The 71,494-nt window shown below is 33.5% G+C and overlaps 2 protein-coding genes across 2 annotated transcripts in view; one reads left to right on the plus strand and one right to left on the minus strand.

Annotated features, from left to right (window-relative positions):
- Positions 1-29,853, plus strand: part of LOC145307420 (uncharacterized) — a 178,204-nt gene extending 148,351 nt beyond the window's left edge. Inside the window, exons 16-37 of the mRNA XM_080149854.1 lie at positions 2,996-3,094; positions 3,256-3,354; positions 3,530-3,628; positions 3,832-3,930; positions 4,090-4,188; positions 4,350-4,448; positions 5,140-5,238; positions 14,619-14,678; positions 15,785-15,880; positions 18,927-19,043; positions 20,277-20,375; positions 21,607-21,705; positions 21,869-21,967; positions 22,252-22,350; positions 22,523-22,621; positions 22,903-23,001; positions 23,233-23,331; positions 23,488-23,586; positions 23,738-23,836; positions 27,320-27,427; positions 28,791-28,845; positions 29,713-29,853. Of these exons, the coding sequence (XP_080005980.1) occupies positions 2,996-3,094; positions 3,256-3,354; positions 3,530-3,628; positions 3,832-3,930; positions 4,090-4,188; positions 4,350-4,448; positions 5,140-5,238; positions 14,619-14,678; positions 15,785-15,880; positions 18,927-19,043; positions 20,277-20,375; positions 21,607-21,705; positions 21,869-21,967; positions 22,252-22,350; positions 22,523-22,621; positions 22,903-23,001; positions 23,233-23,331; positions 23,488-23,586; positions 23,738-23,836; positions 27,320-27,427; positions 28,791-28,819 (1,994 nt within the window). The 3' untranslated portion in view covers positions 28,820-28,845; positions 29,713-29,853. The remainder of the gene's footprint in view (positions 1-2,995; positions 3,095-3,255; positions 3,355-3,529; positions 3,629-3,831; positions 3,931-4,089; positions 4,189-4,349; positions 4,449-5,139; positions 5,239-14,618; positions 14,679-15,784; positions 15,881-18,926; positions 19,044-20,276; positions 20,376-21,606; positions 21,706-21,868; positions 21,968-22,251; positions 22,351-22,522; positions 22,622-22,902; positions 23,002-23,232; positions 23,332-23,487; positions 23,587-23,737; positions 23,837-27,319; positions 27,428-28,790; positions 28,846-29,712) is intronic.
- A 24,484-nt stretch (positions 29,854-54,337) lies between these two features.
- On the minus strand, positions 54,338-60,207 carry LOC145306972 (uncharacterized). The gene is made up of 10 exons (XM_080149313.1): positions 59,673-60,207; positions 58,454-59,391; positions 57,931-58,016; positions 57,646-57,719; positions 57,372-57,460; positions 56,923-56,988; positions 56,577-56,639; positions 56,197-56,268; positions 55,825-55,887; positions 54,338-54,364 (listed from the first exon to the last, which is right to left on the minus strand). Exons 1-10 carry the CDS (start codon positions 60,088-60,090, stop codon positions 54,338-54,340), a joined length of 1,896 nt encoding a protein of 631 aa, XP_080005439.1. The 5' UTR covers positions 60,091-60,207.
- Positions 60,208-71,494: the final 11,287 nt, after the last annotated feature.

The following is a 71,494-nucleotide window of genomic DNA, read 5'->3' on the forward strand; positions in this document are numbered from 1 at the left end:
GACAATGGCCAATAAGTTGATGTACATCCCCAATGATGATACATAAAATAATCCCTTATGTAGATTACAATGAGTGTATTAAACTAAATCAACCAACTAATCAAAATTCAATAAAAGTCCTTAAAGTTGTTGAGCCTATGAATAAGAAAACGTTATTGTAAAACTTTGGGGACTAGTATAATAAACAGTTCAAAGTCCCCTCCATCCCTGGGAAAAATACTTAATTATCAAGGTCGACAAGATTCTACACACACACACATGCACACACACACAAACATACACACACACATACATACACACACACGCACATACAGATACACACACACAGACACACACACACAGAACACACTACACACATACACACACACACACACATACAGATGCACACACACAGACACACACACAAAATGAACCAAGTGCTTTAGTTACTTATAGACTTTTGATAAGTTAACATGAATAAACTAAGCTTAGTGAGTTAACAAAATTTAGTAGCAAAACTGCTCTGTAACACAGTGTGTGTCTGTATGTCTAATCAGAGAGAGAGGGGACAATGTGCTGTTAATTACACTAGTCCACAAAAGTTTTACAATAACATTTTCTTATTTATTGGCTTAACAATTTTGGGAACTTTTGTAGATTTTGATTGATTAGTCCATTAAGTTGAGTGTCAACACGTTTCAACCATTGTAAATCTACAGACGGAATCGGCCATTGTCTTATCCCTTGCAATCCCTGGTGTGTTTGTTTGTCTAATAAATTTTTAAACTTTCCTAATTGCACTGTTACAGGAATCATCATCCAAAGTTTGAAAATTTATAGGACATTCTAACATGCATAAATTAACTAAAAGTTAACCATGAAGTGACATACAAATTGACAGATGCACAGACCATAATTTGAGAAAAGCTATGTGTTATAAAGATTACCAACTTTTTTATTTATTTTTCAACTAGATGCTACGCCCTTAGAGGCCTCTAGTGTCGCTTGATGAAGGGTGGGAGGGGTAGATTTTGACAATCGTTGAAACTTTAGATTTTGTTCTAAAAATATAAAAAATAAATTTTTTCTTGGGAGGATTTTGTGATTCATCATTGGGGATGTACATTAATTTATTTACCCTTGTATGATGTTGGTAATATATTTTTAGGTTTGTTTTATGTTGTATGTGGGTTGCAGCTTTTCAAGACCATTTTCTAACCTAGGTAAGTTTTCAAACCGATTAATATCTGGTGGATTAGAACCGGTTCTCAGCCTTACTATCCGCAGAAAGCTGTCTATAATATGATGCGATAAATGACTTTTACAGTATTGCTTCAAAACCAATTAATATCCAGTGGATTAATAACCGGTTCTCAGCCATACTGAAAAATTATGTATAGCATCGTATTATAACCAGTTTTCTACTAATATACAATTTACAATTTTTGTATAATTAAGGCAGTCCGGTCAGATAACAGTAAGCTTTTTTCTTTAATTTAGTCAGATTTGAATTGTCCTATCAATTTCAAACTTGGCATAGTGATTCCTGTATTAGTTAGGTACGATTTGGAAAGAGTAGCAACTTTAAAATCGTTAACAGAATGTACTTATGTTCATTTAAAACATGTCGATTTTTAATTATATTTGACACTAAATTTTCATATCTTATGAATATCTGATTTTTGGAATACTGATTCCTATTACAACAAGGCACAATTTTATAAGCAAAGCATCTCTATAGTGTCTTAAGCAGTATACTGTAATCAAGTAGTTTTGCAACAAATTTACTAACAATTTTGTTTAGACTTATGCATCTATATTCTGCTTATTCAGTTTTGACACTATTCAGTGTTAATGTTGGTTTGTCCTACCTTTACAGAGCTTTGCTTTTATTGATGTTGTCATCCTTGTGTATTTCTTTAAATTACAAATCATTTTATGTGATTAAATTTTTATGTGATATAGTTATTCTATTTATTTGATTTTTGGGAAACTGATTCCCATTACAACAAGGTATAAAGTCAATTAAAAATCATTTTGTTCAGATTTAAAGAGAAGCAATAAATTTTTAAGTGATATAAATATGCTTTTCATTTGGTTTTTAGAAAACTCATTCTTATTACAAAAAGGTACAATGTTATAATCTAGCATCTTTATAATGTCTTAAACAGTGTACTGTAATCAAACAGTTTTGCAACAAATTTACTTATAATTTTGTTTTGACTTATGCATCTATATTCTGCTTATTCAGATTTGTCACTTTTAAGTGATATAATTATCCTATTTATCTGATTTTGGAAAACTGATTCCTATTACCACAAGGTAAATGTCAATTGACAAATATTTCTTTTTAGATTTATTAGAAGCAGTAGAAACAGGATCTACTGGTGAAGTTATCAAGTTATTGGATGCTGGAGCTGATATTGAAGAGAAAAATTATTATGGTAGGCTTTAATCACTGCACACTGGTCTGAAATTGCTTTTTTTTATCAACATTTTGTTTTCAGCCGTTGTTGGTAAGCTTTAATCATTGGATTCATCTAAAGGGATAAGACAATGACCGATAAATTGATGTACAACCCATATAATGAAATACAATTATCACTTTAGTAGATTAAAATTAACGTTTGAAACGTTTGTACACTCAACTTAATGATCCAACCAATCAAACTTTAATAAATTAAAAGAGGATAAATTTGCATATCTATTACTGTATATCTATAATTCTACTCTGAGCTAATATAACTATTATATATATATATAGGTGAGTCAATTCTTATTCATGCAGTAAGGAGTGGAAACTTAGAAACAGTCAGACTACTTCTAAAATATGAAGCTGATGTCAACCATATAGATAATAAAGGTTAGTTGCATAATATTATTATACGATTATACCATTTATATATTGTATATTTAGTATATTCTATCTATCTATCTCTTTACACCTCTCTCTGTATATCTATAACTGTACTCTGAACTAAAGAATATATAATGTAACTAATATGTTTATATCTAGGTGAAACAAGTCTTATGGCTGCAGCACGGTATGGAAAAACAGAAGTAGTCAGAATACTTCTAGAACATGGAGCTGAAGTCAACCATGAAAATAATTATGGTTAGTTACATAATATTATTATACTATAATTATATAATGTATCTTTAGTATATTCTATCTATCTATCTATAGTCTATTTCTATCTATATATGTCTTTACACTGCTCTCTGTATATCTATAACTGTACTCTGAGCTAAAGAATATATAATATTTATATCTAGGTTACACAAGTCTTATGTATGCAGCAGGGTATGGAAACACAGAAACAGTCAGACTTCTTCTAGAATATAAAGCTGATGTACACAATAAAGACAACAGAGGTTAGTTACATAATATTATTATACTATATAGTGTATCTTTAGTATATTCTATCCATCTATATACATATTATATTCATTTAACTCTATATCTATCTATCTCTCCACATATATCTTTCTGTATATCTAGAACTCTGAACAACATAATATATAATGTAACTAATATGTTTATATCTAGGAATGACAAGTCTTATGCATGCAGCAACGAATGGATACACAGAAGTAATCAGAATACTTTTAGAACATGGAGCCAATGTGAACCATAAAGATAAATATGGTTAGTTACATAATAGCATTTTATTCTATATATAGTATCTTTAGTATATATTGTCCATGTATTCATTTATTTATCTATCTCTGCAACAAATAATGTATCTTTAGTATATTCTTTCTATCTATCTCTTTACACCTCTCTCTGTATATCTATAACTGTACTCTGAACTAAAGAATATATAAAGTATCTAATATATTTATATCTAGGAGCTACCAGTCTTATGGTTGCAGCACAGTATGGAAAAACAGAAACAGTCATACTACTTCTACAATATGGAGCTGATGTCAACTATAAAGCTAATGATGGTTAGTTACATAATATTATTATACTATATAGTGTATATTTAGTATATTCTATCTATCTATCTATAGTCTAAATATTTATCTCTGTATACCTCTCTCTGTATATTTTAACTATACTCTGAACTAAAGAATATATAATGTAACTAATATATTTATTTCTAGGATGGACCTGTCTTATAGTTGCAGCACGGTATGGATACACAGATATAATCAGACTACTTCTAAATCATGGAGCTGATGTGAACCATAAAGATATATATGGTTAGTTACTTAATATTATTAAACTATATAGTATATCTTTAGTTTATTCTATCTATCTATCTATATATATATTTATCTATCTCTTTACACTGCTCTCTGTATATCTATAACTATACTCTGAACTAAAGAATATATAATGTAACTAACATATTTATGTCTAGGTCAGACAAGTCTTATGCATGCAGCAGAGAATGGAATCACAGAAGTAATCAGAATACTTCTAGAACATGGAGCTCATGTGAACCATAAAGATAATGATGGTTAGTTACATAATATTATTATATTTTATTTGTATATCTTTAGTTACAGTATGTTCTTTCTATCTATATACATCTATCTATCTATATATCTTTTTATCTATCTATCTATCTATCTATCTATCTATCTATCTATATATCTATCTATCTATCTATCTATCTATCTATCTATCTATCTATCTATCTATCTATCTATCTATCTATCTATCTATCTATCTATCTATCTATCTATCTATCTTTCTATCTATCTATCTATCTATCTATCTATCTATCTATCTATCTATCTATCTATCTATCTATCTATCTATATATCTATCTACATATCTATCTATCTATCTATATATCTATCTATATATCTATCTATCTATCTATCTATAAATATATCTATCTATCTATCTACCTATCTATCTATCTATCTATTTTCTTTTTAACTCTCCATCTCTCACTCTCTCTTTTAAACTACGATATAATATTTTTACCCTCTCAAATCTGGAAACATTTTGATTCTAAATGTCTAATTCAAATATAGTTTATGCCAACTTTATAAACTAATAAAAAGTCATATTGCTGACATATTAACAATATTAATAATATTGTAATCATATTATGACTACTTGACTATTATCATTTAACATGAACAAATTTTGACATGGTTAATATTTGTATATTATCAAATAATCAATAAATATCATAGGGAACACAGCTCTGGATTGGGCTCTTAGAGAATATCCTTTGAACAATGATGAAGAAAGGCTAGAAAAGAAAGAAGTACAAGAAATACTTAGAGAACATGGTAAGCTTGGTTAAGTATGTTCATCCTTTCATTTGGTTTTTAATGTATTTTTTCTATATGTCAGATAAATAACTAAGTATATATAACTTTAAAAATTAAGATCCCTTTCCCCACTGATCAACCTGAGTTACAAAATTAGGAAAACTTAAAATTTTTTTGATTCTTGGATTGTTTCAGGCTATTTCTAGTCACCTTCCATCAAAAAACAAATCCCTTTTATGTGTAAAGCTGGCAATTCAATAAAAAATCTAAATGGTTATAAATTAATTTTTTTCAGGAGGAAAGTGTAACCGTTGGTGTTAGTCTTATACATATCAAGGTAAAACAATTAAATAAACCATTATGATAATAAGGTTGATAAACAATATCAGCGCTTTCCCTCAAAGTGCAGATCTCTCCTCTCCTTATTTATGAAATAAAGGGGAAGGTAGGTTGTGCAAAAATTCCGTAAGGGGGTGAGTTTTAAGGCTTATAAACAGTAGTAGAACGATAATATTCACTAAACATGTGTATATTCCTTATTGAATAGAACCATAGACCAAAAAATTATTTATTTATATTTAGTGAATATTATCGTTCTATTACTGTTTTAAAGCTTTAAACTCACACATTTACGGAATTTTGGCACAACCTAACCCCCCCCCCCCCCTTAAAAAAACTATGTATTTATTTACTTAACTGTAGATATATCTAGTAATTAATACTTGAATACTTATTATTATTTATAGTCTGGGAACTATTTCAAGAATATATCTCTATTATAATCCTTAATTATAAATCTATAACTATTTAAATGTTTAAGGCAGAAGATATTTATCTTTCTATCTACATATATAATTTTATAAATCTAAACATATCTTTCTATGTATATTTGCTGATCTGTCTATCTCAAAATAACTAATCTAAAACTCACAATAAACAGACAAAAAAAGGACTTTTGTGCTAATCTTTAATTTCTCTATATCTATCTTTGAATTTTACCAGTCTATCTGTTTATATCATATATCTGTATAATTTTGATTAATTAATATTTCAGAATAGAACTGCTTTGGGTGAACAGAATGATTACCTACAATGCTTTATAGTCATCATTTTAAAATATTGTGCCTTTTTTATATAAAACTTGATTATTGTATGATTCATGATTTTCAAAATAAGAATATTTAGATTTTAAAGTTTTTTTACTTATAATTTTAATTTTGTTTACTAGCTTAGCTACTTTTAATTTTCTTTGTCTGTCAGTTACAAGTCTGAAAGAGTTATTTTAACTTAAATATTGAGTCTTAAAAAGATGCTTTATATTTTCTAAAAGGTTTTATGGATATTTTCAATCATTGACTCTTAATATGTTTTGTTAGATGTTGGTTATTTTATTTAGTGTTGCTACTCTAATGATCAATTGTCATTTCTATCCTAGGATGACTTTAACTAGGATGACACTATCCATAAAAGCAAAGCTCTAAAGATTGAGGATATTTCATATGGACATAAACTTTTCTAGAAGGTCAGAACTTAATAAGCAGAACATTATCTTTTATGCCTAAAAAATTGTATTAAATGAGATGAAAGATATTAAATAAGGATACTGTTTAATGACTCTAAATATTATACCTTGTTTTTCTATAAATCAATATTCTAAAATTCAGATGAATGAATTGGTAAAAGGTCATAAAATCTGCATGTATTAAATGGACATTCTTGATGATTATAATTTTTTTTATACATGGCACCTAACTGTAACAGGATCAAAGTGCTTACCTAATCTTCTGTCTTGTTTGTTCCTTCATTGTGGTAGGACATCCCTCCTGGCGTTGAATTATCCACTAAGGCTCATGGTGGCTTGGCTTGATCCAGGTTACCTATATAACAAAGCATTATTAACACAAAGAAAAGCATCTAGATATTAAGGATCATTACACTTTGAGTTCTATTTGCTTTATTTGACAACTATTTATCATCTGTGCTTACCTTTCCATTCTTCTTCCATTGTGGTAGGAGATCCCTCCTGACAATGAATTATCCGCCAGGGCTCTTGGTGGCTTGGCTTCATTCAGGTTACCTATATAACAATGCATTACTAAACCAAATAAAAGCATTATTACACTTTAAGTTCTATTTGTTGTATTTGCAATATTTATCATCTGTGTTTTAAGTCTCTTAATTAAAGCTTTGTAATATTAAAAGTTATATAATTTGTTGCTCTATAACTTGCTTTGTCACTCAGTCTGATCATACTACAATATATTATTTTAAAAGATATGAAAATTATAAAAATACTCAATCAATGTAATCCTAATATGTAAAGAAGTAAGCGTTTTTTGTCTGTCCCAAAGGATCTAGCTTACCACTGAACCGATATTGTTCTCCTTTACAGGGAAGCTTTTAATAGGTCCTGGGAAGGTTTTAAACTATTTTTGGGGAGGGTGTCTTCACCACCCTCTCCCCCAAAAAATATTTTTTTACTCTTTTGAAACTCAAATTTAAATGGGATGAGGTAGACTTTTTTTCTCCTGACTTAAGTGCGTATAGAGGCTTCTAGGGGGAGTAGCCGCTAGTTAGTAATAAAGCAAAACTATGATGTTTAGCTGTGTAGCAGCAGATGGCTGACTTTTGATTATTAATACCAGATTGGTATCTATACATGCTGAATGTTACAGGTAAAAATGCTACTGTCAGAAACTATGGCAAGTAGTAATCAAGGTTCCTAATAAATGTTTAAACATAATAAGCAGAACATTAATTTATAAGTTTAAAAGAAATTGTTTATAAATTTGTTGCAAAACTGAGTAAATACAGAATAAACAATAAAAAAGACATAATTTTAGCATTTAGCATGATCTTAAGTTATACACACAGACAAACATATATGTAGGTAAATAGAATATTCAGTAAGAAGACATAATTTTAGTATTTAGCATGATCTTAAGTTATACACACAAACAAACATATATGTAAATAGAATATTCAGTAAGAAGACATAATTTTAGTATTTAGCATGATCTAAAGTTATACACACAGACAAACATATAGGTAAATAGAATATACAGTAAGAAGACATAATTTTAGTATTTAGAATGATCTTAAGTTATACACACAGACAAACATATAGGTAAATAGAATGTTTAATAACACAAAATTATCTTGTAAAGATTAAGTAATCGGTAGAAAAGTTTAGACACTGTTGATTGCTGGGGAGGGAGAGGACACTGGGATGTTTATCATAATAGTCCCCAAAGCTTTACATAACACTTTCTTATTCGTTGGTTTAACAACTTTGGGGACTTTTATTATATTTTGATTGGTTTGTTCATAAAGTTGAGTAACCAAACGTTTTAACTACAAATTGTAATCTAAAGAAGGAGTAATTTTGTAGATAATCATTGGGGTTGTACATTAATTTATCGGCCATTGTCTTTCCCTTTACATCCCCGTTCGGTTGGTTTAAATTGTAGGCGCTGTCCATTTGGATCTGATAAGAAAATTGGCGATAAAATAATATTAATATGATGGTGAATTAACAAAATTATCAATTCTGTGGGTTTAAATGAATGGTTGAAAAGTTTATACAATGCTAGTTTGTACATACAAATCAAATCCCAAAAGTTGTTTAATCCAAAAAAAAGTGTTAAAATTATTTGGGACCAGTATGATTTACCGTCAAATGTCCCCTCCCTCCCTGGCTGTCAATCTACATTGCTTGAGTTCGTTTGCTTGTAAATTTGTTGAGATTTGCTTTAATGGATGTTGTCATCCTTGTTTATACAATATTTTACCTTAGTTGATGTTTAATACATTTTCATTTTTCAGATGCCAATAAAAACTAAAATTTTATTTTTAAAATTCACGGATTTTTCACTTTTCATTTGATGGATTTTTTTTTCATTTTTATTACTTGAAATATCTTCATCAAATTTAATGTTTAGGTAAAAAACAAGGATGACAACATCCATAAAAGCTAAGCTCTGAAATGGTAGAACAAATGAACATTAACACTTTTAGAGTGTCAGAACTGAATAATCAGAATATTAGAATTGTAATTGATTTTAAACTTTGCATGGTGATTTATGTAGTAGTTAGTACGATTCAGAAAGAGTAGCAACTCTATGTCCGTATGTCCATTTTAAACATTTTGATTTTTAACTTTTTTATCTACAAATTTTAATGTGATATAATTATCCGATTGATCTGATTTTTGGAATACTGATTCCTAGACAACGAAATACAATGTGATTAGCAAAGGCTCTATATAATCAAGTCCTAAAATTGTAAGTATGTCTTTTAATATTATCCTGTATTTATACAGTTTTTCAACAAATGTACTTGAAATTTTGTTTCGACTTTTATGCATTTATATTCTGATTATCTAGTTATTTAGTTAATGTTTGTTTGTCCAATCGTTTATGGATGTTGCCATCCTTGTTTGTTTTAAAACTATGGTTTGAACTGTTATTCAAGTAGGTGCATGTGTGTGTTTGTGTGTGTGTGTGTGTGTATGTGTGTGTGTGTTTGTGTGTGTATGTGTGTGTGGGGCCATTGGGCTGTTTATTATTATTTTCATTTGTTGGCTTAACAATCTTGAGGACTTTTAATGAATTTTAATACGTTTGTTCATTCAGTTAAGTGTCAAAACGTTTTAACCACTAATTGTAATCTACATCAATTTATCGGACATTGTCTTATACCTTTAGATCCTTAAAGGAAGCCTGCAAGAAATAACACGCTTTAACTGCTGAAAGACTGCCACAAGAAGACCCAATACCCCAAATTTAAAACCTTAAGCTTCAATAACAAAAAAGTTCTAGGCATTTCAAAATAGCATTTTATGTACAATGGAATTTTTGAAAGATTTTCAATGCTCATAAAAGAAAAAACAATTTTAAATTACGTCGCCTAGACACAAAATTATAACCTTATCTTTGTCAGAAACTTAGATTGCCTGTAACCAATTACATTTTTACAATAAAAACACAACATTTCATAGTCAAAATCTATGAAAAAAATTCGATTTAAATTGCATTTTAAACAAAAATCATAGTGGAAACAAAGGGGTAAACTAATACAAGCTTAGCTGTGATTGGTTGTTAAGCGGATTCAGCCTTCTGATTGGCTACAGTACATTCGGTACAACGAAAGTGAAACTTAATTTTTTTTAATGATTTTGACTATAAAAATGGGTATTTTTATTGTAAAAATATAATTAGTTACTGGAAACCTAAATTTATGACAAAAATAAGCTTATAATTTTGTTTCTAGGCCAGGTAGTTTAATTTCAAAGTTTTCAACATGAGCATTGCAATTCTTTCAAAATTTTCATTGTACATAAAATGTCATTTTAAAATGCCTAGAACTTTTTTGTTATAGAAGCTGAAGGCTTCAAATTTGGGGTATTTGCTCTACTTGTGGCAGTCTTTCAGCAGTTAAAGCGTGGTATTTCTTGCAGGCTTCCTTTAACAGAACCACTCTCCTCTTATTTTGAAAATAAATTGAAAATAAGGGGAGGGGTGATTATTTCTATGTTCTAATAGTAAATCTGATAAATAATTTTCAAGTTTAGCCACGCTGCTGCTGCCACCGCTGGTGGCCAGATTAGGGTTCAGCCACGAACTGTTGGACTGTCGGATGCGTCAGAAATAATAAGAATGATGGTAGCAGCAAGGGAAGGGGGGAGGGCGGTACAATGGAACAGGAATCTAAAGGGATAAGACAATGCACGATAAATCTATATACATTCCCAATGATGATGCACAAAAGCACCCCTTCTTTAGTTTACAATTAGTGATTGAAACGTTTGGACATTGAACTTAATGAAACAACCAATCAAAATTCAATAAAAGTCCCCAAAGTTGTAAAGCTAATGAATGATAAGAGTTTAATATAAAACTTTGGGGACTAGTACTAGACACCCCAACTAATAAAGCTAAATAAATCTAAATTAATATTTGGGAGTGGGTGGGGGGGGGGGGGGGGGCAGAACTAAAAGAAATCATTACTACTAAGCTTTGATAAAAATAATGTAAAGGTTTCGTGATTTTTATCCTAATAGATATATTCTAGATACATAATAACTAAATATCAGCCAATAGAAAAACAGTGGAGGAACTTGGAAGGAAGGGGACAATTGGATGTTTATTACAATAGTCCACAAAGTTTTCAATAACATTTCTTACAAGTTTGCTTAACAACTTTTGGGACTTTTATTGAATTTTGGTTGGTTTATTCATTTAAATGAGTGTCAAAACGTTTTAATCAATAATTTTAATCTACAGTAAAGGAAATATTTGTATCATCATTGAGGATGTACACCCTGCCATTTATATCCGAACAATATCCGAATTTATAGGAACAATCCGTTAAACTTTTTGGTCAGAATTTAGATTTTTGGGCCAGTCTAACCGTCAACTAAAAACCTAGTCATAGGTTTATAAAACTACTCATTGTATTTAGTGCTTTTAACATAACTAGCGGCTCACCCCTATAGGCCTCTAGTGGCACTTTAAATGTTTTTTTGACGTTTATACGTTGAACTCTCTTTCTAAAATCGAGAACGTAAAAAAAATTTCGATTTTTTGTGATTTTTCTTCGGAGGGTGGTGGTACCCTCTCCCAAAATAGTTAAAAACCTTCCCTGGATATATGAGAATCTACCCTGTTAAGGAGAACCCGATCGGTTCAGTGGTTAGCAAGATCCTTCGGTACAGACACACAGACAAACAAACATCCTGTTGCTTTAGTATAAGGATTTCTTTGTCTTTGTGGTAGTCCTAACTGTGCATAGTAATGCGTTGCGTCTATTTTTGGCCAAGGCATTCCCTCTACTTTTACAAAGTCTTTATGTCACGTATCTGACATAGCGGAAAATGCAAGTTTTCAAACACTTGAGAGGGGGGAGAATCAAATGTAATTTTTTTAATTAGGATGAAAATTTTTTTAAGTTTTGGGGTATAAACACCCTTCCCCCCCCCCCCCCCATCCTCTTATTTGAGCCTATAGATGTAACATTAACCCTTACAGATCGGAGGGGGGGGGGGGTCAATGACCCCCCCTCTAGTTTTTTCAATGTCATTTTTGATCTATTAAGGTGGGAATTGGGGCCCGAGTTGTAAGGGTTAATCTAGTTTTCATGAAAATAAGTTTTTGAGCCATCAAATAAGATAATGTAGTTAAAAAAACTTTGGGTATGCATGGGTTTCATTTATAATCCAATGTCCCCTTCCCTACTGGATAAGTATTTACACAGAGAGAGAGAAAATGGGCTATTCATTACACTAGTCCCTAAAGTTTTATAATAATGTGCTACTTTTCGTTGGCTTAACATTAAGTTAACTAACTGTTAGGAAAGGACAATGTTGATAAACAAAATTACCCCACCTAGTTTAAAAGATTTAAACACTCAACCTAATGGACCAACCAAAAACCAATCAAAATTAATTAAAAGTCTCCAAACTTGTTAAGCTAGATAATAAGAAAATGCTATAATAAACCATTGTCCCCTCTCTCTTTGTGTGTGGGGATGTTTTGGTTCTGGTGTTTGTGTGTGTTGGTATGTGCAGGAAGGGAGGGGACAGTACACTGTAATAATCTTTTCTTATTCGTTGGCTTAATAACTTTGGGGACTTTAGAAAATTTTGATTAGTTGATTCATTATGTTGAGTGTCCAAACATTTCCACCACTAATTTAAATCTACAGAAAAGGTTATCTTGTATATCATCATTGGGGATGTACATCAATTTATCGGCCATTGTTTTATCCCTTTAGATCACTACACACACACATACACTGAAAAGTTGACTTGTGAATTACAATTTAAAAAGAAAACTTGTTGGCCCTGAAAAAAGAGAAATCTGAAGGTGACTAGCAGCACCACCACCACTAGTAGTTCAGTTCTTTCTCATACGTGATCATGATAACATTTAGTTTTGTGAGTACATATTATACATATATATATCTATCTATCTATCTATCTATCTATCTATCTATCTATCTATCTATCTATCTATCTATCTTTCTATCTATCTATCTATCTATCTACCTATCTATCTTTCTATCTATCTATCTATCTATCTATCTATCTATCTATCTATCTATCTATCTATCTATCTATCTATCTATCTATCTATCTATCTATCTATCTATCTATCTATCTATCTATCTATCTATCTATCTATCTATCTATCTATCTATCTATCTATCTATCTATCTATCTATCTATCTATCTATCTAATTTTCTTATCTGTTCCCCCCAATTCATTAATTACGGACAGACTGACAGATGGACGGACATTGTGAACTATTGAGTAGCTTCGCTACTAAAAAAGTATATAATAGTTATTTCTTGCATCATATTAATTATAAACAGCTTTCCGCGCATATAAAATGTACAATTATAAGATTAAAACCAGTTTTTATATTTGTAGAAAACTGGATATAATATGATGATAGACATAGTTTATTCGTATTGATGAGAACCAGTTCTAATCCACTGGATATTAATCCGTTTCGAATGAATACGATAAAATTAAAAAGAAAATATTTAAGGTTTGTTTGCTGCTAAATGTTGGAGGATGCTTATCCAAAGCTATAGGTGAGATTTTATTGTCAGGGGGGGGGGGGGGAATTGCGCTGTTTATTATACTAGTCCCCAAAGTCTTATAACAACATTTTCTTATTTGTTGACTTAACAACCTTTGGGACTTTTATTGAAATTTGAGTTTTGGTTTATTTAGTTGAGTGTCCAAACGAAACTACTAATTGTAATCAACAGACGGGTATAACTTTGTGTATAATCATTGGAGATGTACATCAATTTATCTGCCATTGTCTTACCCCTTTAGATCCTTGTTTTATTGTGCTTTCTCTCAAATTATTCTTACCCCAACCCCTATTTATAAAATGAATTGGTTTCTTTTTTGCCTAACCCATGAGGATGGCATTAACCCTGCAAGTCTCAAATCTAAAAACTAACCCTCCAGGGCTGCCCTGCCTCTAATAAAACCTTACCAAAAAACAAAACACCCCATTTAGATAAGCCCAAAATGTAATCTGTATAAAAAAGTAACATGATCTGTACTAAAGAATCTCACAAGCTGCTGAACCAACATGGTTCACCTATATAATGTAGCTTTGATTAGGTCCTGGAAAGGTTCATAACTATTTTAGGTGAGGGTTCCTTCACCCTCCCAAGATAAATTGTTCCTAGAAAAAAAATTGTATAAAATATTCTAAAGTGCCACTAGTTTTGCTGAAAACCGGTTCTAATTCAGCGAATATTAATCATTTAGAAGGCATTCTGGAAATATTTTTTTGGGTCTAAGGTGAACAGAAAATTACCTAAATAAAAAAATCTTAAAATAATGATAAACTTTTGTTACATCTTTGTTTAGACATTAAAGAAGATGACAAAGGATTAGAAAATGATAACAGATATACTGATGTGGATCCGGGTAAGCAATTTTCTCGTATTCATTTGACACTGGTGGATTAGAACCGGTTCTGATTTTTGGAATACTGATTCCTATAGGAGTAACTCTAGAATCAAGTCCTAAAAATGTAAGTATGTACTTAACAATTAGCCTGTATGTAAGCATTTTTCAACAAATTTACTTCAAATTTTGTTAACATTTATATATGATTGTTAAGTTCTGTCCCCCTACAAGTGTTAAAGTTTGTTTGTCCTACGGTTTCAAAGCTTCGCTTCTATGGATGTTGTCATCCTTGTTTGTTGAGCATCCAGTGAATATAATTTTATCTAGTTTTCTCACTCTTTTCCACTACTACACACGTGGCTAGCATTTTTTTTAAGCGAAGTTTTTTATAATTAGTGTAGGTCCGTCTGTATGTAACTTTTCCCTTTTTTTTGTTAAAAGTAAAACTTATAATAGAAAAAACCGGATGGGGGGGCGTTCAACGCCTCCCCCCCCCAACCGTTAAGGGTTAATTTAGATATGTTAAGGTCTTAGCAATCTACATGTCATTTTAATCTAAAAATTTGTTTGAGATAGAAGGTGGTCAAGAAGTAAATAATGAGCATAAATTCAAAACAAACAAAGATAATTTTTATGGTAAAAATATTTTTTTTCCTAATTTGAATAATATTTACTTATAATGTCACGTTTTTTTTTCAATCATAAGATTAACACAGAAATAAGGTAGAACCAACGAGCGAGTTAAATCTAGATAATATTTGGGGGGCAGATGGAGATGTCGTCAATTTTACATGTTGTTGTTCTATAGGTTTCGTGATTTTTTTTCAAATTAATTTTTTTTCTGTATGAGCTGAGATTAAACTATGTCTAGGTTGAAACCAATTGTATAGTGTATATTTACATACACAAATACACTCTTAAAAAAGTTTCTTCTAATTAATTACCGACTTAATAAACCGACTTAATAAACAATGAAAACAATATGTTATTTCAGCTGTCATTGGGGGGCAACGCATCACAAAATTGATGACCTCTCCATTTGCCCCAGAAATATTGTTTCAGATTTATTTTGCTTGTCGGTTATACCTTATACCTAATTAATTACATATTTCTAAATTGTTTAGAAATAAGAAAAGCTGTATGCAATGGAAATGTTTCTACTGAACTTGTTAACAAGTTTCTGGAGCCTGGAGCAAAAATTCAAGAGAACAGTTTGTCTGGTAAATTCATTCATTATTTTCTCAACTTTTAAAAGTGAAGCTTTTCTATAATTAGGCTCTGTCCTTACGTCCGGGATTGATAGCTTTTATTCGTTAATTTAGGCTTGTTAGAATTGTCCTATCAATTTCAAACTTTGCATGATGATTCTTGTAGTAGTTAGGTACGATCTAGATAGCGTAGCAACTTTATAATTATTACAATAATGTCCGTACATACATTTTAAACATGCTGATTTTTCTACTTTTTTAACAACAAATTTTTATGTGATCTAATTATCCGTTTGATCTGATCTTTGGTATATTGATTCATGGGACAACAAAGAACAATATTATAAGCAGAGCAACTCTATGATCAAGTCCTAAATATGTAAGTATGTCCAAAAACATTATCCTGTATCAAGCAATTTTTCAACAAATTTACTTACAATTTTGCTTTGACTCTTATTCTTTTATATTCTGTTATTCAGTTCAGACACTATACAACTATTCAGAGCTTCGCTTTGCTTTGTCATCCTTGTTTAAAGAAAAACTTGATGATTAACACTTAACAATCAGGGGAGGGGGGGGGGGGAGTTCTGGATAGAGGCTGGACCATCAAGAGGTGGGCAATTAAAGTGTTTCAATAATCAAATCAAGCCTGAATCATATATTCATTTTTAGTAGCAAAGCTGATCTATAATTCACTTTGTCCGTCAGTTAGTCCGTTAGTCTGTCCGTCAGTCTGTAATGCTATGGGGGAAATGGGATTTACTCAGCTCCTATAAAAAATTGAATGCTTAAATTTTTAGACAACATTCCCATAATTAAGAAGCACAATTATTTATATAACAAAGATGGAGGTAGGACCGCTTTCTAGCAGGTTTTAGGCTATTTTTTTTTCTCCATATCTTCAGTATTTATGGTCCGATTTTCAAATTTTTTCAGTTATAGATATCAAAATTAAATTTCCTGTCCTTTAAAGAAAACAACTATGACGGTCAGACTGCGTTTCAGCAGGTTTTAGGCTTATTTGTATTTTTCACATTTTTCTTCATATCTTTGGTGTTTTTGGTCCAATTTCCAAAATTTTTTCAGTTATATATATCAAAATTAAATTTCCTGTTGTTGAAAAAACAACCATAGTGGTTAGACTGCTTTTAGCAGGTTTTTGGCTTTTTAAAATTTTTTCCCTTATTTTTCCATATCTCTGATGTATATAGTCCGATTTTCTAAATTTTTAAAGGATTTAAAAATTTAATTTCCTGTCGTTTGAAGAAAACAACCATGGTGGTCAGACTGCCTTTTAGCAGGTTTTTGGCTATTTTTATGTATTTTACATATTTCCCCATATCTTTGTTTTTTTTTGTATAATTTCAAAACGTTTTTTGGGATATCAGTATCAAAATAATTTTTTCCATTGTTATGAGCATCTTTTATGTAATTTTCTTTGACCATCATCATTATACAAAATAAAACAAGGTTTTGTGTTTAATTTCTCCAATAAATCTATTCTTGATATTAATGCACTTTAAATCTATTTACGTATTCCCATCCATCATTTTTTGTGCTTCGCTACTTATGGATGTTGTCATCCTTGTTTCTACTGTTTGTCAAGGTCATATTTTGCTTTATCGCCCTTTATTGCTTAAAAGAATTTAAAAAGCTATTATTCTATTAACTTTGAAGAAAAATATTTTCAGAGAATGTATATTTTATGTAAATTTTGTATCAACATGTAAAATTAGGGGTCGGGCAATTCTTTGGATTTGATTCCTTCACCCATTTATTTAACCCTTAATGGTCGGGTTTTTCTATCTCATTTTCTATGTGTGAAAGATAAAGAGCCCAAACTGCGTGACTTATTAAGAATGGGTATGACACATAACTGAGAGTTGGAATTTTTTTTAATATCTCCATCCTGGCGGGCACAGGATGCCAGCAAACCTGGCAGGGGTTTCCAGGTAAAGAGCAAAATTTTTTTTGACTTAAACAAAGCACTTTATCTTACCAAAATACTAAAATATCCTCTAGTAGTACATCCTCATATTAAATACAGATGTTCAAGTCAATTTCATGTTCCAGGAATGATCCTGCAGATCCTGATCCTCCAGGTCTCCAGAAATCTTTAAAAGGCTACTGTGGCCGCAATTTTTTACTTAGATACTTCAAATTTTAAACTAAAGGTTTTGTTACATGTCCACATAATGTATTAAAATTTCATAAAGATTTGTCGCTGTTTTCCTGCCGACCGCCGACTTTGGCGGCTGGCAGCTGCCAAGTACAGCTGTGGCCGCTGAAATTTATATTTTGATATTTCAAATATAAAATTTACATAAAGATAAACATTTTCTGCAAAAAGAAATTTTCTTCTAGCTTCAAAAATAAGAAAATTACAGCCGTTTGAAATTTTCAAGTAAAAAAGGACCTGAAAACAAAGGTTGTTAAATAAAAGGGTGGAGGAAGCGAAAATTGAATTTGACTTACTTAAGGTCGGAAATTCATTATCAAACAGGGGACTTGCACAAAAAATTTTAGCCATCTAGCTCTAATAGGAACTGAGATAATAGGGGGGGGGGGTGACTGATTAAGGTTCGGCAAATGGCCTGGCTGTTAAGGGTTAACAACAATAGTCTATAGGTTTTTTATTGCAAAAAGTTAATTTTGTGATAATATAAGATATTTTAGTATTATGGTCTAATAATAATTTTTATACCTGGATGAACCTGCTAGGTTTGCTGGCATCCTGTGCCTGTCAGGAGAAAGATATATAAAAAACTCAATGTTATGTTATAATCACCAATTTGAAAAAGTCTATCTTTTATGCACAACAAAATCTTTGAGGCTCATCCAATATGAGTTAGCTAAATATAAAACATAATATAAAAAAGCCATAATCAATTACTATATTCACTTTCTTTTGTTTTGTTTTAAATCATCAGGTAGAGTACCTCTCAAAAGCAATTGTGAAATACAAAGAAACGCCCCTTAAGAGGCATTGTCACAAAAGGGACAATACCCAAATCATCTACTGCAATTTTCATTTTCAATAATTTTTGTTCTTTTTTAGTTTTTGAAGATTTGAACCTGACAAGTATAATTTGTGAAATTGAAGTAAATAATACAAATGAATTAATCAAGCTCTTTTTACAGTATGGAGTAGATGTTAATGCTACAGATCCCGAAGGTTTAACATACTTTCTTATTTAAAGTAACAGGATATATGTCTGTCTGTATGTCTATGTGTTATACCAGAGTATCTTGCTAACTAATGACTAATATGGTTCTCCTCTACAGTTAAATTTTGCACAGGTCCAGGAAGGTTTATAATTATTTTTTTGGTTTTAGGCTAATTTTTTATCAAATTAAATTGTGATGTTTTTTCTCTAAACCTTTGAATGTAGTCACTTAAATGTTAGGGGTGCAACCTCTATTATTTAATACAGGAATGCTAGAAAATTAATTGTTACAATCCTCTGTTCTTATTGTCTTCTTTGTGTGCACTAAGATCTGGTGAATGGCTGGAACCTATTGTCTTATCATTCAATGGGAAGATTGTGAAATCATATAAAAATATGGGAAAGTTCCTTTAAAGTGCGATTCGTTGTATTTTTGAAATGGCTTTTTATATTTTATTTTAGGTTAGGTTATATTGGGTTAGGTGATTGCCCCACATGGTTAGGTAATTAGCCCCACAGGGTTAGAGCCCTAGAAATAGGAGAAAAGCAACTGTGAAAAGTACGAAGAATCGCACCTTAAGGCGCGTTGCCACAAAAGGGACTATAACCAAAAAAAGAGATCTGCCATATTTCTCACTTGGCCCAATATAAAGAATAGTTTTTCTTCAAAAAAGAATGTTTGATAGCAATCTTAAAAGTGAAACTTATAATATATATTTTTATCAATAATATAATAGTTATTCATTGCATCCTGTTATAGACAGCTTTCCGCAAATATAAAATGAAAGACTGGGCTAACAAAAATGATATTAAGTTTATGATTTTTTATAATCATGGAAAATTGTCTGTAATAGGATGCTACACATAATCTTTCAATATGGATAAGAACTGATTCTAATCCAGCAAATATCAACCACTTTCAAAGTCGTACCATAAATATATTTTGAATTCTTAAATGTTATAGAATAGTTTTCTTGCATCAGTATTTAAACAGCTTTCCGTGGATATAAAATGTACAATTATAAGATTAAAACCCATTTTTTAGCCCAAAGACACCACAGACACAGGGTACAAAAAACTGCTTTCAATCTTATGATTGTAAATTTTAAATTGATAGAAAACTGGATATAATACAATGCTAGACATAGTTTTTTTGCATGGATGAGAACCAGTTCTAATCTACCGGATACCAATCGGTTTGAGTGAATATGCAAAATCATGTTACATATTCAAATATTTAGGAAAAACAAGTCTCCACTGGGCAAGTCAGAATGGTCATACTTCTGTAGTACAGCTTCTTCTGGATAGAGGATCTCTTATTGATAAGAAAGATATTATTGGTATGTTTATTTTATCTATCTATCCTTTATTTAACTGTCCATACATACCTATTAATTTTATCAATTTCTATAGTTTCTTCCTATTCTTTAATCTATTTATCTATCCAACTAGTTTAAATTTACAAGTGTTGTGCCAGATACTTTTTTGGCCAGATACCAGATATCTGGCTGATTTCTAATGCCAGATATTGGCTACACCGGCTACCCGGCATTGCAAATCAGCCACATAGCCATCAAACAGATAAATAGATAGATAGAATAATTTTTGTATTATGTACCAGGATCTATTCCAAATATTTGTGACACCTTGATCAGCACCATGACCACTGTTGTTGGAATTTTTTCTCCTGTTCAAAAATTGTCTAACTTAAAAAGTTTGGGGGTCTGTATTTTTAAGGTTAAGAAAATTAAGTGATATACCTTATTGGGATGGGATTCTCATTCAATTTCTTGTGATCATCTATTGAAGCCATATTATCATCCTCTTCTAATAATATACGATGCTCATACAATGCGCATAGAGATATTTTGTTAAGCAACATTTAAACAGATAACCAACCCATTGATTGCACAACCCATTTCTGGAGTTCTTTAGAATGAGCTTTATTTATTACACCTTTTTCTATATTGTCATTAATGGCATGTCTTTAAACAAAATAAATATCCACATAAAACTATGACATATTTGTGACATAAATTATTATTTAACTATCTTTAATAAAGTTGCTGCAATATAATTCCAAGGAATAAAAATTATTGACTGCACCTATTGTCCAATAGTTTTAGGCACCTTAACTGTCCAATTTGGTCAATTTAAAGCAATATTAGAAAGATTTTTAAGAAGATACTTGTAATTTTCTCTAAAATATTTAATTTTATGTTTCACCTTTTTGACCTCTTTAGAAAGCTCCAACATCTGTTAATTCAACTTTAATGTGAACGAATTTGCATAATGAATATAAAAGACAAAATAAGACAATAAAGGAGGTTAGGTAAAGGTACTCTATCAATAAAAGTAAAATTTGACTACAAAAAGTAATTTTAAAATTTTCTACTATGGGAAGGTGCTAATTCAATTTAGGGAAAGCATGTTCTGAACTCACCATAAGGTCCCAGTACATCCTGTGTAAACCCTTTCCACGGGTTGTTTTTACTAACCTAACAAGCCTTCTGGTGGGGTGTGCATACTCTGAACTAAAAAATATAATGTATCTAAAATATTTATATCTAGGAAGGACAAGCCTTATGTGGGCAGCAGGGGATGGAAACACAGAAGTAGTCAGAATACTTCTAGGTCATGGAGCTCATGTCAACCATAAAGATAATTTTGGTTAGTTACATAATATTATTTTACTATATAGTGTATCTTTAGTATATTCTATCTATCTATATATCTTTATTCTAAATATCTACCTCTGTACACCTCTCTCTGTATATCTAAGGAATAACTCTACTCTGAACTAATAAAATGTAACTAATATATTTATATCTAGGATGGACAAGTCTTATTAGGGCAGCACTGTATGGAAAGACAGAAACAGCCAGCCTACTTCTACAAAATGGAGCCAATGTGAATCATAAAGCTAATGATGGTTAGTTACATAATATAATTTTACTACATAGTGTATCTTAGTATATTTTATCTATCTATCTTTAGTCTAGATATCTACCTCTGTTTCTACCTAGATCATGGAGCTCATGTGAACCATAGAAATACTATCGGTTAGTTACATAATATTATTATACTACATTCGTATATTGTATCTGTAGTATATTCTATCTATATCAATTTATCTATCTATCTGTACACCTATCTCTGTATATCTATAACTCTGAACTGAAGAATATATAATGTATCTAATATATTTATATCTAGGATGGACAAGTTTTATGCTTGCAGCACTGTATGGAAACACAGAAGTAGTCAGAATACTTCTAGAGCATGGAGCCGATGTCAACTATAAAGATAATGATGGTTAGTTACATAATATGATTAAACTATATTTATATTTTGTATATTTAGTATATTCTATCTAACTATCTATAGTCTATTTCTATCAATATATCTCTTTACATGGCTCTCTGTATATCTATAACTGTACTATGAACTAAAGAATATATGATATATCTAATATATTTATATCTAGGTCATACAAGTCTTCATCTTGCAGCAAGGAATGGAAAGACAGAAACAGCCAGTCTACTTCTAGATCAAGGAGCTGATGTCAACCATAACGATAATAGTGGTTAGTTATATAATATTATTATACTATACTTGTATATTCTATCTATCTATCTATAGTCTAAATATGGATCTCTGTATACCTCTTTCTGTACATCTATAACTATACTCTGAACTAAAGAATATATAATATACATAATATTATTAAACTATATTTATATATTGTATATTTAGTATATTCTATCTATCTATCTATAGATTTATTTATTTCTGTACACCTCTCTCTGTACATCTTTATATCAGTGTACTATAAAATAGTGATATATCTAATATATTTATATATAGGTAAGACAAGTCTTATGGCTGCAGCAGGGAGAGGAAAGACAGAAACAGTCAGACTACTTCTAGAATATGGAGCTGATGTCAACCATAAAGCCGATGATGGTTAGTTACTTAATATTATTACAGTCAGACTACTTCTAGAACATGGAGCTGATGTCAACCATAAAGATAATGATGGTTAGTTACATAATATTATTATACTATATATTGTATATTTAGTATGTTCTATCTATCTATCTATATATTTATCTATCTCTGCAACATCTCTCTGTATATCTATAACTGTATTCTGAACTAAAGAATATATAAGGGAACAAATATATTTATATCTAGGTAAGACAAGCCTTATATGGGCAGCAGAGGATGGATATACTGAAACAGTCATACTACTTCTACAATATGGAGCCAATGTGAATCCTAAAGATAAAAATGGTTAGTTACATAATATTATTTTACTATATAGTGTATATTTAGTATATTCTATCTATCTTTAGTCTGAATATTGATCTCTGTACACCTCTCTCTGTATATCTATAACTGTACTCTGAACTAAAGAATATATAATGTAACTAAAATATTTATATCTAGGATGGACAAGTCTTATGTATGCAGCACTGTATGGAAACAAAGAATTAGTCAGAATACTTCTAGAACATGGAGCTCATGTGAACCATAAAAATAAGAGGGGTTAGTTACATAATATTATTAAACTATATTTATATATTGTATCTTTAGTATATTCTATCTATCTATCAATTTCTGTACACCATTCTCTGTATATCTATAACTGTACTCTGAACTAAAAAATATATAATATAACTAATATAATTATATCTAGGAATGACAAGTCTTATGGTTGCAGCAGACAATGGAAACACAGAAGTAGTCGAAATACTTCTAGAACATGGAGCTCATGTCAACCATAAAGATAATGATGGTTAGTTACATAATATTATTATATTATATTTGTATATCTTTAGTTACAGTTTGTTCTATATCTATCTATATCTATATACATATATATATAAATATATATCTGTTTATCAATCTTAATATCTTTTTATATATCTATATATCTCTCTATCTAACTATCTATCTATTTATCAATCTTATGCACGAATACGTAAATTTTCCTTTCAACTTTATCTCTCTCTCTCTCTTTCTCTCTATCTCTCTCTTTCTCTATTTCTATCTCTATCTATCTCTCTACTCAGTAATACTTTGCTATGTTGCTTGTCCATTTACCTTGTAAACATTATGTTTATGTGTACAATTCAAATATAGTTTATGCCAACTTTATAAACTAAGTCATATTGATGACATATTAACAATATTAATAATATTGTAATCATATTATGACTATTATCATTTAACTTGACAAAATTTTGACAGGGTTAATATATGTATATTAGATCTTTTCATGAAAATACCCTTTCTCGAATTTCATTCTTCTGCTGACCTAAAAAGTTACTTTAGGGGCCTAGAAATACATGTACAAAATTTCAGCTCTTTATCTCTACTGGCGACCTAGCGCCAGGCATGTTAAATATCAACAGATGACGGTAGCACGGCGGTTTTAACAATATCTCAGTAATGTGCAGGTTTTAAGCTCTTCTGCATATTTCAATTTAAACACATAAGGCCAAAGATATTATATCAAAAAATCTTTTTTCAAAGTCTACTCTACACCTAGTGCCAGTCAGTTTTCTAAAATCATGCATTTTATACCTGTGAAAAATGAAATCGCCAGCGCTAGGTGTAGAGTAGACTTTGACAAAAGATTTTTGGGATATCATATCTTAGGCCTTATGTGTATAAGTTGAAATATGCAGAACACCTAAATTCACCTTCCAAGCCATTCTCTAAGCATTTAAAATTTTTTTATGAAAAAACGGGATTTCAAAACTGCCTTTTGAAAAGGCCTAAAAAATATCTTTTTTTGTCCCTTTTTTCACTGTTTATAGTTACAACTTATTAAGATATTATTCTCAGTTAAAAAAAAATTGGCGCTTCCAGCACCAAAACCGGCAAAAACAGGCAGTTAAACTTTAGTACCCCTACTTAACCCCTAACAGACCCCCCCCTCTATCTTGGCCTCTGTTACAGATAGAGACGTAAAACTTTTTTCTGGTGGTTCATGTGTATTTTCAGAGAAAATTACTTTTTCTAGTCCTAGTGGTCAGACCGTTCCTTATCCGCTTTTTAGCAGCCAGCTGCTAAATATTAAAACTGCTGTAGAGCAGCCAATTTTAAAGCTAAGAAAACCAAATTTTACGTTGAACTATTATTTTTTATAACCAAAAAAAATACCTTTTCTGACCATCGCCAAAAAACGACAAATAAAGGAAACTGCCAATTTTGGCGGTAAAATGGCAGTTGGTGTCAATAAATGATATTTTTATCTGTTTATAGTTACAACTTATTAAGATATTATTCTCAGTTAAAAAAATTGGCGCCTCCAGCACTGAAACCGGCAAAAACAGGCAGTTAAACTTCTGTACCCCTACTTAACCCCCTAACAGACCCCCCTCCCCTCTATCTCGGCTCCTGTTACAGATAGAGACGTAAAACTTTTTTCAGTGGTTCATGTGTATTGTTAGAGAAAATTATTTTTTCTAGTCATAGCGGTCAGACCGCTCCTTATCCGCTTTTTAGCTGTCAGCTGCGGCCAACCATTTTACCGCCAAAATTGGCAGTTTCCGTTATTTGTCTTTTTTGGTGATGGTCAGAAAAAGTATTTTTTTTTGTTATAATAAAATAATAGCTCGTCATAATAAGCTAAAAAGCGGATAAGGAGCAGTCTGACCAGCTATGACTAGAAAAAGTAATTTTCTCTAAAAATACACATGAATCAACAGAAAAAAGTTTTACATCTCTATCTGTAACAGGAGACGAGATAGAGAGAGGTCTGTTTTGGGGTTAAGTAAGGTTACAGAAGTTTAACTGCCTGTTTTTGCCGGTTTCAGTGCTGGAGGCGCCAATTTTTTTAAACTGAGAATAATATCTTAAAAAGTTGTAACTATAAACAGATACAAATATTATTTAGCACCGCCAACTGCCATTTTACCGCCAATTTTGGCGGTTTCCATTATTTGTCGTTTTTTGGTGATGGTCAGAAAAGGTATTTTTTTTGTTATAAAAAATAATAGTTTGTCATCAAATTTGGTTTTCTTAGCTATAAAATTGGCTGCTCTACAGCAGTTTTAATATTTAGCGGCTGGCCTCTAAAAAGTGGATAAGGAGCGGTATGATTGCTATGACTAGAAAAAGTTATTTTCTCTAAAATACACATGAACCACCAGAAATAAGTTTTATGTCTCTATCTGTAACAGGAGCTGAGACAGAGGGGGGTCGGTTAGGGGGTTAAGTAGGGGTACAGAAGTTTAACTGCCTGTTTTGGTGCTGGAAGCGCCAATTTTTTTAAAACTGAAAATAATATCTTATTAAGTTTTAACTATAAACAGATAAAAATATTATTTAGTGCTGCCAACCGCCATATTTAACTGCCAAAATTGGCATTTTTCGTTATTTGTCGTTTTTCGGCGATGGTCAGAAAAGATATTTTTGTTATGAAAAATAATAGTTCGTCATAAAATTTGGTTTTCTTAGCTATAAAATTGGCTGCTCTACAGCAGTTTTAATATTTAGCGGATAAAAAGCGGATAAGGAGCAGACTGACTGCTATGACATGCACATACACATGAAACACCAGAAAAAAGTTTTACATCTCTATCTGTAACAGGAGCTGAGATAGAGGGGGGTCTGTAAGGGGGTTAAGTAGGGGTACAGAAGTTTAACTGCCTGTTTTTGCCGGTTTTGGTGCTGGAAGCGCCAATTTTTTTTTAACTGAGAATAATATCTTAATAAGTTGTAACTATAAACAGTAAAAAAAGTGACAAAAAAAGATATTTTTTAGGCCTTTTCAATAGGCAGTTTTGAAATCCCGTTATTTCATAAAAAAATTTAAAATGCTTAGAGAATGGCTTGGAAGGTGAATTTATGTGTTCTGCATATTTCAACTTAAACACATAAGGCCTAAGATTTGATATCCTAAAAATCTTTTGTCAAAGTCTACTCTACACCTAGCGCTGGCGATTTAATTTTTCACAGGTATAAAATGCATGATTTTAGAAAACTGACTGGTGCTAGGTGTAGAGTAGACTTTGAAAAAAGATTTTTTGGATATAATATCAATGGCCTATTACTGAGATATTGTTAAAACCGCCGTGCTACCGTTATCTGTTGTTGTTTTACATGCCTGGTGCTAGGTCGCCAGTAGAGATAAAGAGCTGAAATTTTGTACATGTATTTCTAGGCACCTAAAGTAACTTTTTAGGTTAGCAGAAGAATGAAATTCGAGAAAGGGTATTTTCATGAAAAGATCTAATGTATATTATCTGATAATCAATAAATATGATAGGGAACACAGCTTTGGATGAGGCTCTTCAAGAGCCTCATCCAATGTTTTGGGGCACTGAAGAAACAATGAAAAGAAAGAGAGAAATAGCAGATATACTTAGAGAAAATGGTAAGCTTGTAATTATAACTACAGTTATCCTTTCATTCAGATTTTCATGAATTTTTTCTATTGGTCACTTTCAATGAAATAGATTAAGGGTGGGGGAGGGTTGTTAGGAGCTGGGTTCAGAAAATAATGAATTTATTGAAAAAAATAGTCTTTAGTTTATTCAATAGGCATGCAGAACGGAGGTAATGAGGGTTTTATCCACCCTTAGTGCAAAAATCAGGAATAGGGGGGTGGGGGGAGTCTTGGTCATAAAGACAAACAAGTAATAAAGTTTTTGATTTGTTCTTTGATAACCACTAAACTAATTGAGTTGAAAATTCCTAGGATGGTTTAGGACTTTTTTAGTTTATCATTTTATATGATGATTTTGTGGGTTTTTTTCTTTCCCCCCCTTAACCCTTTACAGTCGGGCCCCTTGCCGCACCTTAATCAGTCGGGGGGGGGGGGGCGTTCAACGCCCCCCCTTATTATCTCAGTTCCTATTAGAGCTAGAGGGCTAAATTTTTTTTTGCAAGTCCCCTGTTTGATAATGAATTTCCGACCTTTTATAAGTCTAAGTCAATTTTCGCTTCCTTCACCCATTTATTTAACAACCTTTGTTTTTAGGTCCTTTTTTACTTAAAAATTTCAAACGGCTGTAATTTTCTTATTTTTGAAGCTAGAAGAAAAATTTTTTTCCAGAAAATGTTTATCTTTATGTAAATTTTACATTAGAAATATCAAAATATAAATTTCAGCGGCCGCAGCTGTACTTGGCAGCTGCCAGCCGCCGCAGTCGGCAGTCGGCGGGAAAACGGCGGCGGATCTCCATGAAATTTTAATACGTTATGTAAACATGTAAGAAAAGCTTAAGTTTAAAATTTGAAGTCTCTAAGTCAAAAATTGCGGCCACAGGAGCCTTTTAAACATTTCTGGAGACCTGGAGGATCAGGACCTGCAGGATCATACCTGGAACCTGAAAGTGACTTGAACACCTGTATTTCATATAAGGATGTACTACTAGAGGATTTTTTAGTATTTTGGTATGATAAAATGCTTTGTTTTAGTCAAAAAAATATTTTTGCTCTTTACCTGGATGACCCTGCCAGGTTTGCTGGCATCCTGTGCCCGCCAGGATGGAGATATTCAAAAAATTCCAACTCTCAGTTATGTGTCATACCCATACTTAAAAAGTCAAGCAGTTTGGGCTCTTCATCTTTCACACACAGAAAATGAGATAGAAAAAACCGGATGGGGGGGCGTTCAACGCCCCCCCCCCCCGACCGTTAAGGGTTAAAAAACACTGCCACCAGATGTTATTATTAATAATTCATTGCAAAAAAATACATTTAAAAAGATTTAAAAAGTTAAAACCTTTTTTTAGGAGCAAAGAAAGGAAGTGAAATTGAGTAAAGTCAGAATAACAACAATATAACAAGGTAAAACATTGATATAAATATAAGGAACAAAAGGGTTAGCTATATTAGTGCCTTCCTTCAATGTATAGATGAGATGAAGTAAAAAGAAGAAAGTCCGTTAATTTCATATACTAACTTACCTGAGCTGGATCTTTAAATCATTCATTGGTGCGCAAAATCAGGGTGAGCCAACTTTCCACCAATGAGAGCACAGCATTTTACCAAATGCCGTGCTGTGATTGGCTGAAATTCAGCGCACCCCGATTTAACGCACCATTGAAATGATTTAAAGATCCAGCTCTGAACAACTATATATCCATTTTTTGCTTATCTATATACATCTAGTAATTACCTTTTCAAAAGTGTGGCTTTTCTATAATTTGGCTTGGTATGTCTCTAATAGTTTGTTCTTTTTCTTTATTTAGACAAAAATAAATCTATATATAGTTTTGTTTTGACTTATACATTTATATTCTTCTTATTTAACTCTGACACTCTACAAGTATTTATGTTTGTTTGTCCTACTGTTTCAGGGCTATGCTTTTATACATAATGTCATAGTTGTTATCTTATAGTCTGTGGACTATATAAGTAATATTTCTCTTATATAATCCTTAATTCTAAACCTATATTTGTTTAAATTTAAAAGGCAGGAGATGTTTACCTTTATATCAATATATATTTTTATTTATCTAAACATATATATATATATATATTTGCCTATCTCAAATTATCTAATCTGAAAATTATAATGAACAGACAAAAAACCTTTTCTAATTTTTAGCTTCTTTTATCTATCTATGAATTTTTCCTGTCCATCTGTTTAAATCTTATATCTGTTATTAATTCCAATATAATTTTGATTAATTAATATAACAATTATTTCAGAACAGAACTGCTTTGGGTCAACAGAATGATTACCTACAATGCTTTATTATCTGGATTTAAAACAAAAAACTGTGCCTTTTTTATAAAAATTGATTATTGTAAGATTCATGATTTTCAAAATAAGAATATTTAGATTTTAAAGTTTTTTTACTTATCATTTTAATTTTGTTTACTAGCTAGGTTTCTTTCAATTTATTTTGTCTGTCAGTTACAAGTCTAAAAGAGCTATTTTAATTTAAATCTTGAGTCTTAAAAAGATGCTTTATATGTTCTAAAAGGTTTTATGGATATAATCAATCCTTGACTCTTAATATGATTTGTTAGATGTTAGTTATAATATTTAGTGTTGGTACTCTGATGATGAATTGTAATTTATATCCTATTATAACTATAATAACAATATCCATAAAAGCAAAGCTCTAAAGATAGAGGTTATTCATATGGACATAAACTTTTCTAGAGGGTCAGAACTTAATTAGCAGTATATTAATTTTTATTATGAAATGAGATGAAATATATAAAATACAGATGTATATACTGTTTAGAGAAATACTCGCATTTTTAGGACTTGATTATGGAGATGCTTAGCTATAGATATTATACCTTGTTGTTCTGGGAATCAATATCAAAAAATAAGATGAATTAAAAAGATCTGCATGGTTTATATGAACTTTGGGTCTTTCTGGTAATGCTCATAGAGTTGTTATCTTTTTAAATCGAACCTAACTGTTACAAGAATCATCGTGCAAAGTTTAAAATTGATAAGAGCTAACCCTAAGTTGTGGCCAGACTCTATTTATAGAAAATCTAAGATTTCAAAGAGTGGTAAAGTTTTTTTTGTGTGTCTATTAAGATCTCAACAACTGAACTGATGGATGAATTACTCAATTTTATATAAATTTAATAAGGGTCCTGGATAATATACCTTAATGATGTTATATTTTAATATTTAAACATTAAAATGGTTTCAGGCTATTTTCTGCCACCTTACTCTTCCATAGAATATAGATCCCCTTGATGTTTTTAGTGTTTATAGTGATTTGATTATAATAATCAATGAAGGTACTCAACTAATGTTAGTAGTGCATACTTTATCATTGGAATATATCAATTTAAAAGATATGAAAATACTCAATGAATATACTCCTTATAATAAAGTAACAGGATGTCTGACTGTCTGATTGTTTGTGTGTACCAAAGGATCTTGCTAACAGCTAAACCGTCAGGCTCTTCTTAACAGGGTAGCTTCACATAGGTCTCTGGAAGGTTTATAACTATTTTGGGGGAGGGTACCATCACCCTCCCAAGAGAAATTGCACCTAGGTAAAAAATTAATAAAATTAAAAACTAAAATCTGCATGCCAGACAGCTATCTTTACATACTGGATGATTCAAGCAAAAATCCTACTGTCAGAAACTATGGCAAGTAGTAATCAAGGTAATTTATAAATGTTTAAACCTAATAAGCAGAACATTAATTTATAAGTCTACAAGAAATTGTTTATAAATTTGTTGCAAAACTTAGTATCTAAATACATAATACACAGTAAAAAGACATAAATTTAGCGTTTAGCATGAACTTAAGTTATATACACAGACAAAAATCCAGTTACTTTTATAATAGAATTACAATATACATTATATCAACCTATCATTAACTGGAATTTTTCAAATTTAACTTAACGGATTTTTATTTATTCACTTCATGTATTTTTTCATTTTTAATTTTAAAATCTTTGGAACTCTTCAAATAACAAAAATTTCTAGATAATCCTTACAATAAAGTAAAAGGATCTCTGTCTGGTTGTGTGTATGTCTGTCTGTCTATACAGATGATCCAATATGGTTCCATTTCTTAGTGTAGCATCACATATGTCAAGGAAAGATTTTGGGTGTGAGTTCCACAACTCTTCTAAGAAAAAATGTCCCTAGAAAAGAAATGCCCCCTGAAATTCTTCTATTTCCTTTTTAAAAAACTAATATATAAAGCAGAGTGGGTCGACTTCCTAAGAGCCACTAGAGGCTTCTAGAGGCTTAGCCTCTAGTATATTATAAAGAAAGTAAAATCTGTGTATATATGAAGAACTGGGTCTGCATGTGTGTGTGTGTTTGTCTGTATCTAAGGATCTCGCTAATCACTGAACCAAAATAGCTGTCCTTTACAATGTAGCTTCTATTAGGTCCTGGGAAAGTTTTTACCTATTTTGTTAGAGGGTACCACCACTCTCCCATGAAAAATAGCCAAACAAAAATCCGCAGTCAAAGTCTTCCCTTCCTACAAGGATCATAGTAGGTACATATAGTGTTATAAAAAATAATAGGTAAATATAGAGTTATAGAAAATCTTGGAGAAAAAATAAATAATACAAATTCAAATAAATAAATAAATATTTGTATAAACTTGATTACTATGCTGTTCGCCATTTGCCATTTCAGAAATCAAATGAATAATACAATTATTTCAATAAAATAAAATTTGAAATGATCACAGGGACTTTCTGATGACAACTTTAACATATTTTATTGGAATGTTTAAAAATCAAGGTTTTAGACAAATAGGATGTTTCTTAAAATAGAATCACTTCTTAATTATTAAGATTATAATAAATGGTTGAAAAATTTAAACACGTTTAGTTAGTAGGAAAGAAGGGAACATTGGGCTGTTTATAATAATAATAATGAATATATGAATCAATATTCCAGAAATTAGATCAATCAAATTGTTTTATCAAGTAAAAGTTAAAAATCAACATGTTTAAAATGGATGTACTGACATTCTGGTAACGATTGGCTCATTGCCTCACTAACATTAGTGAGGCTCGCTAAAATTTTGTTTATTAAAAAATCCTCCTAAATCGCATTCAAATCTACAAAAATTAAACAAAGTCTTATGTTAATAACTCTTTTATGATTTTATTTTACATTTGTAGATTTTTTATGCGATTTTGGAGGATTTTTCACAAAACATTTTAGCGAACCTCACAAATTATCAACAAATTTATTTATAATTTGTTTCAACTTTTATACATTTATATTTTGTTTATTTGGTTCTGACACTCTACATGTTCATTTATCCTACTGTTTTAGAGCTTCGCTTTTATACTGGTTGTTAAACTTATTTTTCTAGAATTTGTTGGAAATATTAGTCATGACTATAACTCACATTTATTGATATACCTGATTTTTAAAAGTGAAGCTTTTCTATAATTAGGGTCCGTCCGTCTGTCACAGAGAGATAGATTTTTTATTAATTTAGGCATAAAAGAATTGTCCTATCGATTTCAAACTTTGCATGTTGATTCTTGCAGTAGTTAGGTACGATTTAGAAAGAGTAGCAACTCTATAATCATTACAAGACTGTCCGTACGTCCATTTTGATTTTTTTTACTTTTTTTACAACAAATTTCTCTGTGATCTAATCATCTGATTGATCTGATTTTTGGTATAATGTATATTGTTATGAGCGAAGCAACTCTGTAATAAAGACCTAAAAGTGTAAGTATGTCCATTAACATTATCTTGTATCAAGCAGTTTTTCAACAAATTTACTTACAATGTTTCTTCGTCTCTTACGCATTTATATTCTAATTATTCAGTTCTGATACTATATAAGTGTTAATGTCCGATTGTTCCACCGTCTCAGTGCTTCGCTTTTATGGATGTTGTCATCCTTGTTTAATTTAAAACCAATCCTAAGGTGAAGGGATCTCTAAAGGGGTATATGTGCTATCACACTACAAAGCTACTACATAATTTAAAATATCCAGGGATCAAAGGGATAAGAAAATGGCTGTTAAATTGATAGTTATCACAAATGATGATACATAAAATAACCTTTTATGTAGATTATAATAAGAGGTTTATCTATTTTGCTAACTTATTATGGGTTAGCTTCAAACTTCCAAAAAGATTAAAATTTTGATTGTATATTGTATAATAAGTCGTCTTATTGTTCATTGTTAAATTAATGATGATGTAGCTGAAAATAGCTTTTGCAATAGTTGGGTTATCTGTCGTACAACTTCGGAAATTAGGGAACAAATGGGAAATCAATTTTCAGTTGATGTTATTATGAGCTCTCACCACCAGGTACATTTAGGGATAAGACAATGGAAATGGAAATGAAATTGGTGTACATTATTGGTTGAAAACTTTAGACACTGATGCTGTGAGTATTGGTGCAAAAAATATGACGTAACAAAAAAATTAGCCAATGAGAGGCCACTATAAATTTTACCATTGGTCAATAACGGCCTCTCATTGGCTAATTTTTTTTGTTACGTCATATTTTTTGCACCAAAACTCACAGCATCTTAGACACTACTAGTTTGTAATCAACGAGAAAGCCTAAAATGTTACTTGTGACGTCATAATAATCAATCTCTTTTTTGGGGGGTGTCCTTTCCCACTTATCCAATCATCCTTCCTTTTCAGACTTATTTTCATGACGTCACACTTGACATTTTTGGCTTTCTCGTAATCAACTAATCAAAATCAAAGATATTTTTGGTTATAGTACCCAAAGCCACCAAAAAATATTCATTTCCTTATAACCCTGACTTTATTAGTTTAAAGATGGTTTCAAGCAATATTACGATGTGCTAACAAAGGATTGCCTATTTCTTCCATAATTTCCAAAGTTGTACAGCAGATAACCCAATTATTTCAAAAGCTTTTTTCAGCTACTCCGGTCAAAGGGAAAAGCGATATAATGTATAAACGATTCATACATTATAAATTCAAAATTTTAATTTTTAAAATATTGATTTTTCTTTTGCAAGTTTGAACATTTTTTAACTATTTGCAAATAATGAGATAGGACACGGAAGCTAGGCAGGGGCGTCGAAGCTTTTTTTTTGGGGGGGGGTAACATTTTTTTAAGGGGGGGGGGGGTAATTCGTTTATGGGGGGGGTAAAATGTCGCGCGAAGCGCGCTGCAAATTTTTTTTTACTCCCCCCAAAATTTTTACCCCGGGGGTAAAATTTGCTTGGGGGTGGGGGGGATAATTACCCCCCCTGAAATCTGTTGGCAGGGGTAAAATTGTTTACCCCCTCAAAATTTACCCCTGGGGTAAAATTTTTGGGGGGGGTAATTTAAATTTTATTAAACATTTAGTATTAAAAATGCGCGCAAAAGTTGTTTTGGTTAGAGATTTTTTATTTTTTGGGGGGTATTTACCCCCCCAAAATTGTTTGGGGGGGTAAATTTTAAATATTGGGGGGGGGGGGGTAATCGCCCCATTACCCCTCCCCCTTGGACGTCTATGAAGCTAGGTACACATTTCGGAAACTAAAATTCAGTAAATCTATATTACATCATCACCATGATCCACGGAGGAAGGGGACATTGGGCTATGTATTACACTTATCCACAATCTAAAGATGGGGTAATTTTGTATATCATCATTGGGTATGTATTTTAATTTATCGGCCATTGTCTTATCCCTTTACATCATTGCTTTTCTTAGGTAACTATAACGCACATATTTTAAGAAGTGAAGATACTTTTTAATTTTGTCTGTTCAGGTTCTACAAGAAATAGAATAAGAAACATGAATGTCTCAGCTGGTTTTTCAAGATAGAAGTCTGATAATTCCTAATTTGGAGATTCACTTTATCATTTTAATTATTTAGAATATGTAATATAATTATAATCATAAATATTCTATGCGAAAAGGTTTCGTGATTTTTATTGTTTTGATAAATATTTTTTTGTGCTTCTGCAACAATTGAACGTCTACTATATAATTGACTATGTACGTTTGTTCTTTGAAATCTATTTATCTATCTATCTATCTAACTATATATCTATCTAACTATATATCTATCTATTTATTTATCTATCCATGTATCTATATATCTATCTATCTATATATCTATCTATCTATCTATCTATCTATCTATCTATCTATCTATCTATCTATCTATCTATCTATCTATCCATCTATTTATCTATCTATTGAACAACTACTATATAATTGACTATGTACGTTTGTTCTTTAAAATCTATCTATCTATATATCTATCTAACTATATATCTATATATCTATTCATCCATCCGTCTATCTATCTATCTATCTATCTATTAATATATCTATCTATCTATCTATCTGTCTATCTATCTATCTATCTAGCTATTTAATTGTCTAACTATCTATTAATATATCTATCTATCTATCTATCTATCCATCTATCTATCTATCTATCTATCTATCCATCTATCTATCTATCTATCTATCTATCTATCTATCTATCTATCTATCTATCTATCTATCTATCTATCTATCTATCCATCTATCTATCTATCTATTGAATAACTACTATATAATTGAATATGTACGTTTGTTCTTTTAAATCTATCTATCTATATATCTATCTATCTATCTATTAATATATCTATCTATCTATCTATCTGTCTATCTATCTATCTATCTAGCTATTTAATTGTCTAACTATCTATTAATATATCTATCTATCTATTCACCCATCCGTCTATCTATCTATCTATCTATCTATCTATCTATCTATCTATCTATCTATCTATCTATCTATCTATCTATCTATCTATCTATCTATCTATCTATCTATCTATCTATCTATCTATCTATCTATCTATCTATCTATCTATCTATCTATCTATCTATCTATCTATCTATCTATCTATCTATCTATCTATCTATCTATCTATCTATCTATCTATCTATCTATCTATCTATCTATCTATCTATCTATCTATCTATCTATCTATCTACCTATCTATCTATTTATCTGTCTAACTATTTATTAATATATCTATCTATCTATCTATCTATCTACCTATCTATCTATCTATCTATTTATCTGTCTAACTATTTATTAATATATCTATCTATCTATCTATCTATCTATCTATCTATCTATCTATCTATCTATCTATTTATCTGTCTAACTATCTATTAATATATCTATCTATCTATCTATCTATCTATCAATCTATCTATCTATCTATCTATCTATCTATCTATCTATCTATCTATCTATCTATCTATCTATCTATCTATCTATCTATCTATCTATCTATCTATCTATCTATCTATCTATCTATCTATCTATCTATCTATCTATCTATCTATCTATCTATTTATCTATCTATCTATCTATCTATTTATCTATCTATCTATCTATCTATCTATCTATCTATCTATCTATCTATCTATCTATCTATCTATCTATCTATCTATCTATCTATCTATCTATCTACCTATCTATCTATTTATCTGTCTAACTATTTATTAATATATCTATCTATCTATCTATCTATCTACCTATCTATCTATCTATCTATTTATCTGTCTAACTATTTATTAATATATCTATCTATCTATATATCTATCTATTGAATAACTACTATATAATTGACTATGTACTTTGGTACATCAAAATTTATCTCTTGCTTAGCTTCTTATGAAATCATATTAAAATAAGGATGACAACATTCATAAGTAGCGAAGCTCTAAAACCAAAAGGAAGGACAAACAAACATATGAACTCGAAATTGTTCATAAATTTGTTGCAAAATAATTGTAAATATAGGATACAATGAAAGGACTTGACCATAGAGATGCCTTGCTTATATGAGTGTACTTTGTTGTCCTAGGAATAAGTATTTCAAAAACAGATCATTCGAATAATTACTTAAATCACATAAAAAATTTGCTTTAAATAAAGATAAACATTAATAGGTTAAAATGGACATACAGACATTCTGTAAATGATTATATAGTTGATATTCTTTCTGAATCATGCCTAACAACTACAGGAATTGTTATACAAAGTTAACAATCGATAGGACAATTCTAACATGCCTACATTAACGAAAAGAGCTAACCGTTACGGACGGACAGACCGACCCTAATTATATAAAAGCTTCGCTGTTAAAAATATGTTGAAAGACATACCAACTTAAAAATATCTTCTTTACAGTGAAGCTTCTTATAGAGAGGCGACATTAGTTACAATACAACTATTCTTCCCAAAACTTTAATGAAAATTGAATTAATGCAAATTTCCAATGATGATACACAAAATTACCCCCTTCTGTAGTGTACCATAAGTGGTTGAATTGTTAGAACATTCAACTAAATGATCAAGAAAATCAAAATTTACTAAAAGTACCCATAGTTATTTAGTTAACTAATAAGAAAACGTTATTTTATAAAGCTTTGGGGACTAGTGTAATAAAAAGCCTAATGCCCCTCCCTCCCTAACGCCACAACTTAAAATGTTTACTTGGCGTTATCCTCTCAGAAAATTTTTTTTCAATTTTTTTCAATTTTGTGTAGGATGTGTGTTTGTATATGTGTCTGTTTGTTTGTACCGATGGATCTCGCTAACCGCTGAACCGAGCGGGTTCTCCTTAACAGGGTAGCTTCTCATAACTATAACTATTTTGGGGGAGGGTACCACCACCCTCCCAAGAGAAATCACAAAACTGTTTCAGACATCACCAAGCAAGCAAAATTGATTTTAATATGACAAAAATATTAACATTCGGAGGGGGAGGGGTCTCTACATCCAGTCACCTTCTTACGCCCTTCCCCTTTCTTGTATAAATTGACAGGGAATATTTGTCGTCAATTTAGGTTGATAATATGGACCACATCTATTGGTCCGTTTGTTCATTCAGTAGAGGGGTAAGTGATGGGTTTAAGGGGGTTGATGTGGGGGTATGGTTATTTTTGCCAGCTGTAAGTATATCTTTATTAGAGTACTTGCAAATCTGGTGCAACATCCAAGTAATAATATATCGATTAGTTCAAATAATTGCAGAAATATAATTGTAATATTGTTTATTTTTGGTAGTGAATCTACTCTATTTACCCAGCTGATGTTAGAGATATATTGCTGATTTTCTATTGGGTTATCAACTTTTAATAATTCTGATTTACTCAGCAGCTATGAAAGATAGACAACTGAATTTTGTTATCAATTCTAGAATACAACATCTTATTTAGAAATCCTGTATGTCTTCAAAACCGAATCTTATCCACAGGAATAGAACAGGATCTCTGTAATAAAAAATTATGTATCTTATTATATTATAGAAAATTTTTCACGAATATTAAAATAAAATTAATAACAGTTTGTTAGGCCGCGCCCTCGGCCTCTCGGGTCTAACAAAGCTGGTTTTAATTTTATAATTTTTATGTTGATATTTATGTAAAATTGTCTATAATATGATGCGATAAATAAATATTACAGTATTGCTTCAAAACTAATTCATAGCATTATGCTTTATATCATATCATAGACAATTTTCCACGAATATTAAAATAAAGATCATAATATCATTATCAGTTTTGTTGGCCACAAGTGGCCTGTATAATATAAAGTTTTTATTTGTATGCTTGGCAACTGAAAAGTAATGGATGATGTCATCCTTGTTACAATATAATCTCTTCCGAGGTGGGTTTTTAAAAGCTCTTTTATATATTTTTGTTTCTGTTTTAAGATGAGAAATGCCGCGACAATAAACATTTTCGCGGCATTTTCACATTCAAAGTTGCCAACTTAGAATCAATATAAGTACACTTTTCTTTCAAAAATGCCAATTAAGAATCATCATAATAATCCCGTTCATGGCAACGGCTATTAAGGGGCGATTGGTCGTTTTTTAACAGTAGCTTTTTTCCTATTTCTAGCCCCTGTGGGGGGGGGGGCTCTAACCCTGTGGGGCCAATTGACTGATCCTGCGGGGCAATCACCTAGCCCAACTTAACATAGTTGCAAATTAAGAATCATCAAAATATGTACATTTTTCTTTTAAAGTTGCCAATTTAGAATCATCAAAATAAGTACATTTTTCTTTAAAGTGCTTTTGAAAACCCGTCGCTGGTGTTATCTATCTAAGGTATGTTATCATTTCCGCATACTATAACATGTAGCACAGCTAGCTCTATGTCAAAGTAACAGGATGTCGGTGTGTGTGTGTGTGTGTGTGTGTATGTGTTTTTTTATGTATGTTTTTGTGTATGTGTATGTGTGTATATGTATGTATGCTTGTGTATGTGTGTGTGTCTGTTTCTACCAAGTGATCGAACTTAAACTGAAATTTAATAAGGGGGGGGGGAGGGCTTTCGACTTTCTACTCCTCACCATTAGTGCGCCTAGAGGCCTCTAATGGGCGTAGCCGCTGGTCATTGTATAAATTAAAATGTTTGGGGGGGGGGGGTTAATTTTTTAGTATTTATTTTTCTTAGAAAGGTGAATATACCACCCACCAAAATAGTTTTCAATGATGATAAACAACATTACCCCTTGTGAAGCGTAAACTAGGTGGTTCAAATGTTTGAACACTCAACCTAATAAACCAACAAATCACAATTCACTAAAGTCCCCAAAGGTGTTAAGCCAACAAATAAATAAACCTTATTATAAAACTTTGGGGACTAGTGCAATGAACAGTCCATTGTCCCTTCTCTGTCTGGTAATGTTTACGTTTAGAGATAAGCAGAAAAATTTAACACAAAAAACTTAAATTTTAAGGAAAAATTAAAAATGCATATTCCAACTTTAACGTGAACGATTGTGTCCATAATTGGGCAGCAAACTAGAAATAAATAAACGGCTGACAGTTGCTAATGATGGCCGCAGCTGTAGGCAGCTGTGGATGTCAGTTTATTGCGGCTGCCAATGCAGCTTTGTCTAAATAAATACGCCCCTAAAAATCCACATTAATGCAAGTTAAAGTTTTTGCAACTTGATTTCAGAGATCTAAAAGAATAAGACAATGGTTTTAGACGTTTAAAACTGATTCTATGGGCAGTATAGTGAACAAAAATGTATTAAGAACTTAATTTTGAAATTTTTTAAGTTCTTGCCCGTAGGGGGAGGGGGGCACTTAGTTGAGATATGTGCCCGCCAGGATGGAGATATTCAAAAAATACCAACTCTCAGTTATGTGTTATACCCATACATAAAAAGTCACGCAGCTTGGGCTCTTTATCTTTCACACACAGAAAATGAGATAGAAAAAACCGGATGGGGGGGCGTTCAACGCCCCCCCTCCCCGACCGTTAAGGGTTAAGTTTAGTAATTTTAATTTACAGAAGGAGAATTTTGTGTATAATCTTTGGGGATGTAAATTAATTTATCGGCCATTGTCTTATCCCTTTATAACCCTTGCTGAAAGTGTCAAAACATTTCAACCATTAATTTTGATCTACAGAGGGGATAATTTTGTATATAACCTTTTAGGATGTACAACAATTTATTGGCCATTGTTTTATCACATTATATCCCTGCTTTAAAGCCCTTTCTAAAATAAAATGAAAAGACGCAGAACCTAATATCAGCTATCTCAAGGGGTAAGACAATGGACAATAAATTGATGATAAACAAAATTACCGCTTCTGTTGATCAAATTTTGGACATTGATCAGCGAACCTAAGGGATAAGACAATGGAGATGTATATCCCAATTCCTTATTATCAAAATAACCCCTTCTGTACATTAAAATCATTGGTTGAAAAGTTTGGACACTTATAGTTTGCCACCAATCAGAATTCAATAAAAGTACTTAAAGTTTTTGAGCCAAATGAAAGATTGATCATGTTTCTAAAACATTTATTATAATATACAGCCTAATGACCTCTCCCTCCCTAATTATGTTATATTGTCTATTAATACTCTTATAGCTGCCAATAATTGATATAGAATAGAATTGATATTTTGTCAGGGGAAAACTTTTTAGCTTGCTAATATGGACCTTATTTATTGGCCAATTTGTTTATCTGGTAAGAGGGGATTGGGTTGTGGGGGGTATTCTTATTTAAACCAGCTACGAGTGTCACTTTTTAAATGAAAATCGGTTGCAACATCCATGTAATAATATATCGATTCCACTAATATTTCTGTCTTTAGGCGATTTTGTAAAATAACGAAGCTTTTCTATAATTAGAGCTGGTTCATTTGTACGTTGAAACGTCTGTCTCTGATAGTTGATATAATCGTTCTATTGATTTTAAATATAAGTTAGAAAGTGTCGCAAATTGATCAACAAACAAGGTTAAGTTTACTTCAAGTTTTATTACAAAAAGATTATATAAGGGTTAATATGGATATATAGTAAATATTATAACACAAAATAATAAAGCCCACAAATAAACAATATAGAGAAGTCTCTGTGTCAAATCAAAGTAGGACCAAGTTCATACACTCTGAAATATAACACAAGACTCCTAATTTAGACAATTTGTGGTATTCGGCAACCGTGAGCCATGCCTATGGCACCCCTGACCGGGGTTCGGGGAAGGGCCACAGGCCCTCCCCCGAGTCCTGGGGAAGGGGTCTGCCGACCCCCTCCCTATGCCTAAAATTAATGATTGAATCTGACAAGCTTTATTATGGTTAAGCTGCATTGTTAATTCCCCCCACCCTTTCCAGGGATGGGGGATCATTATTGCCCAAACTGACTATTGTATGTGTATTATAATGCTTTTATGTTATGATTATTTATTCCTATCTGTGTAGCTATTGTTTGTTGTATATAACTTTAGTAACTCTTAGACCTTCAATAAAGGAACAACTGAATAGATGCTGTTTGTTATTTTGTGATTGTTAGAGAAGCGTAGCTTCTCTATAGTAAGGTGTCCACGTCTGTCACACTGCCCTAGTCTTTTCGAACTCTGGTGTCTGCCATTTATCCTAGGCGGATACCACAACTTTTGGTGACAGCTGTGTGAGATTACGGCAAACCACAAGTGTAGAGCAGACGCGCAGCTGAGGCTAAGGTACTCCCAGCAGTGAAACTGGCAAAACTGACACAAACAACCTGAATTACCCACCCTGGATAGCAAGGTCTAACTCTGCATCAGCAGTTGTGGAAGTGAAACAGCGAAACTTGACGGAGAACCGCGAGAAGCGCCGACATCTAACGGAGAATTGAGCGCTCAAAGGGCTGAAACAGGCCTGCGGACTGGCTGAAACAGGCCAAATAAGTGCAAACGGCTGAAAATAGGCCAACATTTACTGCAAGAGATAGCAGGATCCGAACCAGCGGCGCTAGCAGGACGGGACATTCCCTGCCGCCATCAGCCGGATTCGGATATACGGCGCTAGCAGGACGGGACATTCCCTGCCGCCGATAGGCTGAAACACGCCACATAGCTGCGAGCTGCGAGCCAACATACGAGTGTAGTGTACCAAAGCAGAGAAAACTACGTCAACTCCAAGTATCCTGAGAGGCTACAGCGCAGCCACCCATCTAGAAAAGCAGATATTATATCACATTGCAGTGATTACCACCCTAGTGTGATGGTTAAACAATAGATTTATGAGCAAGGATTGGCAAACAATCTGTTGTGTATCGTGATAAAACTAAAAATAGAACAGGTTTGGATTTGTTGTGTATTGTGATAACAACTAAAAATAGAACAGGCTTGGTAAGCAAATCTGTTATGTATTGTGATAAGGCCAAAAATAGAATCTAGATGTAATATAACAATGCCTTGATAAACAATCTAACCACCCAAGCCTCCAGCACAACAAAATACACCCCTTATTCCAGAGGAAAGGGAGGGGCCCACTCTCCATTGAAGAAAATACAATCAAGGTGACATAACAATAAAGCCTAGGATTAAGGAGAAAGGGCACCATTACCTCATCACACAGTTACCTCAAACCCACAGCACTCCCCCCTTCCTCACAGGGGGAACGGACGGATTTACCCCGTCCCCTCACGCGCTTCCCCCCTCCTACCCACACTTGACTAAGTCCGCCCACGGTGTGGAGCTAGCGACCGGGAAAACAGAGCGCCATTTACGGGTCGCGCAACGGAGTTCGGGAAATATCATAAAATTCAACGGACAAAGCGGACCAATGAGAGAGCGAGTTGAGGGATAAGTGCGCGTTTTACCTGTGTGCGCGGATTTGACGGTGCGTAAGCGCGCTGCAAGGAAAGGAGATTTCACGCACACACACACACAGGAGCAGAGCTACTCCATAGCATCTAACAGAGGTATTTTTAGAAAATAAAGCATTACAAGCTTCTCCCTCCTATCTATAGTGTGATAAAGGAAAACCCAATCAGTTCCTGACAGCAGTTCAGACCCTCAACAGCTATCTACCCCTACCAGCCTACTCTACACCTTCAGAATAAAACTAGTGATAAGTACAGCTAAGTTATATCTTTGTAACTAAACTACCAACCTAGTGATAAAACAGTGTTGGCTGTTAGGCTAGAAAGCCTCAAGTGACAACCCATTTATAATATTGCGACCAAGCCCAAGGATGGCTCCAGGATGACCCCCAGCCGGCTCCAGCCGAGTACCGCAAGCTGATGCTGAGTAACCTGCCGGAGTATAGAGGACCGCCCAAGCAATCCTGGAGTTCCCACATCCGCAGACTCGAGATGTCATGGGCGGCTTACCGCGTGCCGCCCCATGACACCCTCAACCGCCGCAACGCCCTTTTACTGTCACTGGTAGGGCAAGCGGCGGAAATGGCTTCTCATCTGTTTGGCGAGGCAGGCCAAGCCTTGACATACAAACAAGTCAAGGCAGAGTGTGAAATGTTATTTCGTCCCGCCTTTGAATCCCAGACTTTGAAGCAAGCCTTCAGGGATTACAGGCAACACTCGACAGAACCTATACAAGCATACATATCCACAAAGTGTGCCTTGTATAGGGACGCCTACAGCCATGAGGATCTCGAATTATTAGTCGATAAATTAAATCGTGGCATTCGTAACGCTAATGTGAAACGTGAAATGATGAGTCATGAGATCGCCTCTGTACCTGAGTACACGAGGCGAGCCATGTTCACCGTCACAATGATTACCAAGCAGCTGAAGGAGGGTGTGTGCCTAGTGGACGCCACCGACGGGCTCACGGGATCAGCCAGCATCCAGTTGCCCCATTACGACGAGTCGGAGCCAATGGAGATTGGCGCCTTGGCTCCGGGTCTCCAACAGATGGGGAAGGTCGCTCCAGATGACAAGATTCCAGGCCGCTGTTTCCGCTGCCAAGGGAAAGGCCACCGAGCTCGAGACTGCCCGACGCCTATGGAAGTCAGCCTAGAGGAGAGACACACCCAGCCACGCCGTGACCGTCCTGCCAAGTGCGAGCGTTGCCACTATGCCGGCCATACGGCGGCCGAGTGTAGAGCCGACTGGGACCAGGTAGCCGGCCGTAGGCGCACCGCAGACAAGGGTGCTCACCCAGGAAAGCCCAGCAGAGTAGCCCACATGGAAGGGAGCGCGCCCCCAGCACCACCGCAGCAAGCAGCCGCCCCCAATGCAGCGGGCCGAGCCGACGGAATGCCGCAGTTTGGGACCGTTCCAGCCAGGATCAACGTACTGGGAGGCGCGGCTGAACCCAACCGGGTTGGCCTGGGCTTCAGTCTCAACCACCTGGGGCCGGAGTTTGTGCAACCCAACAACATCGCTGAGCCAGAAGTTCTGAGGCCCCAGCCTTTTAGCCTAAACATGATGGAGCCTGCTCGACCGAGCCTACCCAGCAAGAGTGGAGGGGCGCTACCCAGCGTCACTGAGACGGTGTACGGGGAGGCCCTGGCGGCCGCTGAACGAGAGAGGCAGGAGGTGCTAGCCAGCGCATCAGAGTCGATGTATGGGGCGCCACCCGGCGCCGCCACCTGCGATGACTGGGGGGTGCTATCCAGCGCCTCCAACCTGGTGCCTGGGGCGACAACCGTCGCCGCCACCAAGATACCTGGATCCTGGAACGAGCCAGCCTCCAATCTGGTGCCTGGGGCGACAACCGTCGCTGCCACCGAGATACCTGGATCCTGGAACGAGCCAGCAGTCCCAGAGGAAGGGGTGACACCCGTCACCCCAAGTCAGCCAGCGCCACCAGCCTGTAGGGAGAGCCCAACTATACACCATCCAGCGCCCCCAGCCAGCCAAAGGAACCCAGCTGCCCAGCACTTCCAGTCGAGCCAGGATAAGTTAAATTTAACAAATGTGTTGTATCCAAACTATTGTACAACCCCAACCTTGCCTGTGCCCCCTGCACCAGAGGCTGGGGAGATTGAAATTTGGGGATATAAGGACTTGCCTGTGCCACATGCACCTGAGTTCCTAGGGCAGGGGAGGGACGTGAGTCAGGGCGAGCCTGTGCCACACGCACTTCAGCCCCATGCCACTGGGCATGCCATGGACAAGGGAAGGGACCCCTTGGGGCTAGGGGAGCCGACACCCAGGCAAGCGCCAGTCGCCTGCCAGTCTGTCATTGGGGAGGGTATCGGGGTGTCCCGGACACACAAAGATAACGCTCAATGGAAATTTGTATCTAGCCAGGAGCAGCCCAGCCGTGTCCAGCCCCGAGAAGCAGCCGTGACCCGAGCCAAAGATCCCCAGCCGCGTGCGCGAGGTAGATGGCTGTCTGGTAGCTTCTCACACTGGTGGATGGTCCTGTGGGGACTACTGCTGGCAGCCGTGTGGCCTACCACCAGCTACGTCCTGGTGGGGTGGGACTGCGCCAACCCCACCCACGTCACAGCCTACAATAAAGAAAAGATGTGTAGCACGGAACCGCTACACCAGGAGGTGCCCCTGGGCCATGAAGTACACGTCCTGCAACAAGTCAAGATCAGGGAAACAACAGGATACAGTTGTCAGCTCACTGTGTCCCAGTGGACATTCAGGTGTGGGGTATGGGGTCACCTCAAGGTGACCTCGGTCCCCACCCTCATGAGGCCAACCAAGATCGATCCAGAAACGTGCCGAGACCTGGCCAGGAACCGAGTCTACACGCTGCCAGGCAAGACCCAGCCACTGACGTTCCAGCTGAACCATCCCCTGTTCTTCACCCTCGATATGGTGGGCGCCCTCGTCAACAGCCCCGAGGGGGTGGGTTGTGAAGGGGAGGACGTCCACTTCGAGGGCCAGCTGTACCGCAATGAATTAGTGCTCCAGGAACGACGGCTGCTGGTCAAGGAAGAGACCTACGTAGTAGAGGATGGACGGGTGGAGTCCCAATCTGACCACCTGGCCTTAGAATGTCCCCATTCCGAGCTGTCTTGCATCACTGGGGAAGCAACCTACGTGTGGGACCACCTGGGGAGGGATTGCCCCTTGAGGCTGATCCGCAGCCTCCAGCCTAGCCTAGTGATGGATGCGTTCCTGGTTGACCATCAAGCCCAGTTTTTGATCAACATGACCAACCCCACCTCAATAGTGAACTGCGACTTTGAGGCCCATGCCACCAACCACCCAGCATTGTTCGTGGCAGCTGACCCGGCCGCGGCAGCGCTGCCCAGAGTATCGGCCAGGGATGTGGATGTCCCCCTGCAGGCCCAGATACATGCAGGTTACATTGGATTCACCCTGGAGACACGCATGAAAAGCACAGCGGCAGAAGAAGTAGCGGCCAACTGCTGGAAGCTCCAGCAACTAGACCCGGCCCACCCGGTGCGTGTCCAGGGGAGCACGTTCTCTGTACTGAGGGGAGATGTCCTGCTCCAGCTTACCTGCCAACGCAACAAATACGTTGTCCGTGAAAGCAAGGAATGTTGGGACAAAGTACCAGTGGAACCCACAGGATTTGTAGACGCCGTGACACGAGTGTATAGCGGCCACGCCACCAAGATTCCCTGCTCCTCCACCTACCCCCTGACTGTGCACGCGGAGGAAGGCTGGATAGAACTAACCCCCGCACCTAAGAAGAGGCCACCCCCGCTGGATACGCCCAAGCAACTGCTGACAGAACCCTTGGATGACTTTAGTTCAGGAGGTTTGTATTCACAGGCTGAGTTGAACGACTGGCAGCAGCTGCTAGCATTCCCAGCGTATAAAAGCGCCATGCTGACCGGCCTGTCCTATGGCTCGTGCGTTCAGCAAGGTAGCTGTGCGGCCACTGGAGACCATGGGATCGTGTCCTACAATATCGACCGACTGGCAGAGGAAGGAGAGGCCGCCCTGGATGTCTGGGCTGGGTTCAGACAAGCTATTCACGAGTGGGGAGATGGCGCAGCCATACTGTGCTTACTGTTGTTGATCCTCAAACTGCTGGGGGATCTGACCATTATTTCCCTGGCAGCCGCACAAGGAGGTGTACGGGCCGCCATGAATGCGATGTCACAAGTGTTCCTGTACCATCCAACCTTGTACAGGAAGGCCTTGGCCAGAGCCCGGCTCACCCATGCCAAGTCCCGGGACTTTTCAGTAGACTGGGATGCCATTCCCATTGGCCGGGAAGCCGCCGAGGAAATGGTGTCCATGCAATCGACCGTTAGCGGGCATGACCGCCCAGGCAGGCCTGGACCGCCCTCTGGAAGACCCCGCGGCCCCTCGGGAGGCCAGGCTGCCGCTCAGACGGTCAACTTGGCAGCCAGTGCCCCAGCCGCTGCCAACAACAACCAGAATGCCCCGCTGCTGACCGGCCCCGTAGGGGCTGTGCCCCACGCCAACCTGACACCTGCCGGCGCCGAGCTACGTGTCCAACCAAAGTCAGCCTCTACCTTCTATCCCACGTTGGGAGCCCATCAGCCCTGAAAAAAACTCACCACTAGGATTCCATTGAATCATTATCATTTGTATATATCTTAGCCCTAAAGAGCGGGCCGAAGGCCTCAAACACTGTCGGAAGTCTGGTAGGGAAACCCTCTCCCAGCCTTCCGAGGGGAGAGTTGTGGTATTCGGCAACCGTGAGCCATGCCTATGGCACCCCTGACCGGGGTTCGGGGAAGGGCCACAGGCCCTCCCCCGAGTCCTGGGGAAGGGGTCTGCCGACCCCCTCCCTATGCCTAAAATTAATGATTGAATCTGACAAGCTTTATTATGGTTAAGCTGCATTGTTAATTCCCCCCACCCTTTCCAGGGATGGGGGATCATTATTGCCCAAACTGACTATTGTATGTGTATTATAATGCTTTTATGTTATGATTATTTATTCCTATCTGTGTAGCTATTGTTTGTTGTATATAACTTTAGTAACTCTTAGACCTTCAATAAAGGAACAACTGAATAGATGCTGTTTGTTATTTAGTGATTGTTAGAGAAGCGTAGCTTCTCTATAGTAAGGTGTCCACGTCTGTCACACTGCCGTAGTCTTTTCGAACTCTGGTGTCTGCCATTTATCCTAGGCGGATACCACAAATTAACAGAGTAAATGCAGCACTGATGACGTAGAAGTACGCCATCATTGCCATAATAGTGTAGCAACTCTGTAATTGAGTCCGTAAAAAAAGTTCTTTCACATATAGATTCTTGGGGACATTGAACATGTAATTTAACTGGTACCCAAAGTTTTATTATCATGTTCTCTTGTTTTTAACAGAGGTGTTCAAACTGTTATATCATCATATTTTAAATCTGTACGACAATTCTTACATATTTAAATTAACTAAATATAAACTAAAATAAATCACAAAATCTTATAAAAGTACATATTATATAATTATAATCTATAATACAAAGTAGCTTGATGTCTGTCCGTCTATCTGTCCGTCTGTCTGTCCTTCTGTCCCTTAAGATCTCGGTAACCACTGAACCGATCGTATTCTACTCTTCAGAGTATATACTTATTGGTCCTGTGGTTGTTTTAAGCTATTTTTTGGGGGGTGGGAATTCCCCAACCCTCTGATAAAAAAAACCCTCATTTTTTAAAATTACCTCTTGGGGCAACGCCCCTAGAGGCTAGGGGCGAAGCCCCTAATTATATATAGAGTAACGTGAAAATGTAGGAAGCCCCCAACTAAAATTATAAATTAACGTGAAAATCTCGGAAAAAAACCAATAATAACCTAATCTGAATGAAATTTGATGAAAATGTAAAGAATGTAAACTTATCCACCTGTCTATCTTGAATAGGAGCCGAGAAAATCACTCCCCCCCCCCCTAGCGTTAGGGACTGCTAAAAAAAGGGGATAGGTACCTAGCGTATAAACGCATAAAGGTTCTTATTTGTGACGCCAAGTATAATAATCTTCCATAATACATTTTAAAACATTTTTAAATTTTTTTAAAAGCGAAGCTTTTCTATAATTTGGGTCGGTCCATCCTTACGTCCGTCCGGAACTGATAGCTTTTTAGGTTAATTTAGGCATGTTAGAATTGTCCTGTTGATTTCAAACTTTGCATTGTGATTCCTGTAGTAGTTGGATACAGTTTAGAAAGTATAGCAACTCTATAATCCATTTTAAACATGTCAATATCAAGAAACTAATTTGTATATGATATTAATTATTATTAGATTGATCTGACTTTTGGAATGCTGATTCCTAAAACAACAAAGTAGAATGTTATGAGCGAAGCAACTCTACTGTTTCAGAGCTTTGCTTTTTCGGATATTGTCATCCTTGTTTTATTCAAGGCTATAACTCCAAATATATGTCTGTTTTGATTAATATTCTACTAGATTAGAACCGGTTATAAGCCATACTGAAAAATCATGTATTGTATCGTATTCTGGACAATTTTCTACGGATAATAAAATGAAGATTAATAATAGCAATACCAGTTTTGTTAGCCGGCCCCTCAGGGCTTACAAAATTTATCGGCCATTGTCTTACTCATTTAGATCCCTTGAATTCTTGTAATTGATTTTAATTATAAATAAATTTGCTAGCAGACGAAAAAGGTCACGAACTATAACTAAACAAGTATGACAACATCCACAAAAGCAAAGCTCTGAAATCAAACAGAAGAACAAACGTATATGAACACTTGTAAAGTGTCATAACTCTTAAACAGCAGATGGTTGATTGAAAGGTATAAATAATTCTTTGAGAAATTGCTAAAAAAACAGGATTCTGTTTAAGGACATACTTACATTTTTAGGACTTGATTTTAGAGACGCTTCTCTTAAAATATTTTACCTTGTTATCCTAGGAATCATTGTTACAAAAATCAGATGAATAGAATAATTATATAAAATGTATGTAACAAGTATATGTAACGCTTTCTATGTCATGCCTAACTGCTACAGGCATCACCATGCAAAGTTTGAGTTTGATAGGACAATTCTAACATGTTCAAATTAAGTAAAATAGCTAACTATTACTGACGGGCGAAAGATTCGCTATTTTGTTATTTTTTCAAAGTAGAAATTTATTATTTTTCAAAAAAAATCTTCCAAACTTTTTTTGAAAAATCTTTCATTATATTTTAAAATATTTTAAAATCTTTCTAAGAATTAAACTTGGGAGATTGTCGTTTTATAAAATGTTGTGCTTCCTGTAATAATTTTATGTAAAATATTATAATAACTAGCGGCTACGCCCCTAGAGGCCTTTAGTGGCACCTAATTTTTTTAAATGTCTAATTTATGATAATTTTACTAAGATCAGCTTCTTATTCATGTTTCTATGGTTTCTACAGACGGACCAATCCTAATTAAAAAAAGCTTTGCTTTTAAGAATGTAGTTTTTCAGTTAGAGATAAATTATTTATATAATCTTTTCTTCTCCAAAATTAGTAAATGTTTTGTAAGCAATTTGCACGTAGCAATTACCGACCCCAATATTTTGAAATAAATTGAAAAGATCTTTGGTCTTGTGATGGTAGTTTCTCTTTTGTTTGGTTATTTTTTTGGGTCAGGTTTCCATTGGGTTTAGCATAGGCGAAAAAAATACTCCCCTTCTGTTACATTAAAAAAAATATTGGGGGGAGGGGGGAGTCATTGGTTGGTAGACACATTGAGGAAAAGCATCCTATTTTCAGTTTAATGCCAATACCATTTAATTTATATACATAATCTTTGACTCGATAATTTCAAATGGCAACCAGTTTGAAACATTTTAAAAAAAACTCCCTATATAATAACACTTAAAAACAAGGATGACAACACCCATATAAGCGAAGCATTGAAACGGTAGGGCATTAACACTTGTATAGTGTCAGAACTGAATAATTAGTATATTTTTTGAAAACTGCTTGATACAGAATAATATTTATGGACATACTTACAGTTTTAGGCAGGGATCGGAAGCCTCACGTAAGCCGCGTGTAAGCCTCAGTGAAATCGTGATTTTATCACTATAAAATTCAGCTGTATGTATAAAACAGCTCTTTAGCAGACAATCCTTCTTTCTTAAATTTTTTTTTCTGCTCACAAGCAGGTTTAAAACTGAGGCTTATGCGCGGCTTACGTGAGGCTTCCGATCCCTGGTTTTAGGACTTGATTATAGAGTTGCTTTGCTTATAAAACGTGTACTTTGTTGTCCCAGGAATCAATATACCAGATTTTAGATCAATCGGAAAATTAGATCAGATAAAAATTAGTTGTTAAAAAAGTAAAAAAAATAGCTTGTCTTAAATGGACGTAGGGACTTTACTGTAATGACTATAGAGTTGCTACGCTTTCTAAGTCGTACCTAACTGTTATAGTAATCAGCATGCAAAGTTTGAAATTGATAGGACAATTCTAACATGTTTAAATTAACAAAAAGATCTAACCGTTTTGGACGGACGTAATTATAGAATTATATGTCTTGCTGTTGGTAGTTGGATATGGCAGTTGCGCGGCTGGGCTGCAGTTCCTTCTTAGCTGAACATAACAATGCAGGTGGCTCATTTTTAATTGCAGCAACTGCCATTCTATTTTTCAAAATTAAACATCAGGGATAGGCCAATGGCCGTTTATTTAATGTACATCCCCAATAATTATACACAAAATTACCATTTATACATATATTATAATAAGTGGTTAAAATGTTTTAACACTTAACTTAATGATTCAAACAATCAAAAGTCCCAAAAGTTATTAAGCCAACGAAAAGAAAATGTTATTATAAAACTTTTTGAACAAGTGTAATAAACAGCCCATTGTCCCCTCTCTCTCTGCTGAAATGAGAGAAAGTAGACATACACATAATTTAGGAGTAGCTTTACTTATGGTAATTATTGAATAATAAAAAGTTTTATTAAAAAACTACTTTATTTCCCAAAAAAAACATCCCATATTAAAAAAATACAATGTTATAGAGTATAAAATTAAAATCATAGTAAATATGACAATTATGTCAATAATAAACAGACAAAGCCCAAATTTTGTTAAAATTGTGTCATAAATGATCTATGTGACATAATAAAATGAGAGAGATGAGAGGAGAAGTTGGAAAGAAAACCCCTAAAAAAGAGATGGATAATCCCTCATTTTTATTACGTCACATGGATCTTTTTTGACACAATTTGGGCTTTGTCTAAAAAGCAAAGTTTGAAAGCTTTTAGATTTATGGAAAGGCATTGTCAATTAATCAAAATTTTAAAAATCATAGTTTTTGCTAAAATTTTCTTTACATTTTGAACCTAGTAAAAGTGCCTGACTCTGATTATGACTTTTAAAAATTGCCAATGAGAGGTCACTACCATTGGTCAATTACAGTGTATACTGGAATCTCATTGGCTAATTGTTTTTACGTCATAATCAGAGTCAGACACTTATAACTAGGTTCTTACATTTTATATGCTACGATACATTGTAAAATTGTTTGAAAATAAAAAGTTTTTGTTAATGGTATTTGCTAATAAAATGCATGTATAAATACCAATATTTTGAAGAAGTCGTATTTCAATAATTACTAGCGGCTACGCCCCTAGAGGCTTCTAGGATACTTGAGTTGAATGGGATAACCCAATTTCTTATTTTAGATTTTAAAAGACACAGCAAGAAAAATATTTGGATTCCCCCCCCCCCTTATTTTTAATTTTAGTGAAAAAAATTAAATAAAAGAATACTTTTTTTCTAGTGGCGATTTAATTTGGGAGGGTGGTGGTACCCTCCCTCCAAAATAGTTATAAACCTTCCCGGGACCTATGAGACGCTACCCTGTTAAGGAGAACCTGATCGGTTCAGTGGTTAGCAAGATCCTTTGGTACAAACAAACATCCTTTTACTTTATTATAAGGATTTCAAAGTTTTGTAGGTTTTTTTTAGTTTTTTTCAGTAACAAAAAGCTTCTTTTTTCAACAGACATTCATCCTGAAATGTATGAAAGAATATAAAGATTTTAGAAATATATTTTGTTGTAGGGAATATTTGTAGAGTTGCTCGTTTATTCACCCAGAGCTGGATCTTTAAATCATTTCAATGGTGCGCCAAATCGGGATGAGCCAACTTTCCACCAATGAGAGCACAGCATTTTACGAAATACTGCACTGTGATTGGCTGAAATTCGGCGCACCCCGATTTAGCGCACCATTGAAATGACATCTAAACAGTGAGCAAAATGTCAGATGTCATTACGCCCCCCCCCCCCCTTAGTGCAAATATTAAAAAAACAAGGATATGAGTCTAAACAAAATTGTAAGAAAACTTTTTGCAAACTGCTTATTTATAGGATATTGTTTTGGGACTTAGAGATGCTTGACTTTTAACATTAAACATTGAAGTAATAGGAATCATTATTCCATAAATCAGATAAATAGAATTATTTTAACACAAAAAAAATGTTTTAAAAAGGATAAAAATCAATATGTTTAATATGGACGTACGGAACTTCTGGTAACGATTATAGAGTTGCTACGATTCATTAATCCTACCTATCTGTTGATGGAATCAAAATGCAAAGTTTGAAAAAAATAGGACAATTCTAACATGTATAAATTAACGAAAAGAGCTATTTTATTAGATTTAATTTGCCCTACCTTAAAGATTGAATTATCATAGTGTTGTCAACATTGAAATATCTAGTGATCATCATTTTCTTCTTCATCCTAAATTAGAAAAATAAATTATAATAGTTATTTATTACATACATTATGTATTACAGACAACTTTCTCTGGATATTTAACCAGTTTTGTTAGCCCTGAAGGGCCGAAGGCTATGGCTGAAAATCAGTTCTAATCCAGTGAATATCAATATTTAACGCACTCTAGACAGCTTTCTGCAGATATTATAAGTAAGAATAATAAATAAGATTAAAAGAAGTTTTGTTAGTCCTAAGGGGCCGAAGACTATACATGATTTTTCAGCATGACTGAAAACTTGGCTTAGTAGCGAATATCAATCAGTTTCCAAGCCATACTGAAATAGTAGTTTATTGCATTGTATTATAGACAGCAAGGGTTCGAAGGTCCGGGCTAACAAAACTGGTTTTGATTTTATAATTTTTATTTTCAAATTTTTGAAAAATTGTCTGTAATACAATGATATTTTTTCAGTATGGCTGAAAAACTGTTTCTAATCCAACGGATATCAAAGGAAATATCCTTAAAATTAAATTTAAATTTAAAAAAAATTAGGTCTTTTTTATAATCCATTGTCTTAGGAATCTGAAACCTGAAAATCAACTTATTGCGTTATAACAGGGATCTAAAGAGATAAGACAATGGCCGAAAAATTGATGAACATCTTCAAAATTACACCTTCTGTAGATTACATTTAGTGGTTGCAACGTATTGACACTCAACAAAACAAACCTTCCAATCAAAATTCATTAATAGTCCCCATAATTGTTAAGCCGACGAATAAGAAAATGTTATAATAAGACTTTGGAGACAGCCCAATGTCCTCTCCCTCCCTGAGTTGACATAGTGATTATTACAGTGTATACCTGGAATTTCAGTACTATACCTAATTGTTACAGAAATACCCAGGAATAGAGTTTAAAATTATATAATTAAAATTAAAATTATTGATTGCTTGTGATATTTTATTATAAATTTACTCAATTTTTTTTGTATTATTATTTTTATTTTTTCATGAATATTTACAGATAAGGGGTGCTTTTACCTTGATAAACACTGATAACCCCCCCTCCCCCCCCCCACCCTCTCTATTAAATAAATCTAAATAGTATTTTGTTTGTTGATTACGCTAGGTGAGGCTGGTTTATTACTATTTTTTCATATGTTCATAGATATTCAAAGATAAGGGGTGAGTTTATACAATGTACTTTGTTGAGCACTGATAACACTCCCCCCCCCCCCCTATCTTTTTATTGATTTTAAATTTTATGGGGGTAGTTTTTGTTTGTTTGTTTATTACTTTAGGTCAGGTTGGGAAGCCCCACAGGATTAGAAAAACTCAGTTAAGGTCCCATTAGACAGATTAGGCAAAGTAAAAAATCTTCATTATTTTCAATTTATTTTAAAACTGAGGGTTAGGGGGGGGGGGGGATGGTTCAGTGCTCTACAATGACATTGTATGAAAGCACCAGGAAAGAATATAAACCTGTTTAGTGTTGGTAAAGAGAGGATCATTCTCATCCATAACTCCATCTCTCTCACTTGCAATCTGGATAATAAATAAATAACATTATATAATAGAAAGATAAAAATTTTATTGATCCAAACACCAAATATATAGGGAAAATTTAATATGTAAAGATAGCCAAAAACCTGCTTAAAAGAAGTTTGACCTCCATGGATGTTTTATTATTAATTGTGCTTCATTATAATGGGAATAATGACAAGAAGCTTCAGCCTTTTATCTCAAATAAGAGCTGAGAAAATCTTGTTTCTCCCACTTTATGACTAATGGAAAGACGGACAGACAGACATTTGGAGTTATAGAGTAGGTTTGCTACTAGAAATTATTTTTTACCTGTTCAATATTCATTTTTTTGTGGTTGCTCTCATCAAGTTTGGGAATTTCTTCATGAACTTCTACAGTTACCTAAGATAGTATAAAAATAGCTTTATTTCAGGACAAAAGATTTATTGTTTAATTTTCTTTTTAAAAAGTATAAGCTTTCTATCTCCAAAAGAAGCCAAATAAATCTTATTTCCCTTGTTGAAACCCAATTTCATCTGAAACATTGCATACTTAGCAAAGAGACCAAGTATGAAAATCAAATTTAGCAAATCTTTACAAAACTTAATTTTTAAAGCATGTAAGAGTAATTACTAATTATGATAGCATCATGAAGATACTCATGGACAGAAAATATATAGAGGAGCATCATTACTGAAAATATAACCAACCTGGTTGTTGCCTGCCAAAAGAGGTTCATTTTCATTCAAGCCACTCTCTGCTACAGTTTCATCCTGATAATAAATTCATTAATTATTCATCAGTTTATTAATCCTTGTATAAAAGAAACAGGATGTAAGTCTGTCTGTGCGTAACAGAGGATCTTGTAAACATATATGCTACTCCTTTGTAATGAAGCTTCTTACAGGTCTACAGATGTTTATCACTTTTTTGGGGGAAGAAAAACTATCAAAATTATGCAATACATAATAGATTAGCTACTAGTATAAAAATTTATTTGATAATAAAGAATTAAATACATTCAGACCAACTTCTGATGTTAAACTGTGATATAACCTGCTCAATCTCAGATGCCTCTTGATGTTCCACTTCTGTTGATAAAATATCATGCTCAAATACAACCTGATACAAAATTGAATTACAATGACATCAAATTAGTCTTTAGTGCTGGTTGAATACTTTTTTTTGAATCATTATGTCATTTGAAAGCTAGCAAGCTTGCTTTTGTTTACTAATCAAAAAAGTATTACAATTTTTGTCCTTCCATCTTCAGCCTAAAATCTCAATACCCTGTTATGACAGACTTCCCTTTTCAGTGAATATACATACTTTGTTGGGCCAAGATTGTTTAAAAAAAACTTTAAAGTATGAATCGTGTCTGTTTCTGATATTTAAAACAATTTGTTTGCAGACAAGCTTAATTAAAATAAACTCTTAAGTAATTCAATTAATCATTTAAAATACCAGACAAACAAGTTTAAATGATATTTATATATTATAATTACCTCAAAGATAATGACATTTCCTGGCTCCCTATTCCAAAACTCAGTCTCTTCAGTTTCTTCCCCATCTTCATCAAATGGATTCTCAATTCCTTAATGAAAATTATTTTTGTATTATCAACTATAAATAGTCTTGATTCATAAGATTTAAACAAAGAAATATTGCCCAACTATTATCATAAAAACATAAGTTTTCCAGTATTGGACATTCTATCAGTTTACAATAAAAAACAATGACTCAGGATCAAGAAGTAAAATGTTCATTTTATTACCATACCTTTAAAATCCTCTGTTGAAAAATTGCAAGGGAAACTCCATGAGATTTTCTGTACATGCTCTTTGCACAACCATCTTAAGAAAATAATGATAGTGAGTTTTATAAACTAAATAGCAGGTTTTATTGGAGAAGAAGAAGATAACCACCATCTCATTAATCTAGGATTTAGAAATATTAGTATTACCCAAAGGGAAAGCACCTTCCACAAGTAATCATTTGCCTACTTCAGCTTAATCTTATTTTAGTTAGCAATGAGGGGAGTAAGAAGAGAAGCATCTATATTACCTGGTGTGAAAGGTATATTTTCCTTCTTCTAGTCTCTGAACTCCCAAGATTGTGTTCAATATGTGGATGTATTTGAAGTATATCAACTTAATAATTAAAGTGTTTAATATTAATAATTATGGGGATTGATTGCAAGACCCTATTTAATAATCATAAATGTGCCTGATAGTAAGTTTTTATGGACCAAGGCATTTTCTCCATTTCTCAGAAGAAGGTAAAACTTTCAATGTCTTTATTTATGGTCTGCTTTGGACAATGATTTGAATATTCACCTTACCAATGATGATCAGTTTTGATCTAGTGATGTTGAGCAAGAGCTAGTCATTCCCGGCCGGTTAGGCATGAAAAGATTAAAAAATGGTAACAATCAAATGGCCTCTCAGGGCCTAAACATTTAAGAATTGTGTAACTAACTTATGTAATCTGGCAAACCACCACCCCATTGGCCAAAGAGGGGGGGGTTTGATTTACCCCCCCCCCCCCCTCGATCTGTAAGGGTTAAAATAAAGGCTTTTTTGATTACCTCCGTAATTATACTGATTATCCATAGACAGTTAACTACAGCTACAATGATTCCAAAAGAGTGTTCTGATATGTTGGGGAAGAGATTGGGGAATATAAATGGTAGAATACACAGGATGTTGTTCTCAATAAAAACCACCAACAGAAACAAACATCTGCTGATAATATCAAACTTTGGGTAATGCAAATGTGTTCTAGAGTTGTATAGATTATTTAGAAGGAAAGTTGAAGATATGCAGCTAATGAACATCAATATTGGTCTCTTGGTTTTGTTATACAAAATTGAATATCCACTTATCACACTGTTTAGACAAGGAAGTGATTTCTTTATACATGTCTCCACTATACTCTTGAGGCGCGCAATTCTTATTTTTTGCAGAACAAATTTAAAGCTTTCTTGTGATAGCACTTTGGCAGTTTTCTGTTTCTTTTTCTTAGCTCTGGTTTCAAACAGAGTTTTCATCAACATCAATAGAGTTGTGTGGGTCACGAGAAACAAACTGTATTTCAACAATCCACTTTGTTCCATTAGCATCAGAGTACAGAGGGAAAGCAGCCTTGCAATAACTTGACATAGAGCACCAGGCAATAAAACAAGCAATGACTTCATTTTCCTGCTGAAATTCAGGCCTGGTTTCCGAAGTCTCAATAGTGAACAACCAGTAGAAATGGAAAGGACAGCAAATATAATCTTTCCACACTTGACTGCCACGTCTCCAGGATCATAGTAATTGAAAGAGAGAATATTTCCCAGGCCTTTTAGTCCTTGGTAAAACAGTTCAGTCCATGATACACAGGCTAAGTATGGAACAAGTAACCATATCATGAGGAACAGCTGGAGACTATTTTCGACTGATGTTTCAATGAACTTGACACCAAGCCATAGCTTGTTTGACTTACTTCTTCCTTCGCTGTACTTTATTGGGTTGTCAGATGTACCTTTTAAGGTTGTATATGTTCTTAACTGTTTTACTTTATTCATAAAATCATAAATTTCTTAACAAGATAATATTATATGATTATTGAGCTGTTTTTGAATATTGTACACTATAGTACACATAAATATAATGCAAACAAAAATTTAGAAAATATAAACATTCAATACAATTAAAGTAATAAAATGGAAAAACACAGGAATATTATTAAATATATCCACCACTCAATACTTTTCAAGTATTTTTGATGTAATACAAACAAGAATTAAAGAACATATACCCCACCTGTCAAGTATTCATGAGGTAATACAATCAAGAATGGCCAGAACAACTTTGTAAAATATCGGAAGACTTTGAGAAATATCAGCTTTCTTTTAAGTTCAGGAAGTTTGGGTTTGAGGTTTTTATATTTCTCTTTTTCTTCATCAGAGGTAACATAGTTGCCATCTTTAAGTTTTTTAATTCTGTTGTACTCTTCTAAATCTTTGTTCACTTTATCTATCATTTGATCTACCCAGGTTGGATTACTTATGAATACTCCAATAATGTATGATATAAGATTGGATATAAGTATCACCTTCATGACATACCCTGCAATAGCATATTGACTAGTAATTGCATCATCTACTAAACAGGCTGTTTTGTTGTTCACTTTAATTTCATCCCATGTTTCATTTACATTTTTTGAGTTGTAATCCAACATTAAATTGAAATCTGACACCTAATTAAAACAAATTTTTCCAAAATGATTTTCTTACATTTCCTGGAGCTTACTTAAAAAAAAATATATATTTAGCCAAAAGTTTGTCCTTCTGTCTGAATATTTGTCCATCTTTGTTTCTGTCTAAAAAGTCTCTAGGTATATAAGATAGACATCTAAATTTTTGTTTTCTTTTAAAAAAAGAGCATACAGTATATAATTCACTTGATACACTATTGCTATTACTAACACAAGAATTTTTAAAAGAATATAATTTTTTCAGCTACTTTAGGTGGACAGATAACTTTTTTTTGAGGATTATGTAGATCAATGAACCACTATTATATAATGGTCTATCAATCAAATTTCCATGGAAGAAATTATCTCTTCTAATTGTAAGAATAGAAAATTGAGATAATCTAGAGACATACTTTCTAAACCAGCCAATAGGAAAACAATGGAGGAACATTTTGGCACTATTATTGCAAATAGCCTGGCAGGATTTCCATTTGATATAAGTGATCATCTAGCAAAACCAAGGGCATCATATACTCTAAAACCCACTAGTGGATATTATGCTAAGTAACATACAACAGACAATATTGCATGACCTTTGTCTGAGAAGTCCTAACTGTGCATGGTAATGAGTTGCGCCTGTTTATGAGCCAAGACATTCCCACTCTCTCTAATTATCAGTGTTGGACACCTGACATAGCAACAGAAGGATCCATTTGTAATGTCTTTAGTTATATTGAAGTGTTGGGCTTTAAATGGACCCATCTCTTTGGATATTTGGTAAATTATATCATGTAAAAAAATATCTGCTTGAACAAAGTGAAGAATATGAAAAAACATATACTATAAGTCAGCTATTAATAGTTTAATTTCTTAGGATAAAGCTAGCTTAGGGAAATTTATATCATCAAAAAATTAACAAAGATGTTTTTATACTAGAATTTCTATTTAAGGAATGATCCTTGCATTGCTCTTTAGTGAAAAACAGTTATATTACTATTCTCTTATTCTATTTCATATTTTTTAAATTTGTCTTTCCTGATCCATTGCAAAGCTACCCATAGAAAATAGAAACGTTCCAAAAATAATGGAAATCCACATCTTTATTCCTTTGTTTATCCCTATCTTTCTCAAACAGTCATTATTGGGTTCATTATATATTTGTCTAATAATCCATTGTTTCAACTCTTCATCAACTAGGTTTATTCTGGCACACTGCAGGAGAGATAACTTGTTTTCATCATGAACTTCTTTTTCAAACTTCATAATTTCAGTAGCAGACTCCTGATCATTATTTTTGACACAGTTGTTCAAAACTGTGTCAAAAATCTCATATCCAGCTTTTCTTATGTGAAGAATTTCATAAGCATCTTTTTTTGTCAATATGTCCTGACTGGTAGCCTCCTCCATATACTGAACAAAGAACCTCAATTTCTCTTTTCTTTTATATTTTGTTGACAAACTTAGATGAGTGGCCAGATAAGACTTTAAGGCTTCTTTGGAGGGTGGTGGTCTTTCAGTTAGTGTTGGAATATAAGTTTCTTTCAAGTTATCTATGTAATCCTCTAAAATAATAAATATCTTTATAAAATCATTAATGTTTAGAAATGTTTTAAAAATAATTGTAAAGTTTGTATGCTTCAAAATTGTAATTATCATAGGAAAACATGGTAAGCACAGGATATCAACCATAGGATTACACCCAGCGGGACTTCACCCATTAGAATTGCACCCATAAAGGAATTCACAGATGGCATGGGATTCCACCCATGAAATTGTACCCATTTTTTTTCTTCCATTTTCAATATCTAAATTTTTCAGGGGTGGGATGACCACTAAGTGCAGTCAATAGTTTTTTTTCATGGAAAGTTGATGCAGTAACTTTTAAAAAGGTAATTAAATAATAATTCATTTATAAAAAAAAAATATTTTATTTTAAATTATCAATATTAAATGCATAAAGTCTGTCAATTTTTGCATATAGGGCAGGATTCAATTTCGAAGATGACATTATAATATTTTTAACATGCGCAGCATTTATAACAACTTTAATATCATCGTTACGCGACAACCACTGGACCGATTTTAGATTGGTCAACGGATTTGAATTTATTACGGCCGGGGCTTATTTTTTTGCCACCTTGGACGACTAAATCGGCCAAGGAATAGCTGACTTTGGTATTTTTAAACTTAACATGAAAAAAATGTGGGACGATTATTTTAATCGGCCGAATCCAGCCGAAATTGGTCGATTTCCGGCCGGCCAATAACAAAAACAGCTTGCTAATACTGTTCCAATTTGGTTACACTTTTAACCCCTTACAGTCGGGCCCCTTGCCGCACCTTAATTAGTCGGGGGAGGGGGGGGGCGTTCAACGCCCCCCCATATTATCTCAGTTCCTATTAAAGCTAGAGGGCTAAAATTTTTTGTGTAAGTCCCCTGTGTTATGATGAATTTCCGACTTTAAGTAAGTCAAGGTCAATTTTCGCTTCCTTCACCCTTTTATTTAACAACCTTTGTTTTTAGGTCCTTTTTTACTTAAAACTTTCAAACGGCTGTAAATTTTTTAATTTTGAAGCTAGAATAAATTTTTTTATGTAAATTTTATATTTGAAATATCAAAATATAAATTTCAGCGGCCACAGCTGTACTTAGTAGCTGCCAGCCGCCGCAGTCGGCGGGAAAACAGAGGCGGATCTTTATGAAATTTTAATACGTTATGTAGACATGTAAGAAAAGCTTAAGTTTAAAATTTTGAAGTCTCTAAGTCAAAAATTGCGGCCACAGGAGCCATTTAAAGATTTCTGGAGACCTGGAGGATCAGGACCTGCAGGCAGGGGCGTCCAAGCTTTTTATTTTGGGGGAGGTAAAAATTTTTTAGGGGGGGGTTAATTCGTGTTTGGGGGGGTAAAATGGTGCACAAAGCGCGCCACAAATTTTTTTTACCCCCCCCAAAATTTTTACCCTGGGGGTAAAATTTGCTTGGGGGGGTAATTACCCCCCCTGAAATCTGTTGGCAGGGGTAAATTTAGTTTACCCCCCCCAAAATTTACCCCCGGGGTAAAATTTTTGGGGGGGGTAATTTAAATTTTATTAAATATATAGTATTAAAAATGGGCGCGAAGCGCGCAAAAAATTTTTTTATTAGAGATTTTTTATTTTGGGGGGGGGGGTATTTACCCCCCCAAAAATGTTTGGGGGGGGTAAATACCCCCTCCTAATTGGTTGGGGTAAATTTTGAATGGGGGGGGGGGGCACCCCCAAAATCGTTTGGGGGGGGGTAATCGCCCAATACCCCCCCCTTGGACGCCTATGCCTGCAGGATCATACCTGGAACCTGAAATTGACTTGAACACCTGTATTTAATATGAGGATGTACTACTAGAGGATATTTTAGTATTTTGGTAAGATAAAATGCTTTTTTTAAGTCAAAAAAATATTTTTGCTCTTTACCTGGATGACCCTGCCAGGTTTGCTGGCATCCTGTGCCTGCCAGGATGGTTATATTCAAAAAATTTCAACTCTCAGTTATGTCTCATACCCACACTTAAAAAGTCAAGCAGTTTGGGCTCTTTATCTTTCACACACAGAAAATGAGATAGAAAAAACCGGATGGGCGCCCCCCCCCCCCCCGACCGTTAAGGGTTAAGGGAAGGTTTATAAATGTCTTAGGGTTGGTTTTAGGCTTTTTTCCTGACCTCCATCAGACTCCCCAATAGGATAAGGATGAAACAACTAATATTCTAATATTATAGCTTCTAAAATCCTTATTTCTGAACCGATTTTAGAGAATATTGACTGCACTTAGTGACCACCCTCTCGAGCGCACTCCCACCAAAAAAAAATCATTTATTCTATTTTTAATTCAGTTTTTCAGGGAATAGGGAGAAAATAAAAAATGTAAAAAAATTTAGGCACATGTGGAAGTTTTTTTTTTTGAATATTATTTTTCATCTATTTACAAACTTTTAAATCTTTGGTGTGTTGGGTTACCTACCACACTCCCCTTAAAATTTTTTTTTCAAAATTTTTTCTTCCATTTTCAAGTTTTCATTTTTTGGGAAGTGTGGGGTGAAAATGAAAAAAATAATTGGAAAAATAATTTTAGGGGGCGTGGGAGGTCATTGCGCCCCCAGAAACATTGAAATTGGAAGAAAAAAAAAATTTGGGGGGGTGCGGAAGGTCACTCCAACCTGGTTGGAATCTCATATGGGTGCAATTCCTTGGGTGCAATTGCATGTTGTGCAGTTCCATTTGGATGCAATTCCATGTTGGTTCAATCCTGTGGATGCAATTCCGTATGGCTGCAATACCAGTAATTGGAAATCATTATATAATTATGATAAGTTTGAAAAAGATTGATATTTTAATAATAACATGTCTAAATCAATGATAAGAGATTATCAACAAATAAATTATAAACAAAGAAAAGCTTTAATAGGATATTTTTATTTTTCATATCTTTCAAGCCATCATTTGCTTTGTATCTTTTCACACATGTTTATTATTATGATTAGCATATCCCATAATGATTATATATATTATTATAAAACTAAAATGTACATTGTTTTTTTAAGAATCTTGAGAGATAGAACAATGGATGTAAATTTATCTAATTATTCCATTATTGCTTAAAGTTTGAACACAATAAGTTTGGAAACAACTATTCAATACTAAATAAAAGTTCCCAAAGTTTTTGAGCCAACAAAAAAGAAAACTTGAAACAAAAATTTGGATAATAGTGTAATTTATAGTCCTTAGAGATTTCAGCTATTTATCATATCTCGAATAACAGCCGATAACTTTCTAATTGTTGTGTAATTTGTGATTAGTCACATGTCATTAAATCTAATAGATTTGCCCCTTTGATGATTAAAGACACAAAATAATTATAAAGTTATAATACGGTTAAATTTTGTTAAACTGTTTTTAACCTATTTTTAAAACGTATATAAAAAATATACTATGACACTAGTAGAATGAGACTGCAGAGCCTAAATTTGAATTAAGTCCCCAATAAACTTTTTTGGGGGGATTTAAATATTAATTTTTACTGTTGCCATGATCATTTTGATCCGAGCAAAAGGTCTTTTTTTTATTTGGGTAAAATTCGTAGCTTTTAGAGTATTTTGCTTCATAAATATTGTATTCTGGTGTAGAGTAAAATTAGGCCTTATGATTTTACTATAAAAATTCACTAAAAAGTTAATTCTTTATAATATATCAACGAATTAACATTAACATGTTTGTGTTCTCTCACTTATTTTAAAAACATAAAAAATGGCTGTAAAGGGTTAAATGACAACAAATGTTTATGCAATACAACAAATTTATTTTTGTCACATATACAAATGTGTTATAAAATAAGATTATTCAAACTTATCTTTTAAAATAATTTTAAAAAGTATGTATCTTTTATGTGTACGGTTTTCATTCTTTTCATTTTAATTAAATAAAAAATATTTAACTACATTGGAAATAAGTCACTTTGTGAAAACACTCTTTTTTTGAATTGTAAAGAATTATATAAAACAAGACTTTTTATTGGTTAGATTTCAGAACTATTTGTTTTATTGTAAATATTAGATTTTTCAATGAAATTAATTGTTTTGAAAAAAAAATTATTTCCAATGAACAGAGTAATGTTTTTTTATTGTATCAATATAAAGTGAATTATATAAAAATGTTCTGTAAGCCACAATATTACCCGAAGTAAAAAAAAAGCTTTTGCTTCGGTCAAAATGATTACAGCTACACTAAAAATTAATTTTTAAATCCCCCAAAAAAAGTTTACTGGGGACTTAATTCAAATTTGGGCTCTGCAGTCTGATTCTATAGGTGTCCTAGTATAATTTTGACCCCCCATTCTAAAATAGGTTAAAAACAGTTTAAATCTTACTTAAACATTATGAAAAGGATCAACATTTAATAAGTGATATATTAGTGTCTTATTTTCTAACTTTAATATAATAATGAAACTGGTTATTAAAATGTAAACAAAAGTAAATCCAAAGGTTATAAAAGCTTGTTTCTTTACGCTTTGTATTCAGTAATTGTTTATTTGTGAATACGAGCGTGTGTAAGTTAGCGTCAGAGTTGTGGGGAAATGTAGAGAATCAAAAGTAAGATTTGTTTATTTAGTTAAATTGTTTATATTGTTTAAAATAATACGGATAATATTATGTCGTAGATTTATGAACCATGATGTTTTACCCATGATGTTCCATAAAAATGTTTTTCCCAATTTCAAATATCAATAAATGTATTGTTAAAGGATGCCTGCAAGAAATACCACGTTAACAACTGAAAGACTGCCACAAGTAGACCAAATACCCCAAATTTAAAGCCTTCAGCTTCAAAAACAAAAAATTTCTAGGCATTTCAAAATAGCATTTTATGTACAAGGAAAATTATTAAGATTTACAATGCTCATAAAAGAAAAAACAATATTAAATTACATCGCCTAGACATAAAATTATAACCTTATCTTTGTCAGAGATTTAGATTGCCAGTAACTGATTACATCTTTACAATAAAATCACCACATTTCATAGTCAAAATCTATGAAAAACATTTGATTATCGCATTTGTGAACGAAAATCATAGCGGAAACAAAGGGGAAAACTAATACAAGCTCAGCTGTGATTGGTTGCTTAGCTGATTCAGCCTTCTGATTGGCTACAGTACACTTGGTACTATGCAAGTTAAACTTAATTTTTAAAAAAGATTTTGACTATAAAAATGGGTGTTTTTATTGTAAAAATATAACTAGTTACTGGCAACCTCAATTTATGACAAAAATAAGCTTATTTTTTTTTTCTAGGCCACGTAGTTTAATTTCAAAAAGTCCAACATTAGCATTGAGATTCTTTCAAAATTTTCATTGTACATAAAATGTCATTTTAAAATGCCTAGAACTTTTTTTTTATAGAAGCTGAAAACTTCAAATTTGGGGTATTGGGTCTAATTGTGGCAGTCTTTCAGCAGTTAAAGCGTGGTATTTCTTGCAGGCTTCCTTTAACTGATATCCAGGCTTATATATACAACTCGCTCATTTCCCCTTCATTAAAAATACAACACTATTAGAATGTCAGATGGTAACTAATATAAAGTAGTTTTACTGCTTAAAAATTACACTACTAAATAATTTTACCTGGCTTAACTATCTGATCTGACTCTAATCCATTATAGATGAAGTATTCCAAACACTCAGCTTGAACATCACGGTAAGATGCAAAATAAACTGCATTGTCTCCTAAAGTTATATCAAACATTATACAAACATCAAACTTTCTGTTGTGGTATTTACAAAGATATTTATTATTATCTCAAGTCTTTTATTCAAGTAGGTCTGGCTTTTAAATTTTTTATCAGATTTCAAAGTTAAAATTTCCATAAAATCAAAATTAGAATGTATGCTTGTCTGTTTGATTTGTTGGTATTCTTGTTTCAAATAAATAAATAAGCAAAGCTCAACAGATGAGACAAAGGAACCAATATAATATCAACCAGTGGCATGCACAAGGTTGTGAGAGGGGGCTGTAACCCTTAACAGTCAGTGGAAGGAGGCCTTACTCAACTTGCGTTTTAACCCTTACAGATCGGGCCCCAATTCCCACCTTAATAGATTGGGGAGGGTCATATTGACCCCCCCCCTCTATCTCGGCTCCTGTTACAGTTAGAGACGTGAAAGTTTTTTCTGGTGGTTCATGTGTATTTTTAGAGAAAATTACTTTTTCTTGTCATAGCAGTCAGACCGCTCCTTACCTGCTTTTTAGCGGTCACACGCTAAATATTAAAACAGCTGTAGAGCGGCCAATTTTGCAGCTAGGATGACCAAATTTTAAGACAAACTTTTATTTTTCATAACAAAAAAATTACTTTTTCTGATCATCGCCGAAAAACGGCAAATAACGGAAACCGCCATTTTCGGCGGTAAAGGCGGTAAAACGGCGGTTGACGGCGCCAATTAATATTTTTATCTGTTTATTGTTGCTCAAGGATTTACCAAAAAAATTTATAGGTCTCTAGCTGTAATAGAAGCCACGATATTCATGATATATGTCTGTAGTAAAAGCTGGACAAAAATCGTTCATAAAGTCGGTCAGGGAGCCTTCAAACGGTCATAAATTTTAGGTTTCTACCATATACACAAAAGTCATAATGTAGAAATTAAGATTTATTTAGAATTTTTTCTAAATTTGGTGCCACCTAACTGACTTTAACCGGACGCCACGACCGACACAGACCAGATATTCTTATAAGATCAACTCTTGCCGACGTATAATTACTAAACTTAAAAAGTCACAACTCTCTATCTTACCTACAAAAAAATGACATTGAAAAAACTAGAGGGAGGGGTCAATATGACCCCCCCCCCCCTGATCTATAAGGGTTAAAAATAAAGGGGGCTAAAATTAAGTGACTTTTTCAATATGGGTATGATACACAAATGATAGTTTAAATTTTTAAAATATTTCTCTCCTGGCGGGTAAAGGATGTCATCCATGTGAAAAGATGCATAAATTTTTTGTCATTTTATTAGTACATCCTAATACGAAACATAGGTGTCCAAGTCAATTTTAGGTTCAAAGTCCTGATTCTCCAGGTGTCTGAGAGTGTTTGAATGCCTCCTGTGACCACAACTTTAGACTTATATACATTCAAAGTAAAAAAAAGAAGCAAAAAATTAGGTTTTCTAAATAATAGGTGAAGGAAGCAAAATATGGCCTTAAAGAGATCATGAAGCAAAATATTTTTTTTCTTCATTTTAATGGATTTTGTCATGATCATTTGATTGGTATAAAAATTCATTTTATTTAGGTTTGAAAGTTAAAATTAATTTACATTTCTAAGTTTGAATGACATAGGTATAATTGGAATAATTAATACTACCTAAATTTAGTAATTTTGGGCTGTTTTTAAATTTGATTTATATTTTTCTGTATAACAAAAGGGTAAACTTGTCATTAAGTTTTAAAAATGTTGAACTTAGTAGAGTTTAGCAATTAGCAAAAGAAATTTCTAATAACCTTTCATTTAACCTTAGAGTAATGGTCATTATTGTAAGGACATAAAAAACAGTGATATGAATCACATGCTTGTGTGGTATTTGGCAGCCGTGAGCCATGTTCTATGGCAACCCTGACCTTGGTTCGGAGAAGGGCCGAGGGCCCTCCCCCGAGTACTGGGGAAGGGGTCAGCCGACCCCTCCCTATTCCTTAAAATTAATGATAGATTTTGACAGCCTTATTATGGTTAAGCTGTATTGTTTAGTTCCCCCACCCTTTCCAGGGATGGGGGATCATTATTGCCCAATCTGATTATTGTATATGTATTTATATTGATTCTGCTTTATGATTACTTATTCCAATCTGTGTATTTATTGTTTGTTGTATATAACTTTAGTAAACCTTAGACCCTGAATAAAGGAACATCTGAATAGACTCTGTTTATTATTTAGTGATTGCTAGAGAAGCATAGCTTCTCTATAATATACGTGTCCACGTCTGTTTGCACTGCCGTAGTCATTTGAACTCGGGTGTCTGCCATTTAACCTAGGCGGATACCACACTTGGTCAAACATCCTCACAGACAAATAAATATTTGTTAATTCTACCGGTAATTTAATACTGCAATATCAGTAAAGAGGTAGAGAAGAATTCTATAATAGCAACAAATATTGTAAGACATCATACCATGGACTAAGAAACAAGAGTAATACAAATATAAGAAATAGTTGTTTTTTATAAAAACGCCTATAAATTTCAGAAGATTAATTTAACCACTTTGAAATACTTAGTATTATTCTATATAGATTAATCCATTATTTTTAGTATTTTTAGAGAGGTTTAAAGTTATGCCCTATAAATGCAGAAATAGCATTGGAACTTTTGAGAGTAAAGAATTTAAGATTAAATCATGATTTTTTAACCAATTTTTGGCATGTTTAAGGAAATTTTTCAAAAGATTTCTTAAAAGGACTGTGAACGAGAAAATTTCTCATCAGATTATCAAACCTTAACATCATCTCATTCATATAATCTTAGAGATAAGGCAAAACTGTCTCTCGTTTCCTTAAAAACGGCTTTTTCCACCGATTTCTACTATGTCCAAGATTAAGGAAAAAAATTCATGACTATATAAATGTGCAGTTAATTGTCTTCCTTCTATAGCTAAAACTAAACTTTTTGACATTGTTCTCTATTTTTCCTAACAGTTAAGCTGACTTTTAACATAATCCTTGCTTTAAACCAATATATAGTTACTTAGAAATTGATAAAATAAGCAATATTTTTTATTGAAAGCCAAATACATTGACAAAGCTAGAAACAGGTTTTTTTTATTAATATCCAAGTAACTTTAGATGACCCATCTCTCGCCCACCTGTAATTACAAATTTGTAAATAATACAGGTGCAATATCTTTTTATAAACAGTCTGATAAAAGTGTAAACTAATTCTTCAAAGTGGGTTATTTATTGTCCAACACAATAAAAAAGAATATTATTATTTTAAACAACCTCTGAGATTCAACCCTTTGTAGACAGTGAGGTATTTTTTTTATCAATAATAGGAATTTAAAATAGTTTTTTATTAACTAATTACTATGTTATTAAAAAACTAATTGGCAATCTTATATCATAGAAAAAATCCTGAACAGTAAGTAAATTGTTTCAACTACATATTACAAGTTAAATATCCCTACAAACATAAATTTTTTTTTGGTGAATACTGGGATATCAATGAACATCTGAGAATAGTGGTATTATGACCGTTTGACCGCTTCCTGACCATTTTTATGACCAATTTTATGTCCTGCTTTTACTCTGGACTTATATCAGGTATATCATGGCTTCTATTACAACTAGATATCTAAAAAATTTGTGGTACATCTTTGAGCAATAATAAACTTCCGTGAGTAGTAAGGTCATGATCATTTGACCACTCCTTGACAGATTTTTGACCAATTTTCTATTTCCTACATGTAATTTTGCTGTAAGCTGTCAGCTGCCGAATTTCAAAACAGCTCAACCAAATTTTTTATGTAGTTTTTTATTGTAATCAGAAACAGATAGAAATATTAATTGGTGCCGCCAACCACCATTTTACCTCCGTAACCACCGAAAATGGCAGTTTCCATTATTTGCCGTTTTTTGGTCAGAAAAAGTAATCTTTTTGTTATAAAAAATAAAAGTTCCACCTAAAATTTGCCACTCCACAGCTGTTTTAATATTTAGCGTCTGGCCGCTAAAAAGCTGCTAAGGAGCGGTCTGACCGCTATGACTAGAAAAAGTAATTTTCTCTAAATATACACATGAACCACCAGAAAAAAATTTTATGTCTCTAACTGTAACAGGAGCCGAGATAGAGGTGGGGTCAAATAAGCCCT

This window comes from Acartia tonsa, chromosome 15 (genome assembly GCF_053477335.1).
Source record: "Acartia tonsa isolate MP-2025a chromosome 15, ASM5347733v1, whole genome shotgun sequence".
Lineage (NCBI taxonomy): Eukaryota > Metazoa > Arthropoda > Copepoda > Calanoida > Acartiidae > Acartia > Acartia tonsa.

Excerpts from the sequence above, each read along its gene's own strand:
- LOC145306972 (XM_080149313.1), bottom strand. The coding sequence starts at position 60,090 with ATGTTGGATTACAACTCAAAAAATGTAAATGAAACATGGGATGAAATT. Across the intron at positions 56,989-57,371 it reads GAAATGTCATTATCTTTGAG|GTTGTATTTGAGCATGATAT; the intron begins GTAATTATAATA and ends ATTTTGTATCAG. Across the intron at positions 54,365-55,824 it reads TCTTTACCAACACTAAACAG|GATGAAGAAGAAAATGATGA; the intron begins GTTTATATTCTT and ends TTTCTAATTTAG.